Source organism: Miniopterus schreibersii (assembly GCF_964146895.1).
Source record: "Miniopterus schreibersii genome assembly, chromosome: 14".
NCBI classification, from domain to species: domain Eukaryota; kingdom Metazoa; phylum Chordata; class Mammalia; order Chiroptera; family Miniopteridae; genus Miniopterus; species Miniopterus schreibersii.
In genome coordinates this window covers 7,511,382-7,581,081 of record NC_138114.1, presented here as the reverse complement: position 1 = coordinate 7,581,081, position 69,700 = coordinate 7,511,382, and the positions used below count along the sequence as shown (strand labels likewise).

Genomic DNA, 69,700 nt, shown 5'->3' with positions numbered 1-69,700 from the left:
CAACAAAAACTTGGTTATTTTTTTTTTAATATATATTTTTATTGATTTTTAGAGAGAGAGGAAGGGAGAGGGAGAGGGAGAGAGAGAAACATTGATGTGAAGATGCCACTCTGTGCTGGAGGCAAGATCCTCAATAGTATGAGCGAGTTCCGGGAGTCTGTAGAGTCCCTCCATGTAAATAATGTCATCACCAAAAAATGGTGTATCAGCCCAGGTGGCTTCAAAGGTGAATTCTACCGCATTCAAGGAAGAAATAATAACTATTCTATACAACCCTTCCAGAAATTTCAGAAGATAAGAATATGTTTCAACTCATTTTATAAAACTACCATTACTGCAGTCGCAAAACTAGACAAAGACATCACAAGAAACCTACGGACTGATATCCCCCATCAACGTAGATGTAAAAATTTTAAAACAAATTTTATCAAATCAAATAAAAATATGTAAAAATGAAAGTCAATTATAATCAAGTAGAATTTATCCCAGAAATGTAAGGTTGCTTTAATATTTGAAAATCAATTGATATAACTGACTATATTAACAAACTGAAAAAGAAAAGCCATATTACTATCTAAATAGATACAGAGAAATCATTTGACAAAACTCAACATTCTTTCATAATAAAAACTATCATCAAACTAGTAATAGAAAGAAATGTTATCAGCCTAAAAAGGGCATCTACAAAAAGCCTCCAACAACTTAAAAAGTAAAACACTAAATGCTTTTCTCCTAAAACAGGTAACAAAACAAGAGTGTCCACATTGTGCTAGAGGTTGTAGCCAGTTCAATAAGGCAATGAAAAGAAATAAAATGCATACATATTGGCAAATACGAAGAAAAACTTATTATTCACAGATGACATCGTTGTCTGGAAAAGCTGATGGAATCTACCAGAAAAGCTACTAGAACTAATAAAATGTTGCAGAACACAAGATCACCATACAACAATAAATTGTATTTCTATATACTAGCAAGAAATAATTAGAATATATTTTTTAGTATAATTCATAGTAGCATCAAAATATGAAATACTATGGGATAAATCTGACAGAAAAATTATACACTGGAAACTAAAAAAGATTGCTGAGGGGTAGTAAAGAAGACCTGAGTGTATGGAGAGAGATTTTATTCATGGGTCAGAAGACTCTATCATTAAGATGTCAATTCTCCTTAAAATTGCTCTATAGTCTGAATGCAATCCCAGTCAAAATCCTAGCAAGTTTTTGGTTGTTTTTTGTTTTTGTTTTTGTTTTCTAAAAATTGACAGGCTGTTTCCAAAATTTACCTGGAAATGCAAAGGTCTTGATATAACCAAAGTTAGGAATTTAACACTACCTGATTTTAAGACTTATTATAAAGCTGCAAGACAGTGCAGTTTTGACACAAAGAAAGACAAATTGATTAATGGAACACTATAGCATTCAGAAACAGAACCAGACATATATGTACAACAGAATTTTGACTTAAGTACAAAGACAATTTAGTGTAGAAAGAATAACTTTTTCAATAAATGGGTCTGAACAATTGAATATCTGTTTACCAAAAAAAACCAAAATGTTATCTATACTTTGGACTGTATATCACAAAAAAAAAAAAAAAAAAAAGATTCAAAATGTATCATAGACCTAAATGTAAAACCTAAAACTTTGAAACTCCTAGAAAATAGGATAAAACCTCAGTAACAGGTTAGGCAGAGATTTCTTAGCTACAATGCCAAATTTCAATCCATAGAAGAGCAAATTGATAAACTGCACACCATCAAAATTTAACACTTTACCCTTCAAAATATAATTTTAAGAGAATGGAAAATCAAGTCAACAAAGAGATGCAATGCCAAAAAGCACATGGAAAAATGTTCCATATATCATTAGGGAAATGTCCATCAAAACTACAGTGAGATACCACCACATGCCTTCTGAATGGCTAAAAGTAAAAAGGCCACTATGCTGAGTGCTGAAGTGTTGGCAAAGATGCGGAGCTCTCAAACACCACTGATGGAGATGTAAAATGGTGCACTCACTTTGGAAATGGTTTGGCAGTTTCTTAAAAAATTAAACATAAACCTACCACATCTGCTCCTAGGTATTTACCCAAGAGAAAAGGAAGCAAATGTTCATGCAAATATTGTACATGAGTGTTTATAGCATCTTTTTTTTATAATAGCCAAAACTAGAAACAGCCCAAGTTCCCATCAACAGATGGATTATGTCCATACTGCTCGGCAATAGAAAAACACATTCTACAACATGGATGAATCTCAAAATAACCATCCTGAATGAAAGTAGACAGCCAAAAGAGAGTATACCCTGTATGGTACCATTTAAATAAATTTCTAGAAAGTGAAAACTAATCTCTAGTAACAGAACGTCCATTAGTGGTTGTCTAGGGGTGGATGGACTGGGAGGAGGGTAGGTTTACGTGGATACGAGGATAGACATATTCATTTTCTTGATGGTAGTGATGGTTTCCTGGGTACATACATATGTCAATACTAACCAAATTGAACACTTTAAATAAGTACAGTTTGTTACATGCCAATTATAACTCAATAAAGCTGTTTATTAAAGTGGATGTGTCAGGTATCTATTGCCAAAATAACACTGTATAACATCTGCAAAACCTTAGTGGGATACAACAATAAGCTCTTATTATTCACACATCTGGGCAAGTAGGCTGGGCAGCTCTGCTAACGCTGGCTGGGTCTGCGTACCTAGGGGGGCCACTGGCTTGTCTAGACCGGCCGTGGCCGGGGTGAAGCGGACCACTCTGCTCTCTGTCCCTGGCTCTGGCGTGCGCCATGATCATGGCAGGGGCACGAGAGAACGTGCCAGTGCACGACCCCATTTCTCATCTGTGTCTGCGTGGCGCCCGCAGCAGGTCACATTGCTAAGCCCAGATTGCAGGGTGAGGAAACAGACTTCACTGCAAAGTCACAACAAAGTGTGTGAATGTTAAATGGGGCGAAGGTCCGGGGCGTCGCAGGGGCCTGCCACAGGGCTCTGTGCAGGGCCAAACGAAACCAACCTCACGGCCGGTCAGCTTTAGTCTGTGGCCCGTGTTTCAAGAATCTAGTAGAGGATAAGTGGGCTCTCTTGCCTGCGGGGAATTCCACCTGCACAGGCTTGTGAGAGTCACCGGAATGTACTGAGTGTCGCTCTACACTCGCAAATCTCTTCTAACTGAGTATTTGAAACTTTCTACTACAAAACCTTAGCCTTTACTGTCTGTTGATTTGTTGATGGAGCCATTCTGGCATGTGTGAGGTGTACCTCACTGTAGTTTTAATTTGCATCTCTCTAATGATGAGTGAAGAGCATTTTTTCGTATGTCTCTTGGTTATCCGTATGTCCTATTTGGAGGAGGGCCTATCCAGGTCCTTTGCCCATTGTTTGATTGAATTGTGTCTTCCTGGTGTTGAGTTGTATGAGTTCTTTTTATATTTTGGAGATTAACCCCTTATCAGATGTATCATTGGCAAAAATGTTCTCCCTTACAGTGGGAGCTCAAATCAAAATTTCCTTTTCATTTTGATGCTGGTTTCTTTTGCTGTGCAGGAGCTTTTTAGTTTGATGTAGTCCCATTTGTTTATTTTTTCCTTTATTTCTCTTGTCCTAGTAGATGTATCTGTGAAAATTCTGTTACTTGAGATGTCCGAGGTTTTGCTGCCTATGTTTTCTTCTAGAATTTTTATGGTTTCACAATGTACATTTAAGTCTTTTATCCATTTTGAGTTTATTCTTATGTATGGTGTAAATTGGTGGTCTAGTTTTTTGTTTTAGGGGTGTTTTCTTTTTGCATGTATCTGTCCAATTTTCCCAACATCATTTATTGAAGACACTGTCTTTACTCCATTGTATGCTCTTGCCTCCTTTGTCAAATATTAATTGACCATAATGGCATGGGTCAATTTCTGGCCTCTCTGTTCTGTTCCACTGATCGATATGTCCGTTCTTGTGCCAGTACCAGGCTGATTTGATTACAATGGCTTTGTAGTATAACTTGATATCTGGTATTGTGATCCCTCCAACTTTATTCTTCTTTCTCAAGATTGCTGCGGTTATTCGGGGTACTATTTGGTTCATTTAGCTCTGTGAAATATGCTGTTGGTATTTTAATAGGGATTGCATTGAATCTATAGATTGTTTTGGGTAGTATGGACATTTTAATGATGTGAATTCTTCCAATCCATGAACACGGTATATGCTTCCACTTGTTTGTATCTTCCTCTTCAACAAGTACTGGCGAGGGTGTGGAGAAAGGGGAACCCTAGTACACTGCTGGTGGGAATGCAGACTGGTGCAGCCACTGTGGGAAACAGTATGGAGGTTCCTCAAAAACTTAAAAATGGAGCTGCCATTTGACCCAGTGATCCCATTTCTAGGACTATATCCTAAGAAACCAAAAACACCAACCAGAAAGAATATATGCACCCCTATGTTCATAGCAGCACTATTTACTATAGCTAAGATCTGGAAACAGCCCAAGTGCCCATCAGTAGGTGAGTGGATGAAAAACTGTGGGACGTTTATGCCATAGAATACTATGCAGCTATAAAGAAGAAGGATCTCATACCCTTTGGGACAGCATGGATGGACCTAGAAAGTATTATGCTAAGGGAAATAAGCCAGTCAGAGAAAGACAAGTATACATGATCTCACTGATATGTGGAATCTAAGGAACAAAATAGATTGACAAACAAAATAGATCCAGAGATATGGAAGCATGGATCAGACTGACAAATCTCAGAGGGAAGGGGCGGGGGAGAGATTAACCAAAGAACTTATATACATATATGCATATCCCATGGACACAGACAATAGCATGGTGAAGACCTGGGGTGGGGTGGGAGCTGGGTGGATGGGGGCAATGAGGGAAAAAAGAGGGACATCTGTAGTACTCTCAACAACAAAGATAAATTTTTTTAAAAATCTTGGCCTTTAATCACAGTGTCTCTGAAACCTGGCTCACAGATGTCAGCTGAGCAGCTCTCAGTACACGGGCAAATGTCCCTGACATGCACAGACTCTACCAGAACTCCTTCTGAGTTAAGAAGCCTGCAGCTACTACCTTATGTTTCAGTAGATTCTTAGCAAGTGGTTCCAACACGTCCACGTTCTTAGCAATAGTGAAAACCTGGCTTTCCCCTCTGCCACCAGCTGTGCCTTCTTCCGAACCTAAACCAGTGCAGCCATCGTCATCAACCCAGTGCACCCCCACCTAAGATGTGCTTACAGACCTGGAGGCCAGCAGGAGACAGCCCATACCTGAGGATGCGGAGGAGGAATGAGGAAGATGTGGGAGCTGTGGGGCTGCCCTCAGCAACAGTGAACATGACCTTCTCCTCACGCTTCCCTGGCGGCCAGGGCCAAGATCACTGTCTGGGACGAAAAGCCAGTTAGTTAGTGTGGCCTCTAATGACAGCTGTGAAGTGTCCTGTGTTGCTACCAGGGCACTGAACTGAATGCAAGACAGGGGTCAGAACTCAACCCAGTAATGGGGTCAGAAGAGACAAGCACAGTCAACCGTGAGGTCCATGCCGAGGTCAAAGCAGCTCGAGGCCTGAAGCCAGGGACCCAGCCCCTCAGGGTCAGCACTGCACAGGCCCCACCCCCATACACACTGCCCGAGCCCTGAGGGCCCCTAGCAGGCCACACAGAGAGGCGTGGTGGATGGGGCTCTGGACCACTTCTGTCCTAACCGGGCCTGCAGAAGGAAGCTGAGGCCAGAAAAGCAACAAGCAACATCAGTGCACAGAGAGGAGCTCTCAGTCACAATCCAAGTGCGTATTGATGGAGGGAAGGGTGAAAAGAACCTCTTCTCCTCCTGAGCGCACTGGCGGGAACAGCCTACCTCTTCTAATAACACTTTCAGCCACTGTCCCCATTTGCAGAACACTCTATAATTTACTAAGACTGATCTCAGAGCCAATTACATATGTTTTACTCCCTGCATTTTCCAGAAGAGGAAGCAGATGAGGGAGCTATGGTTTGTTGGAGGAGCCAGGGCTCCGCCTTCCGGCTGCAGCCTCCATCCTCTGCGGCAGCACAGCACCCTCCCACCTCTTGTCCACCACACTCTGGGGCCAGAGCGGCAGGGTGCCCAGAAGATGCTCAGAAGGTGCCTGCGGGCCCAGGTCTGCACCACAGCCCCTTGGTCCAGGTATCTGACCACTGCTAAGCCTGAGCTAGAATAAGCAGCTCAGAGAGGTAACTCAGAAGAAAACCCTGGCCTCTGGGAGCAGGAAATTCTGTGCAGGGGGTGGACCTGGCCCAGACACGAAGGACGGATTCTAGGCCCGGCTGGGATGTGATGCCCGGGCTGGGATGCGGTGTCCAGGCTGGTCCACAAGTGCTTGAGGAGGAAGCTGACTTGGGCTGGTGCTGGGCAAGAGGCCTAGCTGGGGACTGTGCAGGGAAGTAGGACAGACGGGGAGGTTGGTCCTGTTGAGCTGGGGTGAGGGATAATGCGATCCTGAGGGCAGATAACAGGAGGACAGGCCCCTGATGTAAAAGCAGTGCCACTCGGCCAGCACCCTGACCACCTGCAGCGGGCAGAACTCCCCGCGGCATCAAGGCAGTGCTGGGAGCAAATCTTTTCTGTAAGATGTGTTATAATGAAGCCCTGTGTCTGGGGTGTGCATGGCATCTGTCTCCTGTCTCCATGTCACCCTGTCAGCTCTTCTGACTCGTGCCAAACTCTGGACAGGGCCTAAGGGTCACTGGTTGGGGTGAACTGCTGACAAAAGTCACCCATTTCCTACTGAACTAGAGCCCTGTGAAGGTAGCATCTCAGAGATTCCAGCCAGGACCAGAGTGCAGGCCAATTCCATGAGTAGCCAGAAGCCACAGATCACGGCCGTGTGCATCGCTGGAGGCTGGGGCACAGCCCTGGGAGTGGATGCCCTCTTCAGTTTAGAGGGTGCGCCTCTAAATTTGTGCTCAGGTGCCTAGCTTAGCTCACTGGTCCTGGCCCTGCTGGATGCCTCGCTTCTCTGGTTTACAGACAGTCCTGTCAGCCCATTGCCACAGAGCGAGGCCTGCGCAGTCCTCACTCATGTGGTGACAGGAGGCCTCTTAGAGGGCGGGTGGTCCCCTATGCAGTCTGGGCAGATGGACACTTAGGAGACAGGATAACCAATCTCTCACACCAATTCCGCTCTTCACCCCTAATTTAAGGCTACACTTTACATTCATCTTCTGGCTTCTAAAGTGTCTGGTTTTGAAGACTAGTCCCTGGAAAACAGGCAACTCCAGGCCCTCGGTCAGAACAGTTTTGGGTCCTATATCTGTGTTATGTGGAACCACGATGCCTCCCAGGGAGAGCCGGTCCCCAGCACAGGTGTACAAGCACACCCCCCAGAAAGAGGCGCCCAGCCAGTGCCCCGGTGTCTGGGGGTGGTACTGGACAGAGTCACTGACTCTCCTGGAGCAGCAGACCTCACTTTTGCTTCCTCGTTTGCAAAAGGAGGGTGCAGAAGGGCCTGTTGTGGAAAGGGGTGGGCCTCACGGATCCTCTGGGAAACCCTAAGATATGAAACCACGTAGGATTCTATGGCCCGACAAGTCCCAGGCACCACCCCAATTCCTAGGAGGCTGCATCTCTAAGGCTGCGCACATATTTGGGCCGGGGACAGATGCCACAGGACCTAGGAGCCTGGGAGGTGACTTCCTGACAACCAAGTTGAAGGTCCGGTGAGAAAAGCCAGAGGCCAGGGGGCCATGGGAACGCTCGCTGCTGAAGGAGTCGGAACACAGACCAGGCCGGACACTGGAACTTCTCCAAAACTCTCAGGTGGTTAGAGGACAGGATGAGCTGCTTTTCCAGGTATCTGCCCTACACACTAAAGCTACTCAAAACTCAGTGGCTTAAGACTACAACTATTTTATTGTGCTCAAAATGTTGTGGCTCAGGAATTCAGGAGGGCACAGTGAGGACAGCTCATCTCTCTCCACGATGACTGGGGTCTCAGGTGGGGTGGCTGGATTGGCCATATGTCCTGACTGCTAGCTGGGTCAGCAGTTCTCCTCCACTGGGTGCCTTCTGGGGCTGGGATATCCCATGCCTGGCTAAGGGATCCTAAACCAGCTGGGTCTCCCTCTCCTCTCCTCTCCTCCCCGCCCCTCCCCTCCCCTCTTTCTCTCTCTCTCTCTCTCTCCATGGTAATCTTGGGATTTCTCACACAGCGTGGCCTCAGGAGCATCAAGCTTCTTACATGGTGGGTAGCTTCTCCCAGAACAAGCATTTTAAGTCTCAGTAGAAGAAGCTCTTTGCGAATTAGCCGTGCAAGTACCCAAACTTTACTTCTGCATCGTTCTAGCAGACAAGCGACTCACTGGGCCAGGCTGCATTCAAGGGGAGGGAAACCACACTACACCTTGCAGTGGGAAGACTTGCAAAGAATGTGTGCCTGGCTTCAACCTAACACATCTGCTGTAACAAAGAAGCCCCATATCACATTGTTATAATCAGAGGTATCACCTCACCTAACAGTCTAGAGTTGGTGGGGGCACCTCTCATTTTCTGTCATAGAGCCAGTAATAATCTCACCAGGTCTCTGGGAGAATTCCTGCCGGGGGTCAGCAGGAATGTCCACAAGGAGAGTATTCCTGGCTCACTTACCGTAGAGGTGGTAACTGGCACCGCCTTGAGAGGCCTGGGAGATCTTTGGGAGGTAAGTGTTAGGGACTAGAGTAAGTCCTTGCAGATGTGACAGTCCCCAGGGTACTTGTCTGCACCCAGCCTGCCCGTGGGGGGGTTTTCCCAGACCACAGAGCACAGCTTTCTCAGTGGGCTTGGCTCCCTTGGAGGTGGGAGGACTTGAGGGTGTGGGCCCAGGAAACCACACTGTCACTGCCCCAGCGCCGCCCTGTGAGCTTGCTCAGCCCCGGGAGTCGCACAGAGAAGCGCCCAGAGACAAGGCCCCGCCCTGATCTGTGCATGGAGCCCGGGCAACACACTTCCAAACCCTCACCTCGAGCTGCTCCATCCGCCTGGCATCACCTGCCTTTCTCCTCCGTGGAGATTTCCTCGGTTTCCAGGCGCGTGGAGCCTGTGTTCCCTGTTCCTTGTGCCAAAGCTTGTTCCCACCTTCCACATCTCTGTTTCCTGGCCCTGGGGCTGTCTGCCCAGACTCTGACACCTATTTGCTTTGCTCCCCTGTCCTTTACCTGACCTGGCACAGAGGATGTGCTGTGAATAAGCGTGTGGGCTCACTGCTGGGGACTTTGGACCTTGATACACCCTTGGGTGGCTGAGTGGAACTGCCCTGGTGGTGAGATTCAGGCTGCGACCACTTGTGACAGTCAGGAGAGCTCTGCCCAGGCTGAGGGCCCTTGACTACATGCCCAGGGTGAGGGGTGAGTAGGTGATCACCACCCTGACGCACAGCTTGGTCGCCAGGCAGTCATCGAGGCAGAGCAGGGGCAGGTTCTCGCCTCTTTCTGATGAAGACGTTACAAAAATTTACTCACAGCCGGACTTGGGAGATGCAATGGTCCACTGCCCAGTGTGACACAGATCTATCCATCTGTCATCCCGCATGCTTGTGGAGGGCCCCAGGAAATATCTGCGCCACCTGCACTGTTCTCTCCAGAGTCCTTCTCTGACTCTGCCAGCAGGGAGCTTGGAGCCACTGCACATTGGTACTGATCCTGTTGCCCCTCTGCCCTTCACTGCCAGTGTGCCTGGGCCAAGGTGCTGGCTCCAGGGTGCTGGTTGGGGTTTTTCATAAATAACAGGGGGCTGACAATTCCTACCTTGAGGAATGTTGTACAGGGTAAACAGGATGTGTGTAGGGGGACTGCTGCAGTCTACAGCACGTGGTGGGCCCTCCCTGACATGCCCAGAGAGCTTCCAACCCAAAAGCCTGTGGTCACCTGTGACCATCTCACACCTCTGCTTCTGCTACCCAGAAAAAGGCAAAAGACCATCATGAGACAGCAAGGCATGCCCTCTGCTCTGTGCCAGAAAATGTTCCTTTTCTGGGCCTCTAGAAAGAGCAGCGCTCCTTCTCTCGGGAGCCCTGCCCTGCAGACAGGTGAACAGAGTCACCTGGACACACCATTGGGAGCCCCAACCAGAGCTTTGCTCCAAGCCAGACCAACAGAGGAACCGGAGGCTGCCAGTGTGCTGGGGAGGGGAGGCCAGGAGCACCCTGAGCAATGTCCTGTACCTCGGCCACCACCTCACATCCACCAGGCAGTCTCAGCCAGATATCACCAAAGCCTCTTACCCCTTCTGCCTGAGGCCAGGGCGCTTTCTGAAATGCCAGTATGAACATGTCACTCACCTGCTCCACAACACTCAATCCCCCGTCACCCCCTGCCCAACTTGTGAAGCCTGGTATTTAAAGATCCATAGTCTGGTCCCGTCCATATGTACTGCCCATTGCCCCCTCCTGTGCCCCTGCCCCAGAAGAAATAACTTGCTGTTACCATTGCGAGGAGGGGTCTTCCTGCAGTGCCCCGCCCCTCTATGTGCACATGTCACATGTCCATCTCCCGCCCGCCTTCCCGTCCACCTTGGTTTAACGCCTTCAGGAGTGGCCCTTCTCTCTCCGGTGCTCAGAGCACGTAGGTGAGCCCCTCTTACTGCCTGAGTCTCGGTATTTTTCAGTTTGTACATTTCCCATCTCTCCCACTGGACCAAGCATGAGCCAGAGAAGAGCCCAATGCTGACTCCAGCCCCCTGTTGGACTTGACCCCAAGTTACCCAACAGGAAACAGAGAAGACAAGATAGAAGCACAGTCTAGGAAGAGCTGCCAGGGGACACCGAGGAGTGCAGCCAAGCAGCTCCAGGGCAGAAGCAGGGTCATGGGTCAAGGCTGCAGGCAGAATACAGACGCGGGGGCAGAAGGAAGGACTGTACCCCGGCCAGTGCTGCCTCAGCCTTGCATGGTCTGCCTCTGAGGACGTGAACCCCAGAACTAGGAGGATCAAACAGAAAGCAGGTGACCCGCTGGCCCCAGTGTCAAAGGACCTTAGGGCTCCCATGAGAATCCCACTGCACCCCCTTAGGGGTCTCCCGGCCTTAGAACCCATACCTGACTCCATCACCCTGCCCCCCTCCTCCAGCCAAAGGGTCCCCCTCTGTCCCTGGACTTGCAGAATCCAGCATGGCTATGGTTGGGTGAGAACTTTGGGGGGAGGTGCACAGTGGGCTAGCTGGGGGCTGGGAAAGCCACCAAGGCCAGAGTTAGCAGGAGGAAGGAGCTCGTGTGCACTGGCCGCCTGTCGTCTACCAAGCACAGAGCCCTGCGTTTCAGGTTTGTCATTTCCCTCCAACCTGAGCAACAGCTCGGGGTATAACTTATTCCCCCCACGCCACAGACGGGAGGCTCAGATCAGAGGGGGTAGGTACTAACCCACTTCACCAAGTCACATCACGTAGAACTGGGATCCCAGCCCAGCTCTCTCACTTCTCTGTTGTTACTTTGAGTTTTTAAACTGCAAACCAGTTCTGCCTCTAGTGATTCTGGAATGCCCCTTTGACTATTGACCCTTTGTTTGTCAATAGGTATTAAAATAGCTCTCCACCGGCCTAAGGGGTGCAAGTCAGAGAACCTGGCCCCTCCCAAGACCCTTTCCTGCCATCTGCTGGTCATCTGCCACAAGCTCATGTAAATCTAAAAGGACTAGGATGTGAATGAAGCCCCCGCCAAAAATCACCAAGCCATTTCATTGAGCAACTGTGACGCGCTGGCATGGGTTAGCTCACTGAATCACAGCCCAGAGATACTGAGGAAGCTGAGCTCAGGGAGATGAGTGACTCGGCTGTTAATCAGCAAGTGTGAGACTGAGATGCAGGATCCGACCTAGGCACGCTGGCTGGGTGGGTGATTTGCTTACACTCTGTGGCTCACTTTCCTCTTCTGTAAAATGAGGGTAAGTAGAACTTTCACATAGGAACATTGTGATCATTAAATAAGCTAAGAAACGCCGAGTGCTGAGAACAGGGCAGGATACACAGTAAAAATTAAATGAGCATGTGCCTGCAATACACACACACCACACATACACACATCCCACACACAACACACACAACACAACACACACATACATAGAACACACACATGCACGCACCTCACATACACTGGCAGACAGTGAAAACCAGAACCCCCCCCCCCCCCCCCCCCCCCAGCCAGAAGGCTCACGCCTGGCCTGTAGGCCCTTCACATTCTGGCCCGGGTGTGTCCTTGCGAGAACGACACTGAGCTTCATTTCCTCCCTGTGAAATGGGGAGTATGAAGTTCACTGTGTCGTGGGGCTGCTATGAGGAGCCAGGACGTGTGTGACCACTGTGCGTAAACCAAGTGCCCTGCAGGTGGTGCTGACACTGTGGAGGGGGGTGACTGACCAGCATCCCCAGCAGCTCGCCTGGGCTGAGCCAGTGAACAGCTGGCACCTGCGGGCGAGAGACACCTGCCCTCCGCGCTGCCAGCACAGCGCTCCATCACTAAGAGCGCCCCGTGCCTCCCCCCAAACCCAAGCACTCTGTCCCTTTTCCTTGCAGCGCTTCCACAGTCCCCCAGAAGTGAGGGTGGGGGTGCAGGTGGCCTACACGAAGGGCTCTGCACTGCATTTCGGGAGGCAGCACTTCTACCCGGGAGTAAGGGCTGGGGCCACCCAGGGATGAAAGCATCTCTGCCAGGAAGAGGGGAGGTGTCGGACCCAGGGAAGCAGCAGAGACAAACGACCACTCACAGCCAATCTGACAACCCAACCCTCCATCTTTGAGTTTCAGGGCAGGGGGAAAATACCAGGGGAAAATGTCACTTGAGCCCAGAGAGAGAAATGTAAGTGCACGGAGTATGGTAGATTAGGTCCAGAATGAGGCCTGATCAGTGGGCCACCATGGTCCTGGAAGAAGGTCTGGGACATCTGAGTGCTGCCAGTGCACTGTTTTCATCGGTCAGTGGATGGGGTCAGAGCCACGGCTGGTCGAGTAAAGCTGGTAGAGCAGGGAGTCCCCGAGAGGAGATGACAGGGAGCCAGCAAGTCTGCAAAGTGGGTCCAAGACAAAATCCACCCTGGAGAAATGGGAGGTTAAGTGTTTGAGCACCAACTGCCAAGAAAGGGCAGGAGGGAGATGAAGCTGAACAGCATCCGGGTCAGAGCGAAACCCAGGCGTTTAGTCAGCCCTGGGTTGAAAGCAATGAGCCAGGAGGTGAGAGGCAGCTGCCAAACCAGCAAGTGAAAACAAGGTCATGGGCCAGCACGAACAGGGCCCACCGTGGCCAAGCACTGGAGCCCAGACACAGCACCCGTGACACGCAGGACAGCGAGGGCCCTTGGAACCAGGACATGTGGAGGACAGCGACGGAGCAGGGCCTGTGGTGTCCTGTCATCATGGCTGTGTCTGGGGGCACCCAGGTCTGGGCATGACCAGTGCAGGCAGAGGCTGGGGTCTGCGCTCCGGGGAGACCGAGCTAAAGACTCCTCACTTCTGCCTGAAACCTCTCTGGCTTCCAGGGACCAAGTCAGAAGGATCCCTGCTCTCTTGTATCTTCCCAGCCACCAATCTCTGTGCCACATGGGAAGAGCCTCCCTGGCCCTCAGTGCCCAGGGAAAAGGCTCACTCCATGTCAGGGAGCCCTCCCAGGGCAGTGCTGTGGCTGGAGCACCCGGGCCACTGTCTCTCTTCTCTCACCCTCCTAGTGCTGATCGGCGTGGGCACTGAGACCTTCCTCCAGGGGCACTTCAAAAGCCTGGCTTTCTACCTGCTGTGAGTATGTGCACGCGCCCCTCCCGGCCTGCATCCTGCTCCAGCTCACCCTGAGTCTATCTTCTCCCACTACGCAGAGCAGACCTCTCCCATGGAGCCCATCCTATTCCACAGGTGGGAGGACTAGAGGGGGGCCTAGAGAATCTGCTGCTTTGGAAAGGGCTTTAGTCAAACCGTCCTATAAATCAACCAACTATACTTCCACCCACCCGCATGACCTCCCATGCACCCATCCATTCATCCACCCACCCACCCATCAGTCCACCCACCCCTCCTTCTATCCACCTACCCACCCATCAGTCCACCCATCCCTCCTTCTATCCACCCACCCACCAATCCACCCACCCATCCCTCCTTCTATCCACCCACCCACCTGTCCACCCGCCCATCCCTCCTTCCATCCACCCACCCACCAGTACACCCACCCACCCCTCCTTCCATCTACCCATCCACCTGTCCATCCGCCCATCCCTCCTTCTATCCACCCACCCACCTGTCCTACCACCCATCTCAACAACGTCTTAGCGAACATTAACTGAGCTCTTGCTTTAGGGAGAAAGGGCTCTGCAAGGACTATAAGCTCGAGCCCATCTTCATGCCAAGCACAGTAAAATGTTTTCCTTACATCGCCCTTCAACTCCAACAGCACGGTAGAAGTGAACAGTGTCCTGGTTTTGCAGATGAGAAGATTCAGTGGGAGTGAGCAGCTCAGCCCACATCACCAAGCTCATGAGCAGCAGGGCCCAGACTCATTGGGCCCCAGTCCCTTTCGTTCCCCAGCCCCTGTCCTTTCTTCTCTGCCAGCTGCCCCTAAAACACCCCTGGCAGGAAGGAGATCACTGTGCAGTGTGTCCCAGAGAGGGAGGGATGCCTGGCACCCCTGCAGGCTCTGACCACCCAGCTTCTCGGCAGCCTGATCCTGAAGGACATGGGGTGCCCAGCATGCCTGTGGGGTCAGCAGGATGCATCCTCTGCTCCTCCACCCCCTCCAGGCCCACCCTCATCACGGTGGCCTCGTCCACACCCTCAGAAGCCACCTGCCTCAGGCAAGCTCTTCGGTGTGCTAGGTGGATCACACCCACCACCTCCCAACCATGCTCCAGCCTCCCTGGGCGTTTCCACATCAGCCCCCTGGACACGCAGGTCCCCAATGGCTTTCAGTGGCTGCCACAGCCTCAGGCCATACTTCTTTGTCATCTTCTGACCTCCACCTTATTTCTTGTCACTCAGTTTACACCCCAGGAGTTCTGACTCTCTCCCAAACTCACCCCATCACCTCACCTCTGAGCCTTTGCTTGCCCTGTCAGGCACCCGGGGCGCCTTTTCATCCGCTTTACCATCTCCAAAGCCTGATACTCCTTCCCAGCACTCCTTCCCGGCACTCTGCCCTGGGACCCTGCCCACGCCTGCGACCCCGACTGGCCGGGAGTGACTGCTCGCCCTGAAGGTCCTCCATGTCTTATTGAGCCTGTCCCAGCCACTGGGCACTGTCTCCCTCGCTCCAGAAGCAGGCCCTGGGCTCCCTCCTCTCGGCATGGTTGCCTCGCTCACCCGCAGACACTGCTCTGGGTAAGAGCCGGGGGTATCATCTACTGTAACAGGTCTGGTCCGGGGCCAGCTCCTGCTGCCCGCTTTCTGCCCAGCCCCCTGCCCCTTCCTGGCTGCTCTGCCTGCCTCTCTTAAGGGGATGCTATGCCTATCTGGTCACTGTGCGGTCCAGGCCTCGAAGAGGCTCTTTCCAGCCTCAGGCCCCCCTCCCCTCACAGAGAACTGTTTATGTTCTCCGCGGTGCCCTGCTCGCCCCTGGAGGGACTGGCACCCCAGCCCACCCTGCCAGCCCTTCCTGCACTCGCCCACTCGTTCGTCAAGGCCATCCAAACGCCCGGTGCTACCTCCCTCTTTGGGGCCTCCCTCCTCCTGTCCCTCCCGCACACATACAGTCTCCCGCACGCAGATCCAGGGCTCCCGCCACTGTGGCCCTCACACTCAGAGCGCTGGAGTGTAGCACACACCCTTGTGAATGTCACTGCCTCCTCTGTGTCCCCGGACCAAGCAGGGCCGCGGGCGGAGCAGGCACCGGTAGGAACCCATCCGTCACTGGCTTTCCCCTTGCTCTCCCCTCCCCTCTCCATACTTGCTTCCTCTCCCGTCTTCCTCCTTCCCGTGAGGCCTCCCTCTGCCTTCCTCACACTCACCCTCAAACAGTGGCCGGGGTATTACCACGTAAAGCTAAGGCGTAAGAGTTAGGGAGACAGTGGAAGAAAGCAGAGGTTCAGTATTAAATGGTCACGGCGAGAGCGCAAGAGCATGATTGCAACTAATTATACAGGGTAGGCAGAGGTAGGTTTACAGCTGTGGGTACAAGGAACAGAGCTTACTCTTGTATTATTATTTATTAACTTGTATTTTTCCATATGAACAACTATAAACCTGCTTTTGCCCGCCCCGTATATAAGGAGCACTATGTGCCAAGCACATCTGAAGGGCTTTGCAAATATCAACTCCTTTAGTCCCTGCAACGATTTTATTGTTGAAGCACAATAATTACTTTTAGTTACAGCTGGGGAAACTGAGGCACAAAGAAGTCAAACCCCTTGCCCATGGTCACACAGCTGATCAGGGGCCATGCCTGAGGAAACCCTGACCCCGAGCTCCCTTCCCCTGCATGGCAGCACCTCCCCTCACTCCAACACAAGTCCATGAAACACTTAACAATAAGCCTTTCCTAGAGTGGGCCCGGCTACATGGAAGAATTAGAGGCCACCAGGCAGACAAGGCGAGAAAGGCAGAGTCCTTCCAAGAGGGGCTCGGCTGTGCAAAGGCCCTGTGGCACATGGCAGCTTCCTGTGCAGTCAAAGGAATACGAAAGGGCTTTAAAAGGCCAACTAAGGAATTTCAATTCTATAGGCCAGTGAGACTCTCCAACAGAAAATGTGAGTTCTGTTCCCAAAGACTGTGATACAGAAAGCCTGGGACTGGCCCAGGAACCTATGATTTAACGTATTTCCCAGGAGATTCTGATTGGAGGGTCTCTGGCCCACAGTTGGAGCTAAGGAGGCTTTGAAGAGTTCTCAACCGGGAAGAACATGACCAGATTCAGGTGTCAGAAGGAACCCTTGAGGCACCTGGTGGTGACAGAGGGGAGGAACGGGGTGCAGGGGATGAGGCCAGAGCGTGGGGGGGGGGGGGGGGGGGGGGGAGGGGGGGGGGCTAAAGAGGGAAGGCGGTGCCGGTATCCAGGGGGTGAAGCCCAAACTCGGCTGCACAGGTGAGGCCAGAGGGAACGGGACTGGTTCTGAGATTTCTTAGGGAACACGATCAGCCTGTCCTGTGGCCTTGTGTCCGATGGGGAAAGAGGAAGGAGGAAGGAGTTCGGGAATGGATCCAGTTTTAAGACTCACAGTCAGGCCGTGGGAACCCGTCCTGGTGACAGTAGGAAGAAGGACTCCTGCCAGTGTCCCCACGGGGGTGCTGGGGTCAAGGTGGTCTCTCCTGTTGGCCTGCAGCTCCCTCCTCACCTCCCTCTGCACCCCCCGGCCAAACCCCTCCACCACCACAGCCCAACCCAGCGCAGGCCCTGGCATCCAGACAGCTCCTGGTGGATGCTGGTCGGGTGACAGGATTAAGTCAAGAAACCCCCCTGGTCAGCTGGTGCTGTGAGAAGACTGCCCACAGGAAAGGGGAGGGAGAGTCAGGGTGCCCGGCCTCCCTCCCTGTCTCCGCCGTAGGTTTACAGGCGCTGCCGTCTCCGTGTGTGAAGGGGCCTACTTCGTGGCTCAGCTGCTGGCCTTCTGCTTCCAGTAAGTAGCCTCCACTGCCAAGGGATCCTTGCAGCTTCTGGGGGCAGGGGCGGGAGGAGCCCTAGGCTTAAAGGGCATTTTACCAGCTCTGGACTGCTCCACACCCAGCTAGGGTCTGGTCACAAAAGAATGGCCACCAGGGGGAACCAAAGAGCCGTGGCCGCGGGTATGCAGGAGGTTCCGTGCTCTGGGCCAACGCCCCACGCGCCAGCCCCCCTCCCTCCCCAAAGCTGGCCTGGGCAGGCTGGAGCTGTGCAGACCCCTGCTCCAGCCCAATTCAGAGGACCAAGGACATGGACCTAAAGCAAGTGCTCTCCTCCTTTGAAGCCTGGAGGCAGCAACCCTGAAGAAACCTGCTCAGTGTCAGGCCTCTGCCAGGCCCATGTATGGACTCTGCATGCCAGTTACGAAGCCCCTCTGGGCTGGTGTGATTTTATGTCCAAGCAAGACTCGGAGCAGGTTCAGCTGGACTCCACCATGCAGCCAGGTCCCTGTGCAGCGCCCAATCCGCACAACCCTGCCAACCAGGGGTCTCCTGTACTGCACACCGGCTCCGCCTTACTGGGGCTTCCCAGTGGACCCCGGAGTCTGCTCCCCTCCTTGCTAGTGCCTTGCAGTCCCTCTGGGGGAGCACAGGCAAGGCCCCTGACTGAGGACTCCCGCCCCGAGTGTTCAGCCAGGCTGCTGCCGGACGGTGGCCACAGCAGAGCACTTCCGCAGCCTCGTGAGTGGCCGGGGTTCCCAGAGTTGCTTCCTGCCTCCTCCTAATCCTGGCCTCTTTCCTCCCAGGTGCCAGCCAGGGTCCCTGGCCCACAGAGCACGGGAGAAGGCCCGCTGGCTGGGCTGCTTCCAGAAGTTCCTGGCCTACATGCTGCTGTCCGTGGCCTGCTTCCTCCACCCTGTCCTGGTCTGGCATGTGACCATCCCAGGTAGGAGTTCCAGGAGGGAGGGAGCAGCAGCCCCCCCCAGGCAGACTCTGAGCAGGGAGGGTGGCGCCCTCACCACAGCCTGCAGTGACGCTGGCTCCAGGGCCCCGCTGGCCCCCCTGCCCGCTCTGGCTCAGGTCGTGGGGATGACGACCCCTCAGACCTCCTCCAGGCTGATTACATGGTAGGAATGTGCCGAGAAGTGCATCTTTCGTGTAGGTGTCCGGAGGCTGCACCCCCACGAGGAACCTGCCTTCTGTCATAGCCTGCGTATGGACTGAGCTTTCAGGGGGTGAGACGGACATTCCTCTACCCAAACCCACCGTGTCTCCCTAGTGCCTGCTGACTCAGGTCCACAGTCCTCGGCCTGGTCTGGAAAGCACACCCCAAAGACCCTCTCAGCTCAGCATCTCCCACTGCACTCACAGGCCTGCTGGTCAGCCGGTGCCTGACCACAAAAGCCAGACTCAGGCTTCCACCCCGGGGGTTTTGTTCAGGACCTTTTCTGCTAACACCCTCTCTGCCCCACTTCTAGCTGTGAAAACTGTACCCCTTCTCGTGACCCACCTAAAATCCAGGAAGGCAGAGCCCCTCCTTCCTTCTTGCAGTTTCTCTGAACGCCCCTGCCATAGCCCCTCAGGGCCACTCCGCTCCATGGACTCCTGAGCAGGATGCAGCACTGCAGAGCTAGAGTCAGCCATGGCCCCCGCTCCTCGGAAGGGAAGAGAGGCCCACAGGGCTCTGACCCCAGCAGGCAGGACAGCCACCATCCCTGCTCCCTCTGCACAGCGAACCCAGAGCATTAGGTCTCAGCCAGGGACAGCAGGTCCTCTGGCCTGGAAGCTGCATGAGGGCCGGAAGGGGACCGATGTCTGTACTTTCCTTGTGTTTATTGGAGAGGCTACAGCGAAGGCAGTCTCCCACTCCTGGGACGGGAAGGACGTCCTGTCCAGCAGGTGGGGCCTGTCATCCAACATGGAATCCAGACCCACTGAAGGGATCACAGGTCCAGCTCCAATAAGCTGCACTAAGAGGAAGCTGAGTGTGGTGATGGAGGCTGTTCAGGCAGCCATAGGCTGGGCGTCAATGGGAAGGGAGCCTGAGGCACAGGGCCCGTCGTAAACCATCCGGGGAGGGTCCTAGCGTGGCACTGGCCCTGCCGACATGCCTCAGCCAGGCATCAGGCCTGCCCGAGTCTGCTGTGGGCGTGTGAGGACAGGTAGGTGTGAGGGCTGGAGCACAGGCAGCCTGAGGGGGCCACATGGTGTGCGCCGTGGCCTTTTGGAACGGTGGGCTTTTCTCTGGGACACACCTAGCACTCTGACGGCCCAGATCTCTTCCAGGCTCCATGCTCATCCTCACTGGCCTGGCCTACTTCCTGCTGAGCAAGCGGAAGAAGAACAAGGCTGCCCCCGGGGTGCTGGCCCCCCAGGAGCAGTACACGGACCCCTCCAGCAGTGCCAGGAGCACCACCGGCTCCGGGGACACCGAGCAAACCTACACCTTCCACGGAGCCCTCAAGGAGGGGCCCGGCTCCCTCTTCACCCACATGAAGTGCATCCTGAAGGGGGCCAGGAGGCCCAGCACCCTCCAGCGCCCCGAGGCCCTGACACAGCTCACTCCGGAGCCAGCGGGCTCGCCGGCCAGGAAGAAGCAGGTGCACTTTGAAGATCGCGTGGTCAGGATCATCCCCGCCCTCGCCGAAGGCCTGGACCCCGAGGACAGCGAGCCCGAGGAGAGCAGCTCTGACACCACCCCCATCATCCCTCCCCCACAGGCCCCACTCTTCCTGTCTTCTCTCTCGGGCACCAGCCTCTTCTGAGCTGCTTGCTCCAGCCTGGGAGACACTGAACAAGGCTCTGCCTAGAAGAGCGGCCCCTTGGAGTTCCCGGATATCCGTGGGCCCTCCAGGGAGCCCGGGGTCCTCCTAGGCCAGCTCTTCAAGGGGTGACCAGACCTCCTCCACCAGGCCTCCAGGACATCAGCGGCATGATAGGTCCTAAAGTGGCCTTAAGGGAGACGCAATTGAAGCCCACGCTGCCTCGAGCCGGGCAGGTTCTTCCTCTTGGACACGGAGTGAGGACATCTTTGTGCTTTCCCCAGAGACCATCACTCCCACTTCACACAAGGCGGCCTCAGCCCAGGAGAAGCCGCCAGGCTCCTGCTGCTCCAGACACAGGGCCCAGCACTCAGCAAGGATCATGGCTCGTCCCATCTCCTAGGTGGCACACAGCTCTGAAGGCACAAGGCCGTGCTGGCAGCTTACATATGTCCATAGGCAGGTGTTAAAGGTGGCCCCAGGCCCCAACCCCCACTGAGATTGCTCAGATGGGGAGGGGAGGCCAGGCTGCAGGCCCACAGGGCAAACAAGCTGGGGAAGTGACAGTTAACTGGATTGAGCAGACGCTTGAATCAGATATTCCTTAGTTAAAGGATTTGTGAAGTAGCTTTCATTTCTGAAGTGCCCTTTGGTCCATGGGGTTGTTGCAAGGAAGAGCAAACACTCTTCTTCATAGACAAACGTAATTAACGAGCAATCGGAGAAACAGCCACAGGGCTTCCGTTGGTCTGTTGAGCAAATACCGAGGATCCGCAGGGCAGGCTCAGAGCTCGTGCTTTCCGGTGTAGGTGAGAAAAGTGTGTTCATTCCTGCAAATGTATGGAAATAGCCAACCAGAAGCTTGGATCAGTTTGGTGCCTAAACACAGCAAGTGCCCCAAATAAGCAGATCTCTTCCTGCAATAACTCAGTTCTTTTGTAAAACTAAGCGAAAAGAAGACAAACGCATTTCCATAGGCCCTCCAGGTGGAAGTGGTGGAGCTGTTTCTTTAACTGCCACAGGAGGGACTTCAGGATCTGAGAGTCACAGCCAGCGGAGGGTGAATACTGTGGAACGTGGCTATGGGTAGGTGGGAACTGCGCCCAGTTCTTAATGGGGGGGTGACCTGGACAGGCCGCCTGTGCACAGAAGGAACCCAAGTGAGGAGCCCAGGCTCTTGCCCCTGCCACGTGGAGAAGGGGCATGTGATGGGCACAGCATGGATGCAGCCAGCCTCTGCTACCCGGTGCTCCTGCTCCGTTCTCAGGAGCCCAGGCAGCCAAGCTGGACGGATGACCAGGTTATACCCAAGAAGCACACCCAGAAGTGTAATGTCGGAGCTGTTGGATCCCGTTTAATAAACATTTCTGTAGACCCCTGAGCATTGTTTTGTTGTGTCTTGGGGGGGGGAGGGGGGACACTGGGAGTTCCCGCTGGTAAGATGTGCCTGTGACTGAGACCTCTAGGCTTCCTGGTGCCTGTCAGTTAAGGGAGAGTCTGCTGCAGCAGTAAAGGCCAAACAATTATGATCTTACTGAGATTAACAAAGTAAAGTTTTCAAGCTCTCTTATTGCTAGAAAAGACAAACAGGTTGAGATGAGATCATTAAATAGACCAGAGCCCTCACCTCTGTCTGGACCAAGCAAGAAATTGGCACCTCTTCATGAGCAGATGGACACCATGTGTCTCCATCTGAGCCTCAGCCCAAAACAACCGCATCCCATCCCCTGCTATCCCTGCACAGATGCTGTGATGGCCCCTGTTCTTGCTGAGAGTGAACCAGAAGGGCTGACCTGAGTGTGGCCCAGCTCCCGTTCTCAGCAGAAGGCAGACCAGACATTGTGTAGATGTGAAACAGAGTAATTGGAAGTAGAAAGAACACTGGGCTTGGATTCATTAAATCTCCCACTAACATGCTGACTGAACTTGGCCAACCCCCTTCACCCCTCTGGCCTCAGTTTCCCCTGTTACGGGAAATAACACTTTCTCTCAGGATTGGTGCGATCACAACCAAGAAAAATGGGGAAAGTGCTCTTCAGATGACAAATCACCAGAGTCGGTGTTGACCGCGCATCTCTGCTACCGTGGGGACCTCACAGTAAGAAAGCCCCAGAGTAAGGAAGCACTGAAGAAACACCACCAAGGGCAAGGCCAGTGCAGATCCAAAGCTTCTTTCTCAACTCCAGATCCCAGTGCTTGAGCCTGGAGAGGGTGCAGCCACCACCTCCAGCTTAGAGAACCGTAGTGGACCCCCAGTCAGGAGTCATGCCCTGGAGTCACCCAGTATAACCGCTCTCTCCCATCAGTCCTAGGGATTCTTTTTAGTTTTTAAAATATTTTTATTGAGACGTAATTTACATACCATAAAATTCACCATTTCAAATGGGTTTTGGACTATTCATTATCAAGTTGACCACAATCAGCTTAGATTAGTTCACAACATTTTCATCACCCCCAAAAAATCATTAACGGTCACTCTCCATCCCACCCCTTCCCAGCCATACTATAAGCGACCACTGATCTAATCCATTTTTAACTTCTTGAGGACCCTCCACACTGGTTTCCATGGTGGCTGCACCAGTCAGCAGTGTCCCAGGGCTCCCCTTTCTCCACACCCTCGCCAGCACGTGTCGTTTGTGGATTTGTCGATGGCAGCCGTTCTGACAGGTGCGGGGTGATACTTTAATCAATTACCATTGCCCACACACAGTATTATGTCATCTGCAAATAGAGATAGATTTACTTCTTTCTTTTCGATCTGAAAGGCTTTTATTTTATTTTCTTGCCTAATTTACCTGGGTAGACATTCTTGTCTCATTCCTGATCCTTGGGGGAAGCATTCAGTCTTTTACCACTGAGTCTGATGTTAGCTAGGTTTTTTGTAGATTCCGTTTATGGGATTGAGGAAGTTCCCTTTTATTTCGTGTTCATTGAATGTTTTCAACCATGAAACATTTTATTGAATTTGTCAAATGCTTTTTCTGCATCTTTGAAGATGATTTCTTTTTTCCTTTATGCTATTGATATGGTCCATTACATTCATTGATTTTCAAATGTTTAAAAGTCAATATTGTATTCATGAAAGAATCCTACTTACTCATTGTATATAATGCTTTTTATATGTTGCTGGATTATGTTTTATAATTGCTGTATTTTGTTGAGGATTTTTGTGTCAGTATCCATAAGGGATATTGGTCAGTAGTTTTCTATTTTTGTGATGTCTTTGTCTTGTTTTGGTAAAGGAAGGATAATACCAAAATCATAGAACGAGTTAGAAAGTGTTCCCACCTCTTCTGTTTTCTGAATGAGGTTGTGAAGGACGGATACCAATGATTCTTTACATTTTGGTAGAATTCACCAGCGAAGCCATTTAGGCCTAGCCCTAATTCAAAGTCCTTACTTTCTAAATTTGTAGAAGCTTTCTTCTTGAATCAGTTTTGATAGTTTGTGTCTTTCTAGGAATTTGTCTATTTCATCCAAGGTATCTAATTTGCTGGCACACCATTGTTCATATTATCTCACAGTCCCTTTGACTTCTGTAAAATCAGTAGTGACATGCCTTCTTTTTATTCCCTATTTTAGTAACTTGAGTCTTCTTTATGTGTTTTTTCTTGGTCAGTCTAGCTAAAGGACTTTTAATTTTGTTGATATTTTCAAAGAACCAACTTTTGGTTTCATTGACTTTTTTCCTATATTGTTTTAATATTCTTTATTTCACTTATTTCTGTTTTGATCTTTAATCTTTCCTTCCTTCTGCTTACTTTTTCTAGTTTCTTCAGGTGGAAGATTAGGTTATTGATAGGAGATATTTCTTATTTTTTTAATATGTACATTTATACCTATAAATTTCTTTATGAGCACTGCTCTAGCTTCATCATATGTTTGTTATGTTTCATTTATCAGAAAAGTATTTTCTAGTTTCCTTTGTGATTCCTTTTTTGATCCATTGACCATTTAGGAGTGTGTTATTTTAATCACATATTCAAATTCAATTCCATTGTTGTTGGAAAATGTATTTTACATCTATTGAGCTTGTTCTATAGTCTATCTTCCATGGTCTACCATGGAGGATGTTCCACACGGTCTTAGGAAGGATGTATAATTCTCCTATTGTTGGATAGAGTGCTCTCTATGTAGGTCTGTTGTGTCTAAGTGGTTTGTAGTGTCGTTCATGTCCTTTAAATCCTGGTTAATCATCTGATATTTGTTCTATCCATTATTCAAAGTGTGATTTTGAAGGCTCTAACTATTATTGTTAACTTTCCTATTTCTGTCTTCTATTCTGTCAGTTTTTGTTTCATGTATTTGGGGCTCTGATGTTACATATATATGTATTTATAATTGTATATCTTCTTGATGCATTGACTATCATTATGAAATGTCCCTTTTTATCTTTAGTGACATTGTTTTGTTTTGAAGTAGATTTGTCTGACATCACTGTATCCATTCCAGCTTTCTTATGATTATTTTCCTGTTATATATTTTACATCTTTTACTTTCAGCCTATTTGTATCTTTGAAATGGAAGTGTTTTTCTTGGAGACAACATATAGTTAAATCTTGTTTTGTTATCCAATCTGGTCACCTCTGTATTTTGTTTATGTTATTGAATTCATTTGCATTTAATGTTACTGATATGGTAAGACTTGTATCTCCCATGTTCCTTTAGTTTTTCATATGTTTCATGTATTGCCTTGTTTCTCTGCTTCTCCTGTACTACCTTCTTTTATATTAAGTGCATATTTTCTAATGTAAAAATTTGATTAATTTAATAAGTTTTTAAATTACATTTTGAATGGTTTTCTTAGTGGTTGTCTTAGGGATTACAATTTGCACTTTAACATATCAAAATTTAGTTTACATTTATACTAACTTAACTCCATTGAAACAGAGAAACTTTACTTCTACATAGCTCCATTCTGCCCCCCTTTTTTGTGGCATTATTGCTATAAATGCAACAAACCCAACAATATATTGCTGTAATTATTACTTTTACAATCTTAATGTCTTTTGAAGAAGCTGAGAGAAGAAAAGATATCAAGTTTGTATTTATCGTTTGTTATATTAACCTTCTTATCTGCCATTTCATTTTCTCCTTTAGGTTCAACTTACCATCTGGTGTCACTTCCTTACTGCAAAATAGCTTTATTTCTATTTGCCTCCTTTGTGCTATCATGGTCACTGCCCGAAGGACTTCCTTTAGTATTTCTTGTTAGGCAGATCTTCTGGTAACAAATTCTCTCACATTTTGTTCTTCTGGGAATATCTTTATTTCATTTAGTTTGGAAAGATAGTTTTGCTGGATATATTGTTCTTGGTTGACTATTTATTTATTTGCATTTTGGGTCAACTTTCAGCATTTTAAATATGTCTTCACACTGCCCTTTGGCTTCCATTGTCTCTGATGGGAAGTAAGTTGTTACTCTCATTGAGCTTCTCTTGTACAGGATGAGCCCTTTTCTCTAATAGTTTTCAAGATTTTTCTTTTTGTTTTTGCCTTTCACCATTTTGACTACTATCTGCCCGAATGTAACTCTCTTTGAATTATTCTACTTGGAATCAATTGAGCTCCTTGGGTGTGTACGTTAATGCTTTTCATCAAACTTGTGAATTTTTTAGCTCTTACTTTTCAGAATACTTATTCTTCCTCCTGTTCTGTCTCCCCCCTCGATAGCCTCATTATGCATATGTTGGTGTGCATAATGGTGTCCCACACTAGTGTGAGATCCTGTTACTTTTTCTTCATTCCCTTTTCTTCTCTGTTCTTCAGATTGCGTAATCCGTATTAATATATTAATCTTCAACTTTGATTATTCTTTTCTACGTTACATCTCCTGTTGAGTCTAGTTAATTTTTCATTTTTCTTTTTGCAGTTTTCAACTCTAGAATTTCCATTTCATTCTTTTTTATAATAGTTTATCTCTCTTTGTTTTATTTTTTATATTTATTCTTACTATTTGGTAAAATATGATTATGTTTTCCTTTAATTCTTTAAACAGGGTTTCCTTTAGTTCAAAGAACTAGCTGCCTTGAAGTTTTTGTCAGCTAAGTCCCACTTCTGGGCCCCCTCAAACACTATGTCTACTGCCTGCTTATTTCCATTCTGTATCACAATGTTTGCTGGGGTTTTTTGTGTATCTCTAAACTGGACATTTTAGATGACATATGGTAGCTTCTCTAGATACTGGTTCTGCCCTGCCTGGGTCTCTTGCTTGTTTACTGACTTGGCCAGACTGTCCCTAAAGTCAATCAAATTATCCTCAGTGTTCAGCCTCCAATATCCTTGCTCAGATTTTTAACTTGTGTTTAATATTTTAGCCTGGTTACCTCAGTTTTTTCCCCAGCATCAGCATAAGCCACTTATTTGTCAAAAGTTCTGATTAAGGTCTTTGATAAGTTATGTACTTACCCCTTTTTACCTCCTTACCATGGTGTGTGTGTGTGTGTGTGTGTGTGTGTGTGTGTGTGTATGAGTGAGAGAGAAAGTTGGAGACTTCTATCATGATTCCAGGGACTAGTAACTTGGATATTTCTTTTCTGATTACTCCAGAGAGGGCACAGCCTTAGGCGCATGAAACTGTGTGCCAGACTGTCAGGGATGTGTGTGATTTTATTTTTAAGCCTAGATTTCTGGGAGTTGCCTTTCCAGGTATTTGGTCAGAGTGTGATCAAGCCCTTTGTGCCAGTTAGGTGTCTACCCTTTGTTGATGAGTCTGTGCATGGACTGGGATGTTTTCAGATCTGTCCCATGTCCTGCTGATTGCTCCTGAGTGAATGCAGCCCAGCACATGCACTCCCAGAGTTGACTGGGATCTCAAGAGGACTCTTCTTGGCTTTCACTTTACCCAGTTCTCTGGTAAATTTCTGGTTAGTCTGCCCTTTTGCTTGTTGTTACCAGTACCATGGAGTTATAAGCATCCTTTTACTTGCTCTCCACCAAGATTTCCATTGTTTTCAGCAACTCCCAGATGTACAGAATTCTCCACACTCTCTTCTAGATAAAATTAGTCCCCTCGGGCAGAACTGTGAGCTCTTTATCTTTACTGTCTGCCTTTTCCATGGGCAGAACCTTAGCAGCACCACACAGAAGCCAGAGGAGGGGACAGATATCTGCTTCCCTGGAGTGACCTCTGCTCTACCAGTGGGATGTGGAGATAGCTTTTGGTATCCCAGCTTGTCCCTCCCAGCATGAAACCCCAGTGTTCTCAGCTTGCTGCATGGAGCAGAGCTTCTTCTCTATGAGTGAGGGCTCAGTGTAAGAAGGGGTTCTCAGTCATCTTGGCTATGTCCCCCCAGAATAGAATTTCTTCAACAAGGGGCCTTCAGAGCATCTTGCTCCTCTTGGAGCTGGAGGGAGAAGGAGCCCTTATGTTATTGGCCATACTTGCCCAGAGTAGAGTGCCTGGAGTAATTTCCAAGAGACAGAGCTGAGAAAGCATAAGAGAATGGATGATGGTTCATATGCCGTAAGTCCCCTGTTCTTACCAAGATATTGTAGATTTTCATAAAGAAATGTTTCTCCATTTGCTATATGCTCTTAAGGCAATTGCCAGAGATTTTAAATAATTGGCATTTAAAATTTTTCTTAACTAGATATTTTGTTGGAAACAGAGCCCCTGAGCTCTTTGGTCTGGAAGTCTTACTCCTAATTTTTTTTTATTTTTATTTTTTGCCATGACCGTGAAGAAATGGAATGCACTTAGTGATGATTTTGACCATCAGGTGCACACATCTTGAGCTGCAGATCTGTTCACCAGCTGAGTGGCCAGAGTTCATGTAAGCCCCTGAGCCACCACTTCCCCATTTGTAGAGAAGGTATAATAATATTACCTACCTCCAAGAATTGACTGGTGGTTAAACATGATGACTGAAGTAAAGTACAGCACCTGGTAGCTGGCAGGGATGCAGTAAACATCAGCCCCCTGGTCTACCTGGTCCCTAAATGCTCCTTTCCTGGACATGGGTGCCTACAACCACTCTGGAATCTTTCGCTTTCTCCTTGTTAGTTCTGTTGGGATGCAGATCTCTCTGCAGGCTGCATATTTCTCTCGCCAAGTCCCACCTGCTCCTTTAGCTCAGCCTGGAGCCAATCCCTTGCCGACAGCATGTTTGTCTCAGGAACACACTTGAGCTTCTTTTCCTGGGGTTCTACCCATCCCACACCTCATTGCTCTCTCAAAGGAAATTACTATTTTGTGTGTCAAAATTGGAAAAGCTCTTGCCCCATCCCCTCCCTTTACAAAATTTCTAGCTTTCTTTGTAAATTAATCAGTCATCCAGCCTGCATTTTCCCCTGAAAGTCTTAGGCTCAACTGGAGTGGATAACTGCTGGCCAGCCAGTTGACAGCCAGCTGGTTGACAACCTGAAGGGGGAAGAAATGTCTTGGGAGACAAGGAGGGACTGTCCCCATTGACTGGATGTGGGCAGCTCCCGTGGAGTCTGCCTGGCTGGTTGTCTTATCACTGTCTTGAGAAGAAGGAAGAACTGATAAGTAAAGACCTTTGCACAGGGGAAATGTGGAATTCAGAGAAGCCAAGTTTCATTTATGTGTAACATTATATTATGACTCCCTTTCACATCATGACAAAGGTGAAAACAACTTCATAGAAAGAAGCTTCTAAGAGGCCAGCAATATGGTCTCACTGGCTCTGCTGAGATTTGAGGCCAGGATAATTCTCCATATGCAGCCTGAGGGAATGAGGTCACCTCTAAAGGACCTGACAGCTCTAAGCCTCAGGGAGAGACAACCAGCTGTGCACATTAACAGGGAGCATTTGCCCAGACTTTAGAGCAGGTCCAAGAAAAATCCAATGCTGAGTCTGAAAATAAGCTGTGCAATTTTTTTATAGCATGAGATTCTGGGAAATTTGCATAGTCTCCTAGGACAGTGATCTGGGAAAGTGGGGAGCATTACAACTGGAGAAACATCTTGGGAATCTACTGGGGCAGGTGCAAAAGCCCATCCAATGGAGCATTCACCGCCTAATGTATATTAAAAGCCTCTGTGAGTCTCAAATCAAATTTCCCTTCAAAGAGAGGACAACAAGTAAAGTGAACGGGTGATGCCTGTGATGATTCATTTGTCCCCACATGGCTGCTTCTGTCTGAGGCGCTGTGTGGCCCAGAGTGGGTGAGGGTGCCCCCAGCTTCAGTTTTGCTTGTTTTCAGTTCCCAGGAAACTCTGTAAGATGTTTACAGGCCCCAAGCCTTGGGTTCCTCTTTCCTTTCTTTTAAACCAGAAGCACCAGTACAAACTTAGAGAATAGGTTGCCAGGAGCAAGAGTCAGTTTAACTCAATGAATATTCACTTAGCACCTGCTGGTGGGCCAGGAACCATGCAGGAGCTGGGCTGGAGGGGCGAACCTGGCATGCTGTCTCATCCCATAGATGGACAGTTAAGCGTGGCCATCATGAGGCAGGAATTGGCGTTACAGTAAGTGTAATGTGCCATGAGAGATAAATTCAGAGAGAAATCTAGGAAGGTGGATTTGTGTTGAGCTTCTGAAGTAGGACTAGCATATTGTCAGGTTTGTAACTGTCTATTCCCAGGACAAGGGAAGCACAGCCAAGTCCCTCAGGGTCAGAAGCCAGCAGATATATTCCCCATACATAACATAGGAGACTTTGTGCAGTAGAAAGAGCACAGGCAAAGAACCATATCGACAACTGACAGAACTGCGACCTGAGCGTGCCCCGCACCCAGTGCTGTGCCGGTTCCGTTGTTTCTAGTCTTCTAGCCTGAGTCAGGGTCTGTTATGACCACATTTATAGGTGAGAAGCCAGAGAATGGAGAAGTTAGTAACTTGAACACTGTCACACAGCTAAAGAGCAGTAGGGCCAGTATCCAACCCAGGCTCCTGGAATTCTTAATGCCAGCAGACTGAAGTCTGATACTGGTCACATACCTCACCAGCCCATGGCCTCGGCCAAATCTCTTCCTCGGGGCCTGTCTCTCCTCATCTTCTGAGTGAGAAGTGTGTTGGCCAGATGACCCTAAGGTCCCTTCCAACTAAGTCATCTGAGATTCTAATATTTCTCAGGAGTAAATGGAGAGGAAGACAGGGAGGGATAGAGAAAGTAAGAGAATGGGGAGAGCTAGCTGAGGTGGACAAGGCAGAAGACCAGCTCCCCACTTTGGTTGTGAATATGTTTGCCTCATTTTTCACTCTCCAGCTCAAATGCCTGGGAGCAGTTTCTATTCTGAGCACTAAGCACCCCTACCTACCCCACTACACACAGCCGTGTAGTGCCTGCCAGGCTCTCCTGCCCAGCTTGATCAGTGTGTCCTGCTCTTTGTTCATCCTGCCAGAGGCCTGGTGCCTTTTGGATTTCCCCTGGGTTGCTGATGGGCCCGAGCAGAGCTGGACCCAGCTTAGCCTGGGAATTGTGCCAAGACCTCTCACATGGCCAGCCTCTAAGCCCAGGACAAAAATCCCAGCCTCAGCAGGGCCTTCCCTGCCCCAGTGCAGGTAAGAAGTAGCTGAGGAAATGTCACTTTGACACTTATGAACCAGGGCTACCCCTCCAGTTTCATCCTCAGGCCTAGGCCTCCTGCTGCTCTGCTTGCTGTGCCCCAGTCTCTGGAGCTTATGAAGAAGGCCAGCAGAGAAAGACCAGCCAGAGCTCCACGGCAAGAGCCCTCACCCAGCAGCTGGGGGCGGGGGCCTTCTGGCCTCAGTCCCCCACAGCGGCTCTTCACTTCTCTGTGGGCATTTTCAGTTCCCATTTGCCTGGCATGGGTGCCGGGGTAGCTCTCCGTGCTCGCGCTCTCGCTACCCTTCTCTATCCAGGGTATTCTGCCAGTTTCCCAGAGCCTCACGCATGGCACTCAACAGAGAAAACTGCTCTCCTGGTCTTCTCTCCAGCCTGCTGCCATCCTCTCCCTTCAGACCCTGCTCACATGTCACAAGGCAGTGACCTTGCCCTCTCTGGAATGGGCCCACCTCAGGCCCCACTGAGCCCCTGCTCGCTGGTACAGCCTGCATTTTCATGACCCACCATCTTCCCCTTGGTCAGCCAAACACTTCACCCAGCCAGTCACGGAGGGTCCATCCTCTGCAGCACCCACACCCTAGTTCTGGCCAGTAAGAAGTGACGGGAGGGGGCCCAGTGCCTTCTGGAATGGGTTTTCTGGCTACCAAACGAGTCTCCTGGAGCATACTCTTCCTCTTCTCCTACTGAATGTGGTCATGTCTGCTACAAAGTATAGGAACTTGTTTCAAATACCTGGGTGAACTAAACCAACATGCTGAAGGTGACAGAGGACAGAGATGGAAAGAGCCAGGGTTCTTGAAGATCTTTGAGATACTGACTTATCCAACTCTGGAAGTACCTAATTCCAGGCTTTTTACTGTGTGAGATAACAAAGCTCCCTTTGCTTGGGCTTTTTATCCCTCATAGATGAAAGTACTCCAACCCACAGTACAGCTTATCCACCCCTTTTGCCAGGTTTGGCAGCGAGAAAAGATCTGATATCACCCCAGATTCTCCCTTTACTCATGGACCAAATCAGGCCCTCTACCTATTTGCATAAATAAAGTTTTATTGGAACACAGTCATGCCATTCATTTACAGATTGCCTGTGGCTGCTTTTGCTTGAGTGGTTGCAAGAGAGATGAAAATATTTACTATCTGGCCAACCCTATTTTAGACCCAGTAGGCCAATAGAGAAGCAGAGTGCCTCAAAAATTGTCACAGATTTTATAGGTACATTCAAACATTAAATCTCTGAATGCCTAGTATCAGGCCCTACCCTGCCACGGAGTCTCTCCTGAAGCAGGCACAGGGGTACAAGCTGTTGGTTAAACTCACTGGTTGTGATGGTTCATTTTATGTGTCCACTTGGCTAAGCCATGGTGTCCAGTTGTTTGGTCAAATACCAGTCCAGAGGTTGCTGAGAGGGTATCTTTCAGATGTGGTTAGTCATTTAAATCAGTAGACTTTGAGTAAAGCAGGTTACCCTCCATAGTGTGGTGAGTGGGCATCACCCAATCAGTTGGAGGCCTTAAAAGAATTGAGATTTCCCAAACAAGAAGCAATTCAGCTTCAACATTCAGCAGACAACCCTGCCTGAGTTTCCAGCTAACTGGCTTGCAGATTTCAGACTCAAGACTGCAACATCAACTGCTATCTGAATCTTCAGACTGCCCAGTCTGAAAGATTTTGGACCTGTCAGCCCACACAAGCACATGAGCCAGTTTCTTAATCTCTCCCTCCCTTCCCCCCTCCTATCCATCCATCTATCTCAATAGGAGATAGCTTATTGGTTATTGGTTCTGTTTAACTGGAGGACCCTAATACACTGGTCATTCTAATTCTGTCCCAGCTTCACTTTAAAACTCTGATTCCCAAATGGACACAAAATTTAAGTTTAGCCATTATATGACACTATCCTTCCTTAAACACATACGTCCTAGTTCACAGTCACACAGGTTAGAAGGAAACTTGGGGATGGCAGCCCCTGTGACACCAGGGGCTGAATAGAGGTGGCTTTGACGGCAGGTTCAGAGGTGAGGTCAACTCAGCTGAAACATCTCTTTAAACACAGGGTTAACAGGTCAAGTCTGGCCGGCTTACCCTTTCCCACTGGGCATGTCTTGCATTCCTTGGGAAGCTATGTGCATGGAAGAAGAGGCAGAGGGGGCGACTCTCCCTCCAGGACACAGCCGCAGCCACATTCTCTAAGGCTGACCTGTTTTGAAATGCACAGCCCAGAAACCGGACAAATGGCCCTTGTTTGTGCAAATGCTCTGTGCACTCTCAAAGTTCCTTTATTTTCCATCTGGAAGGTTTCCACTCCCTTTGGCTGTTTGAACATCTGGCTTGAGGGAAGGTCCTAATCGCATGCTAGTTCTCAGCCTTGAATCTCCGCCTTGCTATTCATAGAAATCCTGGCTCCCAAGCAACGCCAGACACTGTGGAGACAAATCCCTACTTGACACTTTCTCCTTTGAGAAGCACCGCCCGTAAATCCTCCTGCCCTTGTGCTGCCTCACGCTTAGCTCCCTGTATCCAGCAGTCTTGCTATTTGTTCAATGAATCAAAATATTAAACAACATAATTTTATAGTATTAAAATTACAGTTCCATTGAAAATGCAGCTTGTTCAGGAGTCTTTTATCACCATAACTATTTTCACAATATTTTTAAGCTGTTATCAGCTCGTGGACATTTCAGTGCCCATTCATCACAATCGGCTTTGTAGAGGCCCCAGGTGGTCAGCGTCCTCCGGCAGCCCCGCCAAGCGGGAGGTGGAGGGCGCATGAAGTGGGAAGGGAGGGAGACACGGGTCTGAGGAGGCCTGAGGGGGCAGGAAAAGCCCGAGGAAGTGGCGAGATCGCCTTCCCTCGTTTTTGATTTGTACTGTTGGAAGAAACCCCTCCAAAAGAATTATATCTGCCCAGTGTCAGAAAGACAAGGAGGAGAGGGCGAGGAGGAAGACCTCTGACTCGCCCACGAGCCAGGCCTGATTCTGCTCTCTGCCTGCGATGCTCACGTCACCCTTATCCTCGCTTGTGTTTTCGGAGCAGACCTCGGGACAGTCACACCCTTTTCTCTGTACAAAGTGGGGAATGGCCTTGAGCTAGTTATTGTTCCCCAAAAGGAAGTTTCAGCAGCGATTTTTAGCTATACCACTTTTTAAAGCAAGCTCTCTCCCTCCTAGGAAGCCCTGTGCCTAAGCACTTATTAGTTCTGCAGGGTGGGATCTGAACACTTTTCCAAAGCACAACCAAAAAAAATAATACATGAAGGTGTGTGTGTGTGTGTGTGTGTGTGTGTGTGTGTGTGTGTAATAAAAAAGCACCTGTGTGGGTTACATCATTGACATTTATGTCCATTTGGAGATAGGTTCTTCTCTGGTATGTGTTAGAGTTCCACATATTAACAAGTTGTTATTTATATGCTAACAAATGGAGTTGATGAAAACCATCCACACAGGAACGAAGAATAGATGGTGTGCAGAGTACGTGAGAAAGCATCTGAAACTGATGGCAAATCCCTCTGTACGTTATGACCACACAAGGGGATGACCTCACTACTCAAGGATTCCACCAAAGCCAACGGTGCAAGAAGCATTCTGTAAGTGGCCTCTTCCTGCATCTTACAGATCTCAGTCACATTCAATCATGCAATTGTTTTCTAAAGAATTTCATTTGGAATCATGCAGACTTTTTTGAAAAAGTCATTTGTTCTGAATCTTATGTCAGAGACAGTGAAGGGGGGAAAAATCATACAAAGCCATCCATTAAAGGCCTTAGTCAATTAACCAGTAATTTTAATTCAAACTCCCCTTTACTGTGTTAAGGAATGGCCTTGAAAATGATCCTCACAATTACTATTATTTACATTAAAATACATTCACATATTTTTGAAGACGCAGGGAAATCTAAATTGCATCCTATACCCAGGCATTTCCATGACTGCCTCTCTAAGCACAGGAGGAAGAAAATGACTTCTCAGGCTCCTGCAATCAGTGCCCTGGTGCCAGGAAGCCTCAGTGAAAGCGGATCAGCACACCTAGGCCCAGTGGCAGGCTGCCTACCTGACTCAAGATGTCACATCTCTTTTATGAACTATTAGGCTCCTTTAAGTTTCCCCACTTGTAAATCAAATATAAATTCACTCTTTGTGTTTTTTCTTGACTAAAAATGTTGAATCATAAGTATTTCCATTTGGCTTTTTATGGATCTTACAAGTCAGCCTGGCCTGTTCACAAAATAAAGACTTTTCTAAAGACTTTCTGCTGCGAGAAGGCTATAAACATGAGCCTGCCCTAGATGAACAGGGTAATGCCGGTTCCCCTAACGGACTCCCAGAGGCCTCCTTTACCAAGGTGATGCCCTAGGGTAAGGAGCACAGCATCTCTGTGGTTTCAGCTCCCCTAAGGCCTGATCTTCCAATGGAGATAGATGTTCTACCCTCACTCCCTGGTGGCACAAACATGACCTCCCAGGGCCACCACGGTGCAAACCCAGATTCTACCACTTCATTTGCTTTGTCCCCTTGGATGGAGTAATGAGCCTCCCTGAGTCTGTTTTCTTGCCTGAATCTGGCAGGAAAGGAAAAAGTCAATTATATACCAAATAGTGATTAAACACCATGACATCCCAGGCAGAGTCCGTATCCCATATCAAACAGGCACAGAAACGGACACAATTTCCCTCCCTCAAGCAGCTCATAATAAAGAAGTGAAATACACAGCATGTCACAAACTAGTACCTGTGGGCCAGGGAGGGGCATTTCAGTTAGGGAGCCAGGGAAGGCCTTGAAGAGAAGGTGATCTGTGCGTAAAGATATGAAGGGGGTGAAGGAACAAGTCCTGTGGACATTTTGGGGAAGAGCCTTCAGGCTGAGGGAACAGCAAGTGCAAAGGCCCTAAGGTGGGAATGAACCTGATGTGTGGGAAGACGAGTGTGACCAGAGCAGAGAGGACAGGAAGTAAGAAGAGAGGGGGTGAGAGAGGCAATAAAGGCAGCAAGATCATCCAAGGGAAGGGCTGGCAAACAGTCCATGGGTTGCATGTGGCTACCGCTTGCTTTGGGTTACATGCCACGGCCTTTGGGTTACATGCTGTCCACAGAGGCTTTCAAACCATACCAGCAGAGCCAAGAAGTCGCAACACAGGCCACTTAGCCCACAAAGCCTAAAATATGTATTATGTGGCCCTTTACAGAAAGACTTATCAACCTCTGGCTTAAACAAATAGGGGTGCTTTTTACCACGGCAAAAAGTCTAGGTACGCAGACATGGTGCAGCAGCCTGTGGTGTCAGTGAAGACCCAGACTCCTTTATCTTTATGCTTCCAGGCTTATCATGATCTCAAATGGCTGCCAGTGCCTCAGACATGACACATTATATCCACATTTGAGACACAAAGCAGGGGAAGGGGGAGACTGTTCCTTCTTCCAGGAAAGCAGAAGTTGTCTTCCCTCTGCCTCTAATCCCCTCTTCTCCCCACATTTTTTCCCTATTTCTTTGCCCAGCAGTGGGTCATATGGCCACTGCTGGCTTCAAAGGAAGCTAGGAAAGCCATGAAAAGAATAGTCATGATTAACTTAGTGGCCTTCAAACATTTTTGACTGTGGCCCGCAGTGAGAAACATGTCATATCACAGCCTAATACGCACAACTGAAACATAAATAATGCAAACAAGTTTCAGAAAACACAACATACATTTACTATGTGTGCTGTACACTGACATTTCCTCTCCAATTTTTAAAATACTAATCACATCATCTACTAACTTAATTTCATGACTCACTAATGGGTTATGAGTGTAGCACGAAAAATTCAAGTGATCATGATCTGTCGCTAGGGCCTGCACATTGCTGTCTGTCTGTTTCTCTCCTCTCTCCTTTCCTTCCCTATCTCTTCCTTTCTTATCCTTTGCTTTCCCTTCCTTCCTTCCTCTCTCCCTTTTTTCCAAAGAAGGATGTAGATACTGGGTTTGCAACTAACAGTATCCACAACACCCACTATTAATGAGCCACATACAGTTCCAATGAATACTGAGGGAAAGGTGATCCTCTTTCTGAAGGAACTGAGGACCCTGGTGATGGGCACTTGTGTTCCACGTAACATTCGGGTAGGTATACCCACTCCTCAGGACTGTCGAGATTACTTGGTGTTCCTGAAGTAAGGCACCTGGCACAGTGCTGATGTACCAGGCATGCAGGGCATATCAGGTCCCTTCCTCAAATCCAGTCCTCACTCCAGACTATGCCTGGCCCTGGGCATAGCATCAACTATATGAGAGATGGAGTCACTTTCAAGAGCTGGAAAGTCCCGGGGAAACTGTATATTACCCTGGTGTTGTTTAATTACCCTACTGTGCATGAATAAATAAATGCTCACAGGTTGAGGGTTATGTTGCATTTTACCCACTGTTTTAAAAAACCTTTCAGAAGCACCCAATAACTGGTCTCAGCCTTGATGACCAGATCTTTGGACTGTGGGAGAGGAGGTCCCCAACCACAGGGACTCCCTGAGCTGGCAGAGGATGGGCCATGAATTCACACAAAGGTAGAGCTGAAGGACCCCTTCAGCCCCCTGGTCACCTTTAGCCCCCTCATTTTTGCAGGTGGGGAAACTGAAGCCCAGAAGGGTTACAACATGGCAAGATCACACAGAAAGTCCATCTCTTCACCCCAAATCCAGCAGTCCTAACGATGATTAGCACAGCCCCTCTAAAGTGGGGTCCAGGCCCAGAGACAACTGAGCTGATTTTTGCCTATGTGGGTGCCTGCATTTTTCTAGAAGGTCCATATCAGATTCTATATTGGCCATGTGACTCTAAAAAGATTAAGAACCACAGACTGAACGAAACTGAAATGATTTATGTTGGGGGGTAGGAAATGGGGTCCATCACGAGGTCAGCGCTGGGGATCAGGAGATAAACAGAAATTGCCAGTGTTTCGGTTACCCCGCCCCCCGCCCGGCCACTCACACACCCACAAACACTGAACTGCCCCGAGCTCCCCAAAGGTGTGGTCCGCGTGCCCTCCGCCTCGCGCGGGGAATGAGCCCCGTGAGCAGGCCGTGGCCTGGGGAGCTTATCTCCTCTTTACAGTCGGACCCGATTTCCTAAACGCCGCGGAGCTCCGAGAGGCCTGGTCAAGCGAACGGCGACGGCGACGGCGCCCCTCGAGCGAAACGCAGCCGCGCTGGCGCCCCGCTGCGGACCCGACCTCCCCGCGAGGAGCGCGCCGGGCACCGCGGCGCCCACGCGGCGGCCCCGCTGGGAACCCGAGGGTTCGGGTCACCCCAAGTTATTTGGATCCTGCCAGCCAATAACTCGCGGCGCTGCTTCCTCCGCGAGGCTCCGGGCGCCCTGGAGGTGGTTAGAGGACACCCCGCAGGCCGACGCCCCGAACCTGCCCCGCAGCACCTGGGGCACCGCCCAAAGCCCACCCTTCCCCGTGCGCCCCGCACGCGGCAGGCGGGACGAGGTGGCGCCATTGGCCCGCGCAGGGCTAGAGGCGGGGCGGGGAGGGCCTGCGGGCCTCACCATTGGCCGGAGCGGCGAGAAGGCGGGGCTGGGAAGGAAGGCGGGCGTCACCATTGGCCGGAGCTGAGAGGGGCGGGGCTGGGGGCCGGCGGGCGTCACCATTGGCCGGAGCGGCGGGAGGCGGGGAGAGGCGGGCCCGACGCGCGGAGCCCAGGGGCCCTGGGCAGTAGGCGCCGGGACGCAGCGCGGGTACCGGCGAGGGCACAGCGCTGACAGCGGGCTCGGGTCTGCGCGATGAGAGGACGGTGAGTGATACCTGGGCAGGAGAGCTCGGGGGCGTCCAGGTAGCACTGACACCTCTGCCCCCGAGCGCGCCCTCAGCCAGGAGCCCTGGAGCCTGGGCACTGGTGCCCCTCTGCTGCCGCAAGCAGGGTCCCCTCCGGCTGCCAGCCTGGCTCATCCCGAGCCTCAGGCCCAATGCCGAATTGGGGGTGGGCATCGTGCCAGGCACCTCCTCCGAGGGGCGGCACTTTAGGGGCTAAAACCTGAGCAGGACAGGTGACGCAACCGCAGGCTACACCTTGCCCACACGGGCTCTCATCTTAGCCAGTGTCCTGGAAGCATTGGCCTTAGAGTTGGGGGGAGAGGCTCTAAGCGCCCTGGTACGACTCTCAGGTTTCATACATTGAAAACCAACGCCAAGGTAATAGCAGAGGAGGGGCTTGCCTCACAATCGATACTTGTAGAGGATTTGCCTTGTACCCCGCCTATGCTAAGGGCTTTAGCACAGCATGCTCTCTGCTTCTCACAGCCCAATAGTTCCTTTATCCCCATTTTCAGACGAGAAAACTGATGCTCAAAGACTTGTGGAATTATCCAGTTTTACCCAGATGAGTCTGTGGTGGAGCAGGATTTGAACCCAGGGATTATTGTGCCAGGTCTCATTCACTTCACCCACTCACTTCAGAGCTCACCTGCTCTCCCCCTGCTCCCCACTCTCAGTCCTGCACTTTCGACCGCTCGATGCCTCAGTGTTTTCATTAACCCGCCAGCCCTGTTTGTGTATCCTGTTGGGCGTGAATACCAGGCCCTCGGCAGTGCTATCTCAAAACACTGTAAGGAGAGCTTTAGTAACCACACTTCACAGAGTTAAAGGAGGTCACAGCAGATAAAGGCTGGAACTCTGTCACTTGAACCCAAGCATGCACTTGCGCTTGCAGAAGAGACCCTCACTGGCTACTTTGTAGTTTAACCAAGATTTGCTGCCAGAAGCTGTGATTTAAAAAAAAAAAAAAAGAAAGGAAAAAAAAAAAAAGGTCAATGAATTGGTAGAACTAACAGGTACACGCAGATCTGCCTGCCTCCTACTCCCCTGTGTATTCCTGGGCTGCTGCTGCCACCAGGATGGAAGGTGCTAGGGAGAGGGAGGGGGGAAGGAGGGGTACAGGGAAGAGGAAGGGGAAGGAGAGAAGGGGAAGGAGAGAAGAGAAAATGGAACATGTTAAACTGAGGTCACAGTATTGCTCGCTAGAAGTAATAGTGGGCGTGTTTCAGTCACTTGTCAGTGTTTAAGTCTGTTTTCATTAGTTCTTGTAGTAATTCTCTCCCTGTGTAGTGCTGGTGGCTCAAGACTTGACAGTGAAAACGAGGTTGGGGCTTCAGATTCCAGTGTCAGTGTGGGTTGTGTTCCCACCGTGAGACTGCAGTGGGTAGCCTGGAGGTCAAGAACAGAGTGAAGGTCCAGGGTCCTCTGGGGTCAGGGGCAGCTAGACAGTGACTCATAACGAAGAACATGAACAGAATGGGACATGTGGCAGTTCAGATCCAGTAAATGCAGAGCCTCAAAGGGGAGACCCTGATTATCGGGTCGACCAGAACGCTCTCTGGACTGTACCTCTGGGAGCTTGGATCCATGCTTTGAGAGTAAACTCTCAAATATGTGCTTACTCACAGCCACTCCTCCTGGGAGGATTGTCGTCCTCTTTGAGTCCCGCATTCCCATCTCCAGAGCCTCGCCGTCTCTCTGGAGCCCCTGACTCCCATTATGACCTATACCTGGAGCTTCTGTTTATCACCTGAGTCCATGTGAGGCCCGTCTCTGACATCTCACTCACCTCCCCAGCCTCAGTAATTCAACTAATGATGGGCCTACGGTTGAGGGAGGGAAAGGGACTTGCTTGAGGCCACACAGCTAAGGAATCACAGAGCAGAGCTCTAAGCCCAGATCCTTGTGAAGGGTGGGTGGTTAGCCCATCAGAGTGCAGAAGAAAGTACTTTAAAACTGCTTTAAGGTAGCGCTAGCCATATTGCTCAGTGGTTAGAGCATCAGCCCACAGACTGAAGGGTCTCAGGTTTGATTCTGGTCAAGGGAACATCCCTCGGTTGATCCGGAGGCAGCCAATCGATGTGTCTCTATCACGTCAATGTTTCTGTCTCTCTTTCTCTCCCTTCCACTCTGAAAAGCAATGGAAAAAATATCCACGGGTGAAGATTTAAAAAATAAATAAATAAATAAAATTGCTTTAAAGTAAATTAAAGTCAAATAGGAAGTGGCTGCACTTCCTGGAGCTTCTGCAATGTTTCCACTCGTGTTAAAGGGAACTGCATTTGCTCAGTCTCCTCTCCTAGCTGTCTGACTCCTTCCCCAGGGTGTGCTGCTGAGGGAGAGATTGAGAGCCCCCTCCCTTTGCCCTGCTAACCTTGAGGGGTGGGGGCAGATGGGGGTGGGAGTGTCATAAGCCCTGTAACCCCCGAAGTGGAAAGAGCCCTCAAGACACTCTAGACCAGCTGCCAGTACAGCTCTGGCTAAACCCAGGCCCAAGAGATGGCACAACACTCTGAAGTCACACACTGAGTTGATACTCCAATAAAACCACATACAAACTTCTCTCCATGACACCCCTGGCTTCCTATCTTTTGCTGTGACACGTTTCAGCAGAAGCTCTTAACCAGAATCTGAGGATCCAGAGGCACATGAACAAGAGTTTCTCAATCCTCTGCAGTGGTGTGCAAATTCAGCGTGTGCATAGGTGCACACCACACACACGCACGCACACATGCATTTTTCTGGGGATCATGTGTTAAACCTTCAAGACACCAAAGGGTTCCATGATCCAGAAGTTTCTAAGGCATGCCATGCCTCACAGGAAACCAGCCCCAGCAGCTGCAGGTGGCACGCAGGCCTGGCACAGTGGATGGCACAGGTGAAGGCAGCTGTGGAGAGCAGCCTGTGCAGCCTGGCACCAGTGGGCACCAAGCACTCAAAGAGGCTGCACCCCTGGCCCTGGCTCCAGGCCTCAGTGGTCATTCTGAGCATCTCTTTGGCCCAAAAGTGTAGCTGGGAGGATTCGTTTCCGTAGATCCCCTCTTCATAGGAGAGGGGAGCCTAGTTTTGGGGAGGGTTCCACTGGGCCAGAGAGTGTGCATATGAGGGAGAGCAGGGGATTGGAAGCAGCTTTGGGGCCCACCCTGCCATGCCCTGGAAGCAAGGGCAGAAACCAGAAATCCAGCTGCCCCTGGGTTGGGGTTGTCGGAAGCTGGGCGGAAGGCCAGTCTTCATGGGTGCAGAGGGCCCAGCTCTTCAGGGGAAGGGTAACCACGTCAAGGAGGCCTGGGTGCCAAAATGGGCTCAGGGAGACCTGTCAGTGGGAGCCCAGAACTGCATAAGTGGTGAGGATATAGTAAAGGCAAGCAGGGGCCTGTGGGGTTCACCCAGGGGAAGGTGGGGAGTGGAGGTAGCTGGTGGCTCTGCAGCCACCTCTCCTGCTGTGCACAGTGTCCTCCCAGGGCTTCCTAGCCATCAGTGCTGGGGCAGGGAGGTATGTGGCTGAGCCACAGGGGTTGGGTGGCATCCAGAGGAGGGGTGAGGACAGCAGTTTGGAAGGGGGTCAGATCTGCAGCTGCTGAGTGCTGCCTGCCATCCACATCACAACAGTTGGCTTTCTTGGCAAAAATGTGTCGCTGAGGAGCAGCCTGTGTCCAGCCAGGCCCCCTCTCGAGGCAGCTGGTACCACACTGCAGCTTCTTTGCTGGCCAAGCTCCTGCCATGTGCTGGCTAACAGGTGCCAGGGATGCCCTCCACGCCTTCCCGCTGGCCCTGCCTGGCAGCTGAAAGCTGGAGCCTCGGGCTGTGGACCAGGAACCAGGCTGCCCAGCAGTGTCACTAGCACCTGTCGGCCCTGGGAACCGCCTTCCTCCCTCTAGTGAGAGCAGACGGGTCCCACGTGCTCTGTCCTTTCTGAAGCTTCCCATGTCACTTCTGTCACATGTATGATTTAATCAGGCCTAACTAAGAAAATAAGAATCATAATGTTTTAAAGTGTTAGAACAGAGGTTACCAAGCTCTCAGCTTTCCCAGACATTCTCAGAACATTTTACTTTGGATACTGACATTTTCCATTTTGCCAAGTAAGGAGAGCCATGACCAGCTTTTCTGCCATTATTTTAGAAGAGAGAGGGCATTGTAATACTAAAAAGCAGGCAGCTCGTAGCCTTGGAGTAAAAGGCTGTCAAATGCGTTCCATTTGGCTTTATGAAAACGCCACTTGCGGCCTTCTGTTTTTCCTTCTGCCATTGGCCAGGAGGAACTGGGCTGCAGTGGTGACCTGAGGCGCCACAGAGCTCCATGGCCCCAAAAGAGGAGAGATGGGCCAAGCCTAGCAATTCTAAAGGCGTCAGTGCCCTTTGTCCCCAACGAGAGGCTGGGGACAATAGCGCAGGGCCAGCTAGCTGAGCAGCCACTGAAGTGGAAGCTGAAACAATTCACTGCCTGTTCACTGGGACAGGTGACCAAGGCTGGCACCCTCCCCTGGGGCCCCTCCTCCTGGGGCAGGGAGTCCTGGCTGGAGTTGAGCCCTGGTGTTGGGGACAGAGCCGCCTCTAACTGGGAAGCAAGCCCAGAGGCCCGTGTGCCCTGGGGCCAGGGGGAGGGGAGCAGCCTGGGACAAAGAAGGCTGGACTCCCAGAGCTACTGGGCTTGGCCTTCCCAGCAGCATCTGTCACTCTTGGGTTTCCAGACTGCGCCTGAGTGGCAGGTCAGCCCCAGCCCATCCCCACCGGCTGCTCCTGCTTCAACCAGGGCACTTTAATCCATTTGTATGGTGGGCTTCTGCCTAGGGTTTTATTTAAAGACGAGGCTGTGCTTTTTTATAAAAGACTGAAAAACACTGGGTTAGAGAGTCTCTAAGGCCAGCCAAATGCACCAAGAGAGCAGGTGTTTAAGGGGCGGTTTCAGGACAGGCTCCACAGGGAGGAAAGTCTCCAGCTGCTTTCTCGCAGGGTGTGTGTGCTCACTCTCTCTCTCCCTGGAAGCTCTCATTCAGGTTTCTCCAGGTTACCCCTTAGGCATATGTGCTCAGTTTAGAACTCAATAAAACACTGGAATTATTAAAATGAATGAAAAGCCTCCCAACTTTCAGTCTAGTAAGAGACACAAGTGCACAGTGTGCTGATTTGAAGTGGGATTCCGTGAGTGACCCCAGAGCTCAGGACTGGAACCCAAGGAGAAGGAGACGTTGCCTACTTGGGGTGAAAGGTCCGGACAGGTGAGAACCAGAGGCACCACATGATTTGCTCAGAGCCACACAGCTGATTAGCACCAGAGGACACAGAAGTATGTGTTTCTCTCAAAGGAGAGGCTGTTTCCCTGCGGGGACAAGGTTCCCACCACATAAGGCTGGAGGCCCAGCCTGGCAAGTTGGAGGAGCCCCCCTTTGCTGAAGTTGGCCCTTCATTGCCTCCCCAGCCTTGCTCACCTCCCACCCTCACCTGAGGTATCACACCATGTCCTCTGACTCTCCAAGCTAAGCTGTTTACCCTCTGCCCAGCTTTGCCTTTTCCCTTCACTTTGTCTTCTGCAACCCAGGACCCTCCTCCTCTTTCCTTCAGATCCCCTCCTCTGTACAGCTCCCCCAGCTGGAGACACTCAGCACCTTAGTTACATCCTTTGAATTAGCAGTCTCAGGGGTGAAACACTCCTGAAGGCCAGTGTGGGATGATCTCACATGATGCTCAGCACAGTGCTTGGCAAACAGCATTATCCAGAGCCCTAGGCAGGCCCTGGGTGGGGGTCCCCGCCATCCATCCCTCTGTCCACAAATGCAGCCCCTTTCATCTGATTTCACATAAGTGTTCCATTTGAACAGAGTTCTACAGTTGAGAAATGTCTACCCCACCAAAGGTCAACATTTCCATTGCACAGATAGGAAAATGAAGGCTCAGAGAGGAAAAGACATGCAACTGAAGACACCTGGGTCTTTAGCAGCTCCCAGCCCAGAGCTCTGTAGGAAGCATCTTTTAATAACTAGTCACTGCTTAACTTAGAGAGAAACCCACCTCTAAGTGTTCCTACTGCATAGGGCAACATGGGCATATTCCCCACATGCTGTGGGGGGATGGAAGTGTTGTCAGCTGGGTCATGTCCTGAACCAGAAGTCACAGACTGGAGCTCCACTCTGGGCAGCTGTCTTGCAAGTGTGTTTTGTCTGGCTATAGTTTACCTTTACCTAGATGTACATATATATCATTGGAATTACGTTCTGCCTCAGTCAGGCTAGTCCACACTACACTGCACTAACATCCTTGACATACCAGGGCTTTCACCACAGAGGTAGGTTTCTCTTTCCCAATCCAAGTCCACTGTGGCTGGCAGAGGACTCTGTCCACAGAGGCACTCACGGACCCAGGCTGATGTGCCTTTCAGGGTCACCATGGCAGGGACAGGAGAGCTGCAAGGTTGCAGTGGCTCACGTGAGCTAGCCTGGGGGAGACACACACACTTCTGTTTGCAGAGTTAGCCTCAGGCCCACAGCTGCAGGGGCTGAAAATGTAAGCCATCACATGGTCACAGGGCAGTCAGTGTCTACCCAGTCACCCAACTTCAAACAGAGAAATGTAGCCAATAAAAATCCAGATTTCTGCCCAGGCCAGGTGGCTCAGTTGGTTGGAGCATTGTCCTGTACACCAAAAGGTTGCAGGTTCAATTCCCAGTCATGGGTGTATAGCAGGCAACTGTTCAGTGTTTCTCTCTCACATTGATTTGTCTCTCTCTTTCTCTCTACCTTTCTCTCTCCCTAAAATCAATAAAAATACATCATCCTCGGATGAGGATTTTTTAAAAAATTCAGATTCTGGCTTCTCATGAAACAGTGGAAGAGCTGACCCTCTAGAGAAGGGACATGTCCCCAGCTCCCTGTGGACCTGCTGACCAGTGTCTCCGCTGAGCCACCTCCCTGGCCCCTGGAGACTTTTGTGTGTTTTATTCCAGCTGTACCTGCACGGCTCTGGGAAAGTTGACTTTTGGGTACCCATGCAGCTTCTTATAGTCATCTGATAATTTAACAGCCATTTATGAACCTCCTGCGAAGCTCCAGGCTTGTGTTCGTTGCCAGAAAGAAGTGGTGAGGCAGAAAAGCAGCGGCCCTGAGGTAGCACACTCCTCCTGGGGGAGTCGGAACAGGCCACAGAGCGGGGAGCTCTGGGTCCAGCAGAGGGGGGCGCCCGGAGCTGGAGCAGGGCTGAGGGGAGCTGCTCTGGCAGGCGACTCCTGAGGAGCATCAGGGTGTAGGACAGGGAGGCGGCTGTGTTCTGAGAAAACAGCCCCTAAAAGCCCGAATGGAGGAAAGGGCACAGCCTTTAGGGGAGCTGTGAGCAGCTCGGGAAGGCTGGAGCTGAGCAGGGCGTGGGGAAGAGTGGGAAAGAAGTGGGGTAAAGAGGAAGGCAAGGGAAAAACCACCCCGTTAGTTCTGGGTAAACGCAGCCCTGGGCTCCAGTAAGGCAGCTTCTGTGTGGGCACTATTTGAGGAACTACCTTGAGGGCGAGCCTGGCAGTCACTTTTTCCACAGGACTCCTGAGGTGCTGAGGAACTGAAACCCTGTTTTGAAATGGGCTAGAAGAATGCAGCAGTTGGTCCCCTCACCAGGCCCAGTGGGGCCTCATCCTGTGCCTCATGGGGGAAGGCCTCCTGCTGGCTCTAGCTGGGGGCCTGCCCAGCCCCTGCCAGGGAGCCTGACCTCTCTCCAGGCTGAGATTTGCCTCACTCCAGACAAAGGCAGAGGGAGGTATTTGTAGGATGATTCTGAGGTCACTGGGAAGCCCACCTCCCTCCCTCAAACAATTCCCCTTCCCCATACCTACCGTTTCCCCTGCCTCCAGAACCGGGCATTCCTGCCAACACAGAGGCAGGCTGGTTTGTCTGTGAGTGGTGTCCAGCAGGCAGGGAGGGAGTGTGCTGACTGGTCAGTCAGTGCCCACGGGGACAGGGCACTCTGTGGTGACAGGCTCTGCTGAGGGAGCTGGGCCCTGGTGACATCTGCACACACAGGGCAGGAAGGTGTGACTGAGCCAAGTCTGTGTGAACAGCCACGGTGGTTTTGTGAAGGAGCCAACCTCGGTGGTGTGAAGGGCCTCGATAAGAGAGAGTCCTTGGCCAGAGTGGTGTGGAGAGAGTTAGACGTCGGCACCTGTGGAAAAGATGCCAACATGACAGAGAAAGCTCCTGTGGATTTGCCCCCCTCCCAGAACCCGGGAGTAAGAGAAGCTCCACAGACCACTCCAGGCTGTGAGTGGGAAGAGACAGTTTCCTGTGTGAATCCACTGACAGTCCCATAGGGCAGATATTACCCCATTGTACAGATGAGCAAAGGGAGGCTCAGAGGTGTCAAACAAACTCACAAACAGTCTGGAGGCTTTGCTAGAATAAAGGAATAAAGATTCATTCAAGGGCCTTGGGTTTTGCAAACTGTAAACCTAGAAGTGTTCCAGAGAAGAAAGGAAAAGGTTTTTAGAGCAAAAAGTGCATTCTTGAGAATTATCAGCCCTGCGTTCTTGTCCGGGGATTGCTGTAGGAGGGTCACCAGTCAGATGATGGGCAGCAGGGGGATGGAAGTCAGGTGACCTGGAACATGGGCGCAGGTCCCAGGGGCTGAGATAACAGATGTCAGCGGGACGCTGTCAGGGGTAATTAGAGGCTTACCTGGGGGCCCAGATGTATATCCAGGCATTGACGCAGGACTGGAAAGTTCAAAAAAGTTTCAGTTCCCAGGCTACTTAGAAAAAGAGTCTTTCCTCATACCTAGACTTTTGTAATGTTTGTAATCTTTGCAGCTTAGCTACAGTGACTCTATTTTATATATTCCCCATCTTCACTTCCCCCAGGGGTTCAAGCCACTGTCCAAGATCAACAGAAAAGAACCTAAAGAACAGAATCTGGGCTCTGAGTGCCTGTGTTCACAGTGGCTTTGCCACTTACTTCGCTGGGGTCTTGGGCAAAGCGCTTAACTTCTGTCCGTTTTCTCATCTATAAAATGAGAACAGGGTGGTATTTACCTCGTAATGTTGTAAGGAGTAAATGAAATACAGGAAGCCCTCCCTTAACGTTGGCAGTAGGTTCTGTGCCTTCAAGTGAAATGACATCTAAAGAAAGCAATTTTATAATAGGCTGAGTGATATAAAGGGGAGTTAAGCTCCTGCAGTATCTCATCAATGCTGTAGCAAAACAACATTGGAGGGAAGGACGTTATCCAAGGGCCTGCTGTGATCCATGGGAAATGCTCGACACGGCCCCTGGCGAGTAGCGAGCGTGGTACCCGCTGACCCACCATCGCTGGGCAGCTGCCCCTGGGCGCCCACCTGGCCTGGGGGCCGATGGAGGAGACAGGCCCAGGCGCTGCGGGGGTTTGGAGGAGTCACCGAGACAGAAACCATTATTCCGGGTGTCCCCGCGGAGGGAAGAAAGCCCCTGATCTGAAACATGAGGCGATGAACCCTGACTCCCAGGGATGACGGCGAGGTTCCGGAGGGGGACCGATCGGGCCGGCAGAGGCCGACTCGGCGGTTCTGACCGTGGCCACCAGGGGGCGCCTGGCCGGCACGTGGGGTGTGGACCCCAGTTTAGGCCTGGGCCGGGCGCTGCAGGCGGGAGGGGGGGCTGGACGGGGAGGTGGGCTCCGGGCGCGCCCGGCCGCCTCCGCTCACCTGTCGGGGCGCCCTCCCCGTCCTCTGGCAGGTCACCGGGTCTGCAGACGGAAGATGAAGGAAGAGTGCCCGCCCGGCTCCCGCGTGCCCGTCAGCGACAGCAGGTCCATCCCCAAGTAAGCGGGGCGGGCGGGGCGGGGCGGGTCCGCGCCCACGCCCCCCTCCCTGGGCAGCCGGCGGGAGCGGGGTGCCCGGCACTTCCCGTGCACCTGACGGTGCCTCCCAGGGAGGGGGTGGGGCGCCTTGTGCTCGGCGCGGGCGTCTTTGGAGCTGAGGATCTTCAGGGTGTGCACTTGACCTCTGCCCCTCCGGCTCACAAAAGCAGGATGGGCAGACAATGTGCCCTGAGACTCTGCGGAGGGACGGTGTTTATTTATAAACTAGAGCAATACTGAAAAACAAGGAACAAAAATAACTAGAGCAATGCTGACACTCTCATTGTTGTGTTAAACAGTGAAAGAAAAAACCCGAAAAACTGGTTTTGAGTTTTTACTGAAAAAGTGTATTTTATTGACACAATGATTTTTAGCTTTGCTTATTTTTATTTGGTTTACTCTCATCGTAAAAAATGTTTAGGATACTTTTGAAAATTTATTTCTGAACTAAAGTATAGTTGTCATTTTATGTTGCTTTTTGAGTTCTGAGTCTAAATATCTTCTACTCTTGGCAACTCCTATGAGCCGACCTGAAAACAAGCCAGCCTCTGATGCGGACTAGCTTTTGCCGAAGACCTGCGCCTACGTCCTCTTATCAGAGGCCCTGAGAAAACAGACAGCATTTTATTGTATCATTTCACAGTGCTTCCCATACCATCATCTTTCTTATTTAAATTTTATAATAAGGACAATATTAGATATCATTTTGGGGAAAGTCATAATCACCATAACATGTTAATTCTATGTATATATAATAATTTTGTGTTCAGCGTTTACACACTTATAAGCACAGTGAACATACAACATTGAATCCTGCTTTGTTAATGCCATGAAGTTGTAAGTCACTTCCCCTGTCGGTTACCATCGTCCCCACATCACAGACTGGGTCTTGCCATCCGCTGTTTGGGGCTGTTGCAGTAAAGTTAAAGGTGCCCTCGGGCAGGGGAGCCACCACCTGAGTGTGGCTGCGGAGCATGTGACCTGTGGCTGGAGAGGTGCCGTTGATATAAAAGATGTTCCAGGTGGCAAACACTTCTTACAGAATAAAATAATGACCAAGATCTCATCAATATTTTTATATAGATTACATGCTGACATGACAATATGTTAGATATATTGGGTTCAATAAAATGGGTTATTAAAACCAATTTCACCTATTTCATTTTCCCTTGTATTGTGGCTACTAAAGGTTTAAAATTCCACCTGTGACTCCCATTTTAAATCTATTGGATGGTGCTGCCCTGCAGAGCCCAGCCTGGGTACAGGCTGCTGCCAGCGTCTTCTCTCTGCCGCACGCCAGCCAAGGCACAGTGTGTTTTTCCCTTTTATTCCGGGGAGGAACCGTGTGGGCAGAGTGGCCTCCCTAGGCCTTCAGGATCCTACTTACCGCTGTTACCTTCGTCCCTTGGTCATACCTCGGGAAGTCAGGATGAGAAAGGCAGGTTGCCCTTGTGGTGCCCCCATGGCAGCCATACCAGGCCCTTGTAGGAAGTAACATGGGGGGAAAGCAGGAGCCTTTAAAATGTCAATAATCCAAGCCCCAGAGATTTATTTGAGGGAATGGCCCAGAGCACAGGGAGCTTTCATCCACAATGGTGAGTATGCAGACACCCTAGGGCACAGTGATGTGGTCCATCTGCGAGTTTCATGTCCCTCTCAGTCCCACCCCTTCCGTGGGGCTGATATGTGAAATCCTCAAGAAGACTGAAGGGCATGTGCCCAATGGCAGTCTGTTCTCTTAACCGATTATGTGTGGCCAGCAAGACATGTGCTATTGTGCCCATTCTACAAATGAAGAAACTGAGGCCAATGAAGGCAAACACCTTGTCCAGGACCTGGCCGCGCTCAAAGAGTATGCATGTGTCTTTCCCTTCTCAGGTCAGAGCTCCTAAGCCTGCTGAAGACCTACAACTGCTACCATGAGGGCAGAAGCTTTCAGCTGAGACACCGAGAGGTGAGGCCTGTTTCTCTTCTTTATTCAGAGTCACCATTTATCCACCGTCTGCCGCAGACAGTCCCAGTTCATACCTGTTATTCCAGTGTAATTGTTAAGACCATCTCCTTCACTCAGAAGTGTCCCCATTTGGGTAGTGAATTATCAGGTCACCCATCCTCTGAGTTGGGGATCAGGTGACCAGTAGCCAGGCTCTCTGCTTGAGGCCCCCGCAAGGGGTGCAGAGGGTCAGAATACCCCTGTGAGAATTCAGAGCAGGTGGGAATCATCCTGTGGACCTCCTCCTTCCACCTAGCACTTTTGTATCGGTGAATTGTCAGGACATTGGGCTTTGAAATCTTTGAGATCACCAATCCCACAGCACAAATGAGGAGCTCAGCACAGGGCCCTGGCATACGCAGTTCACTGGGCAATCGAGGCATAAAAGGAGGGTCTTTGTGCTTGTCAGTCAGAATAAACATTAGGGGAAAGGCTTGACATGGAGGAGAGCTCCCCAAAAGGTTCTCCCAGTGCCCAGCAGGTCCAAATATGAGAGGCAGGACTGGCACAGGGAGTGGAAGACACGAGGGAGTAACCATGCCACCTGCAGGCCACTGCTGCCCATCAGATCAAACCTGGCAATGCTGCAGGAATGTGTACTGGTGCACTCAGAGCCTTTATGGCAATTCAAAAGAAGCTACATACCTGGAATTCCATGTGGAATTTCCCAAGCCTTGAAACCCCATGTGGACTAAACAAAGCCTGACTGTAGGCCATACATATCCTGTGGCACCAGCTGGACTCTGGGCATGGCCAGCAGGGCCCAGGCTTGGGGGCCATTCACTGAGCAGATCAAGTAGAGGCCTAGCCTTGCTGCCATCTGGAACCCTCACATGGGAACCCAGGCTGAGGAATTACAAATAAACCCTCTAACTCAATTTATTTGTAAAGCCTACTGGGGAGTCTTACTATAGTAAGGTTCTATTTGGGGACTTTCCGAGGTTGAGACCAGGTGACTCCTGGACTTTCTCGGGCCTGTCAGTGTGTGATGAGAGCCACAGCCTCTGAGCCCCCTTTCTCATGTTGAACATGAGAATGGGCTCAAGCCCCCATCAACCCACAGACATCTCATCTAGGTGGAGGCCACTGCTCATTAATCTTCATTCCCTTTAGCAATTAAACAGCCATACCTCCTCCTGCAGTTCCCAGACCAGAGAGTGAGTCCAGGCAGCTGGGGGCAGCTGGGGGCCATCTCTCAGTGGCACAAAGGAGGGTCCACTGAAACCTACCTGCCAGACCGCATTGCTTGGCCACCTGAGATACCCAGTCAGGCAAGCCAAGCCATTGTGCCACATTCAGGAGCCTGGACAGGACAGAAGCTGCTGGCCCCTGGTCCAGGCGTGCTGGGCTGCCGGTGATGATCTGAATGGCACACACTTCACACTCCACCTCACCTCGACCTGCCCACCTACACGGGGCCAGGACCACCCCTGACACCTTGTTCCCCATCCTGTTCTGCCGAGCACTTCTTGCCTCATGCTCCTCCCTCTGCAGAGTGGCCTCTGGCATTTGTCCTCCCAGCCCCACCTTAACCAGCTCCTTACTACACTGCAGGGCTCTGGTTCCACTGCTCTGTTATGTCTGGTTTCACTGTCTCTTTCCTTACTTTAGTGGAAGCTCCCAGAGCTGAGCCCAACTGCCTGCCTGGTTCTGCATCCCCTGGGCCAGGTAGTGTGGTCCTGAGCATAGGCGCTGGATGAATCCTGAGCTCTAGTGTGCTGGGCTGTTTTGACCTGTGCTGCTAAGTGAGCTGGGCCCACTTCTGTTCTTGTGCTGGCAGCATGGGGGTATGGTCTCTGGCTGGGCCCTGCTCCTCAGTTCTGGGCCATTCAGGGATTGATCCAAGATCATGGTGGCTCTTAACATGTGATTCCCACACCTGCAGCTTCAGCATCGCCTGGGAACTTGTTAGGACCGCAGTTCTTATCACCTTCCTTCCCCCAGGCCTGCCAAGCGAGGCTCTTCATCTGTCCTCTGAGGAGGACACTTTTGAGATCCGCTGGTCTGAGAGCTTGGTGTTGGCACTTGGGATTCCCTGCGACAAACCCCTCTGCAGCAACAGCTGTGTGGGGAGCAGGGCTGGAAGCCCGAACCTGTGCCCTGTGCTTGGGTGTGATGGGACAGTCCACGTGGAGACATGGGAGACCTCACGGTGGTGTCAGGCATTCCTGGCAGCCCCCAGTGGTAGGAAGCTAATATCCCACAGCAGGGATTTTCATGTTCCCAACCCTAAAACACGTGTGCGGGTCTGGCTTGATCTCCCTGAATCTGGAAAGTACCTTTCAGGAACCTTCCACAGCCTTAACAGCCAAGGGGTGCCAGCCTGAGAAATGTGCATCTTTTGGAGAAGACAGCCACCAAAAAGTTAGGCTGCAGGTGTGGGAGGCCTGGAGTTCTGATACTGGAATGCGTGACTGGCTCCTGGAACACCACGTCCCTCCACAACCCACCCACAAGCCAGCATCCAGGGCTCTGCAGTTTCTCAGAAGCAGACTGGGCCTTCTGGGCCTGGGGACTCATGGATCCAGGCAGTGCTGCAGGGCCCCCTCAGGCTGGCCTCGCCCTAGGCACTGCAGGCCCTGAGGGCAGGGCAGCCTGGCCCCAGGCTCTTTGCCTCTGTTTTATCTTTTGTAATACAAGAGCTTTGCAACATGGGAGCCACCATTTCCCAGACAAAGGGACTGAGGCTCTCAGGGTTTAAGCCTCTCAGTAAGGGAAAGGGCTGGCGTGGCATCGAGGCCTGAGTAGATGTTTGTAATATAGCAACACCATCGCCAGCATGGAGCAGGGACACCCAACCTAAGGTGCCCTCGGGCCGCCGAGGGGCCAGCACCAGGTGTGTCCTCTCACAGGGCCATGGGGGGGTCTTAAACAGACCCCTCCCCTTTTGTCACCGAGCCTCCCCTGGAGCAACTTCACAGTCTTATCCGGGGTCCATAGAACTTGGAGAGATCAAGGTGTCTGTGTCGGGCCAGAGGCCAGACTGGGGCACATGTTCCCAAGAGCGAGGTGCGAGGGATTCCCACTGAGGAAGCCAAGGCACTAGCTTCCTCTACTCTGAGCCTTGTCTTTGGGGTAATTTTGCTTGTATTACAATGAAAAGCGGGGGGCAACTGGGAGCAGTCTATCTTTTAAAGATAGCAGAGAGTTTTAACCCGGCTAGTCGGCATCTCAAGAGAAAAATGGACAACCTGTGGGTGAATTCATCACTAATTACTCATGTGAGCAAGAGGCAGTAGGGCCCTCATGTCCTGGTGAGTGCTTGTGGGGCCCCTCCTAGAGTGGCCTCCCACCCAGTCTGTGCTCAGCTCTCATGGGCTCGAAGCTCCCCCTGGTGGCCCTGACCAGGCACCACGCCTACTCCAACTGTGGGTAGGAGGAGTGAGACGGCTCTATAGGCACCCCCCACGAGGACCTTCCCCGAGGCTTTCTGTCCCTCAGGAGCATGGGGCACTGCCCTGCCAAGCCCCTTCCCCAGCCCTTCATTCTTTATTTGGGGGGGGAGTCACCTTTTGAAAGTGCCATTAATTTCTTTCACATTGAGAGATATTAGCAGAGGCAACCAGAACCCCCCAGGTCTCCTCTGACCCCAAATACAGTAGTGTGGTTCCTGAGCTTGTGGGGAATCAGTCAGGCCATCTAGTTTCCTCCCTCTAACCCACTTTGAAGGGGCTGAGTGAGGCTGAGCCCAGGGTGCCCGCCCACCCAGGCACCACACAGGCACCCACTCAGCAGGCCAGCCCTCCCTCCACCTCCTAAGGACACTCTGGCGAAGTCTCTCCCACATGTTTTTGGCCAGAGAAGGTCAGGGACCCACAGTCTGAGCTGACCAGAGACACGCAGGTGTGACAGATGCAAACATTGTATGCAGTGCCTGTAACTCCATCTCCCAGTGCATTTGTCCAGTGTCCCCAACTCCTCTCCTACAAGGTGCGGAGGACAGGTACTGGTGTCCCAGTTGAAACGGTGAGGAAACTTGAGAAATTGCTTGCCTGAAACTTTTTCTTTTAAATGTGTGGCTTACATTCTGCCTCCCCACAAAACACATAAAAGACAGGTAACATTTAAAAAATCCAAAGCAATTTTAAAATAGCTTTAAAAAAAAGAATGAAAGAGGATTTTTGGTAGTCCACAGAGCAAGGAGGTGGAGGAAGTGCAGCGGGCGTGAGCGTGGCTGCAGCCCCAGTACCCCCCCCTCGCCTCTCTGTCCCCTTCACCCTGGCCAAGGTCAGCCAACTCTGACCCACCCCAGGGAGCAGGGTGACGGGTTCTCAGGCCTGACTCCTTCGAGTTCTCTGATGCTCACATGCCTCTCTGAGGAGGGAAACCCTCCTCTCCCCTAATCTTCACCCTCTCCTTGCTTGCCAAATGCCTCCAGGAAATGGGGGTTTGCAGGTCTCTGGGGGACCCAGGACTGGCCCAGGCTGACCTGGGCCTGAGGACATGTGGAGTGAGGCCTTGACCCCTGGACTTGTCTGTGAACAGGGTAGCTAGACAATACCCTGCTCTTCACCCCCCACAGTTGAGTTCCCCTGGGTGGAGGCAGATAGGGGTAGGGATGGGTGGGGACAGGGTCACCTGATGTGGTCACTTGGCACCCTGCAGGCTGAGCTGGTGCAGGTTCTGTCTTGGCCCTTAGCCTCAGGGAAACTCACCTGATAGTACAACAGGACTTGTGAGCTGGAGCCACTGAGGTACCCCGATGCCACCATGACATGTCCCCTGAAATAGTGGGGGCATTTGCCTTAGACTCCATTTTTCTCTTGGGCCTCACGGAATCTGGGCTCCAAAGGTGCCCAGGGCCTTGCTCTGAAACCACTGAGGGATGAGATCTCACTTCTCCTCGCCCCCCCCCCCCAACCTCGTTTCCCACGTAGGCAGCAGCTGCTTCGTGTACAGGCTCGTAGCATGTGCCCCCTGGCCTGTGTTTTAACCCACTTACTCATCAGAGCAGCCTAGGGGGCAGGACCCACTAAATGTCCCCATTTTACCCATGAGGAAACTGAGAAACAGATATTAAATAATGTACCCAAGGTGATCAGCCAGTAAGGAGCAATGCAAATAGGACCAGCAGCACGACATCTTGTGGAATAGGCTGTCCTTACTGTTCAGAGCAGGGGTCTCTCACTGCAAGCAGCCCCTGCAGAAACTCAGTCCCCACCCAGAGACCTGCCAGGGACAGTTCCTGCCTCAGGGGAGGGAGGTGAAGAGGTGACACAAACCGGCTCTCTCTGTACAAAAGTCTTTATTGGGAAGGGGTCAGAGTTCATTGATCACTGGGAGGTGTAAATAGAGAGTTCTGAAAACTCTGCTGGGGTGGGAGCTTGGCAGGGAGGTTGCAGCCAGGATGGGTTGCCGGGAAGCCCGGGAGCCCTGGTGCCAGGCCCTTAAGGGTCTCACTGGACAGTGCCCTGGTGCCTTAGCATCATAGAGCTTCTCTCTGGGGCCCCCTGGGGCCTCGCGGCTCTCCATCTGTCTGTGAGGACCCCAGGGATCAAAAGAGGGACCAGTCCTCCTAGGCAGGTCCCTGAATCTTGGCTGCTTTTCCTGGGACTGCCCAAAGAGCCAGTCCAGGGGGTCAGCAGTGCTGGCCCCAGGCAGCGGGGGCTGCTGGCCACTGAAGCGAGTGGTGATGTCCTGTAGGGACCCGGTGGGGCAGCTCTTCTCGCAGGCCCGGGCGTGCCAGTGGGGTTTGCTGGGCCGGGTCCTGGCTGCAGCCTCGTTCAGCACTGAGGTGGGCTGTGCCAGCTGATGAATGGACCTCCTATAGTCCTCCAGGCTGGGGGAAGCCGGGGATTCCTGCCTGGGCCCCCCAGGCAGCACCTCGTCCCAGCTCTCCCGGATCGTGGGCAGACGGGCCACAGAAAGCAGAAGCCGAGACCTCATGGCTGCCGACAACAGGAAGCAGGAGCCTGTTGGTTGACAGAGAACTAGGGGTGAGGGTCTGCCATGCTCTCCTCCTGCCCCCCAGGCCCTCCCCACCCCCAGCCGAGGCTGCCTCTGTGAGTCATGTGCCTGAGAACAGTCTGAGGACTCCTCGCCCCTCCTTTCTGCCCACATTAAAAGCCCATGTACATAAGGCTCTATCGTTACTGTTGCTTAAGAACCTGTGTGAACAGGAGAATCCAGCCCAACGGACTGGAGTCAGAGGAAACCTAGTTTAAGACCAGGCTGCCGCTTCCTGACGTGGGGACCTTTGGCAGTGCCATCTCCCCAAGCCTCGACTTACTCATCCATAAAACGGGATTGTAAATGCCTGCTTCAGTGCGAGAAACACTGAAGACACCTCCTGTGAAACTTTATGACATAAAGCCCCTGCAGCCACTGTCACTGCCATTGCCTGCCCCCCAGTCTCTGACCCGCGCTGAGGCTGCGCAGTCCCGGACTGAGGACGGCCCTGGGAGAGACACGAGGCCATTCTGTTTTATCTCAAACCCGGGGCGGGGGGGGGGGGGGGGGGGGGGGAGGCTCTCTTACCTGTAGCTGAGGGGACCCGGGATAGCAGGGATGCTGGATGAGCAAGGACAGTCTCGGGGAACTCCCAGGAAGCTTGGGCAGCGGATGGGGGCCCAGCAGATGGAGCCCCGTGCCCTGTGTCGGGTTGTCGGGAGGACCGTGTGCCACAGCCCAGAGCAGATCCTCCCTGAGCTGTCTGCAAGCCTTGGCCCCACAGCTGCTTTTATACCTCTCCTCCAGCCATCAGTCACTGTCACGAGGGCCCAGAATAGCAGCGCTCAGGAAGGCTCTCAGGAAAACAGCCTGGTGGGTGGGCCTGGCCCCGAGCCAGCCTGGAGCAAGTGTTTGCCTGTGGGAGGCACTGGAAATGTTTACTTTATAGGGCGGGGGAGGGGTGAGCACAACTGGTCACCTCAGGCCCTGGCGGCTGGGAGAGGCAGCCCTAGGGGCTGCTACCACCACCTAGAAGGTTCCCCACTATGTATTTCACCAGCACCCTGCAGCCCCGAGACACACCAGCCCGGAGCTGTCCCTGTGAGGAGGCCTTGCCAGACACCAAGGGAGGGCTCAGCCTGGAGGTGGCTGGGGTCCACGGCTAAGCCTGCTCCCAGGTGACACATGCTCACCCTGGTCAGGGACCAAGGGCGGGGCCAGGGTCCTGGTTTTGCTGCTTCCGAGATGCAATGCTTCCAAATGAGACCTTGTCCATTCCTTGTTCCCAGGTATCTAGTCTGTGCTCCTGTGCACCAGCAGCTGCTCTAGGCGCAGAGAGCACAGCAATGAACCAAGTAACTGCTTTCTAGAGCTTTCCTTCTGATGAGGGAGACAAGCAAGTGCTCAGTGATAGGGGCTGTCATTTCAGGTACCCATCACAGCTGCAAGGGAAAGCGCAGCCAGGAGGGTCTTCTCTCGGAGGGACATTGAGTGGGGATCTGAACAATCCCAGTGGATGGGACAGAATGTGCAAAGCTCCAGGGAAAGCAGTGTGCTGGGCATGCTCAGTGGACAGCGAAGGACCAGCATGACTGGTCCATGTGGGTGGCAGTTATTGGACCTTCTGTGGACATTGCTTTTCCCTTTGAGGGGGTGGAAGGACACCACAGGGTTGGAGCAAGGGTGCAGCAGTCTGGCTTCTGCTTGGAAGGATTGACTTCACCGCCCTGCATGGGCGTTGGTGCAGCTCACAGGGATGCTCTGAGTGGGCGTGCAGTGTGGGATGGAGGCGGGCTGGCCATGTCTCGGGCAGTGAGAAGGGCAAGCCTGACCCTCAGAAAAGAAGCCAGCTTGGAAATCAGCCCACTAATGGGAACAGTGTGGGGAGAAAGGTGAGGCTGCAACCCAGCTCCAAGGAGCCACTACCTCTGCTCCAGAGGGCGTGGAGTCCAGCACCCTTAGCATGTTCCCAGCAGGAGCTGGTGACCGTGGGACCCCAACGCAGGCATGCTGTGGGTTGAGAGGTGCCCTGTACAGCACTGATCTTGGTGTGGCCATGCTTCCCTAGACCACATCTCCTCGCCACTATATGGACATGGCTGCAGATAGCAGCTGGGTTCCCTTGGGACACCTCACTCAGCCACTCTGTCCCTGGCTTGCCCCTCACCAGGTGTGGGCAACACAGCGGGAGGACACTCCTCGGACTTCACCCTGTTGGGCCTGTGGCCTTGCGCCTCAGAGCATGTAGAAGTTCGTGGGGTTTCCCCCAGGGGAGGACCCCAAGGAGGAGGGCGTACCTGTGGGGGCTTGAGTGTCCAGGGAGTCCCATGTCTGAAGGGCTGGGTCCTGAGGGGATTCAGGGAGGTGGGCAGTGATTCCTAAGGGTGCTGCTTTGGGGTAAGAGGCTGACCTGTATAGGTCCCCACAGGAAGAAGGGGCTCTGATCATCGAGGGGCTCCTCAACATTGCCTGGGGGCTGAGGCGGCCCATCCGGCTCCAGATACAGGATGACAGGGAGCCGACGCACCTCTCCTCGGCCACCTGGATGCCTGGACAGCCCAGCTGCCACCTGTGAGTGCTGGGCTGGGGGGTGGCCAGGTTGCCTCTGTGACACCTGTTCAACCTGAGCTTACTGTTTGGGGTGTTGGGTGGGGGTCCTCAGCCTCAGGGCAAAAGCCCTGCCCCTGTATGGGGCACAGCATGGGAGCATAGCCCAATCTCACCTGTCACCTCATGACTGCCTCAGCCACGGCCTCACCTGCCCAGGTGCAGCCTCACCTAGGTGGTCTTTCTAGATGACAGCCAGGTCACTTCCCTCCTGGAGAATGTTCTGGGTTCCTAGCACCTCCAGTGTGCTTCTCAAACATTCCCATAGACCACCCTGTCTGCAAGGAGAGGGCTGTAGGTGGGAGACCACTGGGAGACAAACATTTCCCAGCATCTCTTGTTCTATCTTAAAAATGCATACAGATTTAGCCCTCTACTGCTCTGCTTTTATTTTAATATCAGAATTTATTTTTATAAATTTATCAAAATTTAATATCATTTTTCCCCCTCAAATATTAAAGTCAAGTTGCTGCTGCAAGGCCCCTTAGCATGTTAACAGCCCTGGCGCATCCTCAGGTATCCCTAAACACCTGTGGTGAGTCTTGAGCAACTCAGACTTAAAGCGTGAAGTTCATTCAGGTGGGCTGCTTAGAGAGGCAGCAGGTGTGGCCTATTTCCCACTCCTCAGGGTTGACTCGATCACATAGGCAGTCACAGACAGCAGGAATTCGGGGCCTCTCAGCACGGACTCTGCTCCTCTGTCTGCCCCTCCCCGGCTCCTTCATGCTATGGGCTAGTTCCTTCTCCAGCCCTCAGGCCCAGGGGTTGGCCCCCTGCCTGGCCCTTGACTAAAGGATGCCAGAGCCCACTTGGCACACTGCAGCAGACCTCAGCCTGCCTCGGCCTGGTGCCCAGTTGCACACAAGCACTGCTGTGTCCCTGTGTCCATGCAGTATGGCAAAGCAGAGCCATGTAGGTCCTCGGAACAGACTCCTTTTTTTCCCAGCAGACACTGTGCCAATACTGTGCTTTTCTTTTAATATTTTACATTTGACTCTCGGTGTGAAATCCCAGCCTCAACTTCGCCTGTCCTGCGCCTCGCCTGTGTCCTGTCCCCAGAGGCAGGGAGCCTCTTCTCTTTGGCCTGGGCTACTTTCTCTGTAATTATGTCTTTTCAGAAAGGAACCACTTCTGCAGGATGGCACAGCCACTGCCCAGAAGCCAAGCATTCAGCCCACTGAGCACAGGCCTGAAAACTCCTGCAACAGCTCAGGTGAGCAGAGCCAGAGCTGCCTGGAGCCTGGTCTCCTCATCCTGGGCAGGAGAGGAGGGGCTTAGCCCACAGCCACCATCTCTGGGGAACAGCTTTTTGGCTTCATTTGTCCTTGGGAGCAATGCGAGGCATCCTCATTGACTCCTCACTAATGGAAAAGGGAGCAGGGGCTTGCAGAGGTGATGTTCCTTAGTGACCCAAAGTTCGCAGAGGGTGGGGAGCCCTCCTGTCAGCAAAGGCCCCTCGGGCCTCTTCCTCCCGCTCAGGGATTCGTAGTAACTGCTCGTCTGTCCTCTGTGCCCTCCCCTCGCTCCCAGTGAAGGACCTGTTCAGAGCACAGGGCTCAGCTGCCAAAGACCTGCCTGGGTGCCCAGAGACGGAGGCCCACAGGCACATGGCAGTGTGACGTGGGAACACGGGTTGTCCTCTCTGAGGGCCACCTTTCCAGTCCGCACACTGGACATCACCCAGGCTGGACCCAGCATCTGCCCGGGACTAGCGCTCACATCACTGTCTGCGGCTGCGCGGGGCTACCACGGGGTTCCAGGGAGCCTGGCCCCACACAGCAGGACCGCTGGAGCACAGCCGTCCTCTGTCACTGTCACTCTGCCTGAGCCTGGCCGTTCATCCGTTCTCACTGCAGAGCCCCAGGAGGAAGACGAGGAGACCCCACAGCTGATGCGGACCAAGAGCGATGCTGCCTGCATGATCCAGAGGAGGCCCAGGTGCCGCGCACCTGGTGAGGCCCAGAGGATTCGGCGACACCGGTTCTCCATCAATGGGCACTTCTACAACCACAAGGTGATGTCCCAGCCCCGCCTCTGCCCTGGGCCCTGAAGGTGCGGCCACAGGGAGGCAGCCCCAAGCACGGGCAAAACCGCTGGGCCTTCCATAAGCCAGAGTGTACCCTCCCCAGCTCCCTGTGAGCAGTGCGGTCGTGCCGTGTGGAGGAACAGGGCTCGGGAAGAAAGATCTTGCCCAAAGTCACATCCAAGTAATATTCCAACTCGTGGCCCGAAAGCCTGTATTATTTTTTACCACAGACTTGTTGTCAATCCATTCTCACAAGTTGCATGGATTTTTGGCAAGTCCGCCTTTGGTCCACGCCAGGTCTATCTTTAGTTAGACAATGTTCCGTGCAGTTTCATCTGGGCTCGGTTTCATGGGGATATCATGTACCTTGCCGGCACTTTGCTGGGTAGAGTAAGCCCAAGAGGCTGAGCTGCGCCCGGGCTCATGTTACTGTGTTCAGAGAACTCGCACGGCTCCCAGTTCCCAGCATTAGCCTTTTGTCCCACCATGTATTGTACTGAGCTCAGGAAAAGGTCTCCTTCCCTGGATGACATCATTCCATAAACAAACTAAACTGTAAGACAAGAAGTTGATTGTTACTACAAATGCACAAGTGGCAGTTTGGGTGAGGCCCTGGACGGAGTGTCCTGGAGCCCTGGGAAATGGAGCAGAGGCTTCCAGTCAACAGCAGCCCTCTTGACAGGCAGTAAGCAGTGGGAGGGGGAGGGAGGCTCTGGGTCGAGCTGCAGAGCAGCAGCGCAGTCTGGGCCTGCCAGGAGCCATGCAGGCCACTCCTGGGGCCTGGGCTCCAGGCTGAGGACCTCAGTAAGGCAAGCTGAAGGACCCTGCCTTCTCATCAGGGCCTCCCAGCTCTCCCTGTAGGATCGCAGTGAGCATTAACGAGTGACAGCCGGTTATCATCCCTCAGTCCAGGAAAACCCAGGACTGTCTGAGGGTGGCGTTTCCTGACAGAGTGAAGGGGGAGCCAGGACTGAACTTAAGCAGAGGTTAAGAATGGTTTAGTTAGCAAAAGCGCTACATGTAGTAAATCCTTCTAAGAATTTGGATATCTTTTAAATCTTGTTCCAAGGGGGTTTAGTCTGTAAGTATTAAGTAAGCAACAATAACTAGTATTTGAATGCATAGTGATAAGCTATTTTAAGGAATTGTTTTGAAATTTAAAAAAAAAATATTTGCATGGGTTCAGGCTCTTTCTGGTTCTACGTTCCTAAAAGAGTCCAGGTACCAAATTGTGGGGTTTATCTTTGGTACATTTACCAAATGTACCAAATTGTGGGGTTTATCTTTGGTACATATCTTTGGCCCTGATTATAAAGCAGGGTCCTAAGGGAGTCATTCGTCTCTGAGAGGTGTGTCTAGCTCGTTAAACCTTATTTTAGCCATTGCAAATGTCACAGGGACGTGGAGATGTCTGAACAAATGTCACAGGGACATAGAGATGTCTGAGCAAATGTCACAGGGACATGGAGATGTCTAAGCAACCTGCAGCCATTGAAATGAATATAAATGAGCAGCAAGGACTCTCATCAGCCACACTGCCAAGAAGGGCGCTTCAGCCAGCCCAGCACCCAGCACAGCAGCCTGAACCAATCGGGACAGATTTCCCTACTAGTAACAGGTTTAGCTGCAGGATGTGGATCCAGTCTTTTTGGCAAATTGACTACCTTCCAGGACATAAACTAGTATCTCAGGTATATTGGACGATTGGTCCACATCTCCTGGGTGAGAAAGGGAGCTCCCAAAGAGAAACACCTCCAAAGCCCTCTTTCTCACCTTGCTCTACAGCCATTCAGAATCAGTGTTCTTAGAAATCAGGTGACAAAGTATTTGAGTCCATGACAACAGCTTTTTTTAATTCCTAGAATTGACTTCCTGGAGTTGTTATTCCAGGTTTTATTTCTTAGAGCTGTGCACTATTGCTTCACTTAATCATTTTCCAAAGCTGCTCTGGCTCACAGCAGTGTTGGCTTGATTTCCAGCCTGGGTAAAACATGGTACACCACACACACACACACACACACACACACACACACACACACACACACACGCCCCACCCCTGCCTGCCCTGGCCTGTCAGGTTCAAGTGTGTCCAATCAGAGAGAGCGCACTGTGGTTGGAGAGGGAAGGCGGCCAGGACCTTTCTTCCCACCTGGAGCTTGAAAAGGGCTTTGGGAAGAAGCAGCACCTTGATAAGACCTTTCTTCCCTGGGACTGGCCTGGCCCCTCCACTTAGCCCACGTTTATTGGGGTGAAAGCCTAGCCTGGCTCTCTGTGTAAGCCAGAGTCATTCTACATCTCACCTGTGGAGAAGGCAGGCCTAGGTTTGAGTCTGGCTCTGGCACTGGGGACCAGCTGGGGACACAGAGCAAGTCCCTCACATACCCTAAGTCCCATTACATCCGGAGGAAAGCTGAGTGAGTGCCAGACAGAAGGGTGTGTGAATTTGAATTTGGTTGTGGGGAGCGAGGAGGAGCTCACCCACAGAAGAGCTGGACGCACAGGGAGGCCCTCATGCCACGGGGGTGATGCATGGGCTTCCAGCGACTCTCTCCTTTCTAGATTGGTGACAATAAGCGACTTAACCTTTCCTAGCTTCTGTGTCCTCTCTTAGAAAAGGGGACAAGTGCAGGTACTTCCAAGAACTATCATGAGGATTAACTTGAAGATTATATGTAAAGCACTTAGTAGGTTTACTACCTGGCTTATTAAGCCTCAGGCGGGACCCTGGTTGCTTCATCCGCGGTGTCTCACAGACAAAGGTGATACCTGCGAGAAAAATAAGGGGCCTGGGACTGCGGTTGACGCAGCATGGCTGGAGCACAGGTGCTTCGGAGGAACCATCGCATCGCGTAACAGCGAGAGGATCTGCGGACGGCGCTGTGTAGGCCTCGGGAAGCCTTTGATACTTTTATCTAAACTGTTCTTCAAGACAGTGTTTTCCAAATCCTACTCTACACAAAGCATCGCCTGGTCTCCTCCTCCTTCAAACACACGCTCTGCTTCGGGGCCCGAGGCTGGACATTGACACAGCTGGTTCAGGACACCCTTTGAGCTGCAAGGTTTTCGAAAGGTTATTCCTTTGGGCAACAGCGTGGAGAACAGGTTGAAACTGCTGAGCCTGGAAGGGGGAGCTGGGAAACTGAGGCAGTGTGAATCGAGGGCCTCTCCTCAGGCGCACTGGGAGAATGGAGAGGAGTGGACAGGTCCGAGAACTTTCTGCCTTAGGACACTTGGTGAACCGATGGACAGAAAGTGAGGGAGAGATCGGTCCCCCCGCCCCTTGTGAGTTACCTCCACCCCCCTGGCTCCTAGGATCAGACAACTGCCCTTGTAGCTTTGCAGGCGTCTGTCTCAGGAAGGCTTGAACTGCTACGGCTTCCCGGGTGTGCCCAGAGGCGGGCACGGCTTGTATGTGGATCTGCGTGCAAGAGCAGGCACCAGTGTTCCCAGGGCCCAGTTCCCCTGCCACTCCACTTTCCTCAGCCCCGGCTGGCTGACAGTGTGCCCAGACCCTGAGCCATGTCAGCCCTGTCCCCTAGGCCCTGCCTTAAACTTCCCCCTCCCTGTACAGACCTCCGTGTTTACTCCTGCGTATGGGTCCGTGACCAACGTGAGGGTCAACAGCACCATGACCACCCTGCAGGTGCTCACCCTGCTGCTGAACAAGTTCCGAGTGAGTCTGGCTGCAAGTGGCCTCGTCCCTGTGCTGGTGGTTTTCAGCTTTTTGTTGTTGTGTCGGGTTGGTGAAGGCTGGGGAAGCTGCCTGTGGCCCCTGGGCCTAGCAAGGTTTCCTCCGCTGAGCTGGACTCTCTGGGATTTGAAGCAGAGAGGGGTGGGGGTATGTGGTCCTGGGGATTTATGGGTGTGGCACTGGGTGTGTGGTGACTGCCAGGGACGCCTCTCTGTCTCTCTTGTTGGAGAGCCGTGGTCTCACCTCCTACCTCTGCTGTTGCAGGTGGAAAACGGCCCGAGTGAGTTTGCCCTGTACGTCGTTCATGAGTCTGGGGGTGAGTGTCGGCCTTGAGCCCAGATCAAACAAACGAGACTATCTCACCGATCATGTTCCCTCTCTGAGGGCTGGGCTGGCTTGTGTGGCAGGCACAGGGCAACTTGCCTCCTGGCCTTGGCATCTGCTGCACTTCCACCACCAGTGCCTCTCCCCAGCCCAAACCAGGCACACTTGTCACCCCTTTCAGAACCCTCCACAACCGCATGGGAAGCTGCCATCCCCAGCCTCACCCAGTTGGGAGTGTTGGGGTGGGGCCTGCGAACTGGAGCTGAAGCACCCCACCCCCAAGCAGTGCTGTTTCAGAGCCCGCCGCCCCCTCCCAGCGCAGGATGGGAACTGCAGGCCCAGCCTCCCGTGTCTGCTCTTCTCTCCCCCACTGCCTCGGGGACTGTTCTGTCCTTGTGGGCCTTTATGAATGGCACGATCACACACCATTCAGGGCAATCTTCTCAGCCAGGCCTGGAGAGGGTTCCCTGGGGCCCCTGACATCTGTTGTCTGTTACGCAACTGTCCAGAACAGAGACAGGCAATCCTGACGCCCCCATACACTTTATAAACCACCTTTCTTTTCAGAGCGGACAAAACTAAAAGACTGTGAGTACCCGCTGATTTCCAGAATCCTGCACGGACCCTGTGAGAAAATTGCCAGGATGTTCCTGATGGAAGCCGACCTGGGCGAGGAAGTTCCCCATGACGTGAGTGGGGGCCGAGGCTTGAGAGGCCTGCTCCTGAGGTGGGGGCTGGATGACAGCGTGGGGACTCGGGGGCTCCAAGGGTGACCTTGGCCACAGCCCTCTGGGACGTTGTCTCCAGGGACCACATGGCTGTCCTGAAGGGCCCCAAGCAAGGGCAACGATGGCTCCAGCTCCCCTCTCCCCACCCCGTGCCAGCCACCACCGGCTCCACCAGCCGGCTCAGAGGAAGAAGAGGCTGGGTTCTGGGAAGCCACTGCCGGTGCTTTTCCCCTCTGTCAGGCGGAAACGTGTCCTTCACTGCAGTGTGTCCTGTCGTCATTACACTGAAGGCCCACACAAGGGTTTCTTGACTAGGGCCTGTGGATGGGCATCTAAGTCTGTCACAGCCTGAGTCCTATCAGGCAAGGGATGCATTTCCAAACTCGCCTGATAAGAAGGCCTACAGGGTTTGGACCACAAGGAGAAGGCCAGGTGACGCTGTACCACAGTCCAGTCAAGTTTCGTTCCACTGCTAGGAACAGAGGTGTCCCCACCACTCCCCGCCTGCACCCGGAGAGCACCCCTGATCACTGTTCAACGCTCTTTCTAATACTTAGCTTAATCTTCCCCCCAGGGATAGTGGCTGCCCTTGAGGAAAGAGTGGGCTCCGCTGTCCCCTCCTGGAGCACACAGAGCAGTGCTGGGGTGGGGCACTTCCATGGATGTAAGACGTTGCCGAACTGGCGACCATGGAAACCGTGAGGAAAAGAAGGCATGTTTCTGGCTTCTGACTTAAAGCACAATAAAATGTTCTTGGATTTTCTAGGTTGCCCAGTACATTAAGTTTGAAATGCCGGTGCTGGACAGTTTTATTGAAAAATTAAAAGAAGAGGAACAAAGAGAAATAATCAAACTGACCATGAAGTAAGCAGCACTTAAAGGGCCAGTCGTGGGTCCTGACAATCAGGGCAAGCCTGCAGGGCAGAGGCGCCAGGGCCAGGGCTTAAAGGGCCAGTCATGGGTCCTGACCATCAGGGCAAGCCTGCAGGGCAGAGGCTCCAGGGCCAGGGCTTAAAGGGCCAGTCATGGGTCCTGACCATCAGGGCAAGCCTGCAGGGCAGAGGCGCCAGGGCCAGGGCTTAAAGGGCCAGTCATGGGTCCTGACAATCAGGGCAAGCCTGCAGGGCAGAGGCGCCAGGGCTTAAAGGGCCAATCGTGGGTCCTGACCATCAGGGCAAGCCTGCAGGGCAGAGGTGCCAGGGCCAGGGCTGGGAGAGCTCTCTCCTCCAGACATGCCAGGCTCCCTCACATGGCTCAGGGAGGCCTGCCGACCCTGGCTTTCCAGCACCACCCGTCCAGCCTCAGTACCTCACCAGCATGGGAGAGCCACAGGCTGATGAACACTGGGCAGCTAGTCAGGCAGGAGCATGGGTGGCATTGGACCAGGGTTGAGAGTTCTGCTGGTGACCCAGCTCAGGAAGATCAGCGGAGAGAGGGCCTGCTCTGCCCATGGTCAGCCTGCTCCAGGCCTTTCGTGCTGGTGGGAATCTGAGCCTGCTGGAAAGGAGCAGTTGTTTCAACTCCCTGTATCAGTTGATATTTTCAGGTGCAGGGGCCAGTTCAATGGAAAAGTGAACAGGTGTCACCTAGCAGCTCCTGGAGAAGCTATACCAGGGCCCAGCAGTGTAAGGTTAGCCAGGTTACATGTCCCAGTGATTGTCTCTCCCTCTGCAGAGCGAAGCATGGAAAAGACACGTGTGAGGTCTCAGCCAGGGCCGGGGTCAGAGTTCCTCTCAGGAAGGGAAGGAGGGAGGCTGCTCATTGCTAAGGCCTGAAGTTGAGCCTGGTTTGGATTCTGGCTTCTGGCTGAATGATCCTTGGAAAGCCATGCCCCTTTCCCCATGCCCCCAGATTTCCATCTGTGCAGTTGGGCCCCACGCAAGCACTCAGCACAGACCCCATAGAGGAAACAGTCTCCATGCAGTCAGTAGGGTCACTCTAGGATTTTGGATCTGGAAAGGACCATCTATTCAGTGTACAGAGAGGAAACAGGCCCAAGGTGAGGAAGCTCGCAGCACAGTTATTACAGGACCCAGGCTTGAACCCAAGGCTCCTGGTCCTGGCTCTGCCTGTCCACTCCAGCATGCTCCTGTCCATACTGGACAGTCTTTGGACTAGAAACAGCAGCATTCGGCTCTGGAGCTTGGCAGTGTGTGCAGCCCTGTTTGATTGCCTCTGGCAGCCAGTGGTCCCACAGAGTGTGGACCTGGCTCTTCCCTCCTTGGGGTAAGAAAGGTGGTAGCTCTGATCAGCCAGTCAGGAACCCTATGTCTCCGGGCCCAAGCATCTGTGACTCCCTTGTTCTGCTCCTTTCCCCCACCCCCTTTCCCTGCAGTGTCAGTGAGTCCACTTGGCTGTGTCTCCCTCCAGGTTTCAAGCCCTGCGTCTGACGATGCTGCAGCGCCTGGAGCAGCTGGTGGAGGCCAAGTAGCCCACCAGTGCCTGCCTCTTCTGGAGCCATCAGCAGCACTGCACACTGAGTGCCAGTGAGCGGGCCCTGACTGATGCCCCCTACCTGCGGAATCCAGCGCCCATTCTTCCACCTGTCCACCTGCCTAAGTACCACGAGTCCCATTCCTGGCTTTTATCTCCAAGGTGAGCGCTCACAGGACCCGACACAGGCCTGAGTAGCAGAAGCTTGCTCGGTGGAGTTTCCTGCTGGTTTGTGTGGGAGCTGAATGAGAGGCTGGTCTGGGCGGTGAACATCCCTGATGCTGGCACCTGCCACATATGTGGCTGGATGATGTGGCTAGTCCTGTGCAGGCCATACCTCTCCTGCTTAGGAGAGCAGTAGCTAACTGAGCCCCTGGAGCATGGGCTCTGTCCGCTTCTCCAGTGCCTGGCCCCGAGCTCCTGCAGGGCCACAGCCCCTCCTCGTTGTCCACATGAACCATGCGGCTCCTGTATGTCTTCACCTTGCACTGCCTCTCAGGAGCTCTGCTGGGGAAAACGGGCTCCCTGCAGGTTTGGACTGTGGCCTATTTCCAGCCATCACTTCACCATGGCATCCCTGGACCCTGGCCTCCAAACATCTGATGTCACTCCCTGAGCCTTACACAGCCCAGTGCCCCGAGGGAGATGCCAGACCAGAAGTAAGACCACGAGCACCTTGTTTTCTCTCTGCTGCACTAACTCTAAATTTCCTCAGCAAGACCTGAAGAATTCTTATGAGGAACTCACTGCAAAATCACGCCAATTAGATCACGTGAAGGAGATGGCCCACATGGCACTGGAAGTACCACACCCCGTGTGGGCAAGAGTCCAGGGTCCAGGCTGCCGGCAGGGGCCGGAGAAGGCACTGGTCAGTCGGCCTCCACTGCCCGCTCTGGGCTGCATCCCTCTGCTCTCAGTACTTCCCCTCGAGGAGCAAAAGGGCTCTGAATTCCCTGGGGCCAGATGCTGAGCAATTTGGGTTTGTCAACTGATGGAGAATTTCTGGAAAGAATAAGAAGTCCTTTGCAAAACTGTGCGACAGCTTACATCAGTCATGTGGTGCTTCTCAGGAAGCTAAGACCAAATTCTTTCCCCACCGAGGCCTGCGGGTGGCGACTAAGAGGGAAGAACCATCAGGGCTTCCAGGTGCCCTGGAGATCCCATCTCTGCCTCAAGGGGTGGCTCCTCAACAGCGCTGGGAAGAGCAGAGCTTGGAGCAGCCCTGCTGTGTGCGCCCACTGTTCAGGTGAACTTCCCACCTAGCTTCATTGTCGTGGAGGGACAATGGGTGGCCCGTTGCAGGTTCTGTTATCTGCCCCCCTTTGGCAGCACAGTTTCCTAGGTGCTCAATAAAGGTGCGCTCTACTGAACTGAAAGAGTCAGGACCAAGCTCTCTTTTTGTTTGCGTGTGTCCACCCTGACCCCCTGCTACAATTTCTGAGACTCTCACCCTACAGAGTGTATAGCTGAATTTGACAGATGAGCCAGAGCTGAGCCCCAGCGCCACTCTTGACACTGACGCAACTCCTTCATTTTCGTGCATATCCTGGGGATCCGTGTGGGGCCTGAGGACAGAGGTGGCCACAGGGCATGGAGGAGGAGGAGTCATTGTGGGGGGTCTGTGGGTGGCCTGGACAGTGAAAAATGGGGTCACCACAAATCAC

The 69,700-nt window shown here is 51.9% G+C and overlaps 3 protein-coding genes across 7 annotated transcripts in view; 2 read left to right on the top strand and 1 right to left on the bottom strand.

The window, feature by feature from the left end:
• The window catches only part of TMEM72 (transmembrane protein 72), a 27,144-nt gene extending 5,493 nt beyond the window's left edge, over positions 1–21,651 (top strand). The window contains exons 2-6 of one of the 4 annotated variants that reach the window (XM_081158468.1): positions 13,660–13,726; positions 16,770–16,826; positions 17,455–17,526; positions 18,316–18,455; positions 19,796–21,651. In XM_081158468.1, coding sequence (XP_081014594.1) covers positions 16,813–16,826; positions 17,455–17,526; positions 18,316–18,455; positions 19,796–20,274 — 705 coding nt within the window. In that variant the 5' untranslated portion in view covers positions 13,660–13,726; positions 16,770–16,812 and the 3' untranslated portion in view covers positions 20,275–21,651. Of the gene's footprint in view, positions 1–13,659; positions 13,841–16,769; positions 16,827–17,454; positions 17,527–18,315; positions 18,456–19,795 lie in introns of all 4 variants that reach the window. The other 3 variants (XM_081158466.1, XM_081158467.1, XM_081158469.1) reach the window with 3 other exon arrangements.
• A 16,742-nt stretch (positions 21,652–38,393) lies between these two features.
• Positions 38,394–69,417, top strand: RASSF4 (Ras association domain family member 4). Of its 2 annotated transcripts, XM_081157835.1 has the most exons (11): positions 38,402–38,522; positions 48,222–48,306; positions 50,224–50,299; positions 58,656–58,798; positions 59,953–60,047; positions 60,691–60,848; positions 64,432–64,533; positions 64,816–64,867; positions 65,443–65,564; positions 66,370–66,467; positions 67,974–69,417. In XM_081157835.1, exons 2-11 carry the CDS (start codon positions 48,245–48,247, stop codon positions 68,032–68,034), a joined length of 969 nt encoding a protein of 322 aa, XP_081013961.1. In that variant the 5' UTR covers positions 38,402–38,522; positions 48,222–48,244; the 3' UTR covers positions 68,035–69,417. The 2 variants fall into 2 exon arrangements, with proteins under 2 accessions (XP_081013962.1, XP_081013961.1); XM_081157836.1 differs by lacking the exon at positions 66,370–66,467 and having other exon boundaries at positions 38,394–38,522; positions 67,974–69,409.
• Positions 55,567–57,025, bottom strand: DEPP1 (DEPP autophagy regulator 1). The gene is made up of 2 exons (XM_081157837.1): positions 56,816–57,025; positions 55,567–56,250 (listed from the first exon to the last, which is right to left on the bottom strand). The coding sequence occupies exon 2, from the start codon at positions 56,222–56,224 to the stop codon at positions 55,598–55,600; it is 627 nt and encodes a 208-aa protein (XP_081013963.1). The 5' UTR covers positions 56,225–56,250; positions 56,816–57,025; the 3' UTR covers positions 55,567–55,597.
• Positions 69,418–69,700: the final 283 nt, after the last annotated feature.

What these genes read in the sequence shown, in the direction of transcription:
- RASSF4 (XM_081157835.1), top strand. Translation starts at nt 48,245, where the DNA reads ATGAAGGAAGAGTGCCCGCCCGGCTCCCGCGTGCCCGTCAGCGACAGC. An exon ending in GGACAGCCCAGCTGCCACCT is followed by an intron (nt 58,799 to 59,952) that starts GTGAGTGCTGGG and finishes ATGTCTTTTCAG; the next exon opens with AAAGGAACCACTTCTGCAGG. An exon ending in GCGAGGAAGTTCCCCATGAC is followed by an intron (nt 65,565 to 66,369) that starts GTGAGTGGGGGC and finishes TGGATTTTCTAG; the next exon opens with GTTGCCCAGTACATTAAGTT.
- DEPP1 (XM_081157837.1), bottom strand. Translation starts at nt 56,224, where the DNA reads ATGAGGTCTCGGCTTCTGCTTTCTGTGGCCCGTCTGCCCACGATCCGG.